This window comes from Eubalaena glacialis, chromosome 1 (genome assembly GCF_028564815.1).
Source record: "Eubalaena glacialis isolate mEubGla1 chromosome 1, mEubGla1.1.hap2.+ XY, whole genome shotgun sequence".
In the NCBI taxonomy this organism is placed as follows: domain Eukaryota; kingdom Metazoa; phylum Chordata; class Mammalia; order Artiodactyla; family Balaenidae; genus Eubalaena; species Eubalaena glacialis.
In genome coordinates, this window is record NC_083716.1 from 202,802,231 (window position 1) to 202,874,319 (window position 72,089).

General features: G+C 37.3%; 1 protein-coding gene across 1 annotated transcript; it reads right to left on the reverse strand.

Annotated features, from left to right (window-relative positions):
- Positions 1 to 2,651: 2,651 nt before the first annotated feature.
- Positions 2,652 to 33,413, reverse strand: BOLL (boule homolog, RNA binding protein). Its single transcript, XM_061203713.1, has 10 exons — positions 33,393 to 33,413; positions 29,559 to 29,702; positions 26,927 to 27,018; positions 24,803 to 24,857; positions 23,483 to 23,558; positions 19,833 to 19,960; positions 13,744 to 13,815; positions 8,966 to 9,013; positions 8,041 to 8,169; positions 2,652 to 2,768 (listed from the first exon to the last, which is right to left on the reverse strand). The coding sequence occupies exons 1-10, from the start codon at positions 33,411 to 33,413 to the stop codon at positions 2,652 to 2,654; spliced, it is 882 nt and encodes a 293-aa protein (XP_061059696.1).
- Positions 33,414 to 72,089: the final 38,676 nt, after the last annotated feature.

Sequence of the window (72,089 nt, forward strand, 5' to 3'; positions counted from 1 at the left end):
CGTCTACAAGATTGTATAGTTTTAGAAAACTATAGAATTGGTTTTGGAGTTTCTGTTGCTGAGTGGGGCACCATTTTCTATCGAGTGCCATCAAATCACCTAAAGAGAAATATTTGAGTATAAAATACATGGAACATTCAACCTTGAAAGATAAAATAGGAAATATAAAACTCTACACAAAAGCCCTGTGTTCCAGTTTTGATTTTGAAGGTTTATTTAACTGAATTTTCTTTTTTTCCCCTCATCTCTAACAAAAGGGGAATTGTGGGGTTTATTTCTGCCCCTCAACTCAAGCTTCCTACAAGCCTGCATATCTAAATTAAAAATAAAACATGCCAGGGACTTCCCTGGTGGTCCAGTGGTTAAGATTCTGTGCTTCCAATGCAGGGGGCATGGGTTCGATCCCTGGTCCAGGAACTAAGTTCCCACATGCCGCACAGCACAGCCAAAAAATATAAATAAATGAATAAAAATAAAACATGCCAAACTTCATTGATTCTGAGATATACATCTTTTCATATTTCAAAAACTCTGAATCAGGGCTTCCCTGGTGGCGCAGTGGTTGAGAATCTGCCTGCCAATGCAGGGAACACGGGTTTGAGCCCTCGTCTGGGAAGATCCCACATGCCGTGGAGCAACTAGGCCCGTGAGCCACAATTACTGAGCCTGCGCGTCTGGAGCCTGTGCTCCGCAACAAGAGAGGCCGCGATAGTGAGAGGCCCGCGCACCGCGATGAAGAGTGGCCCCCACTTGCCGCAACTAGAGAAAGCCCTCGCACAGAAACGAAGACCCAACACAGCCATGAATAAATAAAAAAATAATTAAAAAAACAAACAAACAAACAAAAAAAACTCTGAATCAGTATACATTTACAATTGATGGCAAGGTTTTTTTCTTTCATAGTGGTACATAAAATAATGGTGTGTTGTATAATCCATGCTAGCTCAGATTCGATGAAATCTAATTACAGTTGTGTGAGACGTGGGCTTTGGAGTAAGCTAGTTAACCACAGTTCATAGCTCTTAAACTCTTCCCTAGTCCTGAAATCTTAACTCTGTCAGGACCAAAATCTTCCCTAGGATGTATCCCATGTGAAAACCAGAATTACTATAAGCCTTAACAAGACAGATTAAATACAAATAGAAACAAGTCAGTGGTTTTGTTAGCCTTTAGCCAATGGCACAGCAGAGCAAAGATCTGTATCAGGATAGAAAGGGTAAAGTTCCTCTTAGCAGCATTTCTCCAGACATGCAAGAGGCAGATTTCTGATTCCAGTTTTATGCTTATATGCACAAAGAAAGGTGTCTATTCATACCTCTGTTATGATTTATATTCAACATATGTATAATTTTTATATGATAAAGAATAAGATACCAGTTTCTCTGTACAATTTCTGAATTTCCTACTCACAGATTTAAGAAAATGTAGAAAAGTGTATACTCTTAAACTAGAAGAATTAAACTTTAAATCAAGGATGTTTAACATTAATATTCTTTGGAAATTTCTCCTATCCAACTACCACTCTATCCTCTATTGGAATTATTTAGGAAGTACAACTTCAATCATTTGTGTTTATATATATATAATCTGCAATTGATTATCTAATATGGCATAGCGATTTCAGCTATTTCTAGAGAAGTGTATCTGGAGAAAGTATTAACATTAGGAGAAGTTTGTTTTAGAAGATTTTGATACTATAATGAGCTCTCTATAAGTAACGTTTACTAACACTTTAGGCCTTGGTATTAGGTCAAAATTATGATTTTAGTCCATGTTTGCAGTACAGTGGCAAGAACAGTGAAGAAATGCAGTGAAAGGGTGAGGAGATTCGACAGACTGTGGAGGCTCCTTAAAGTAGACTGTCCTGGTATTGAGTTCCAACACATGGTCTGGGTCAGAAGCAAAAATATGAGTGTGAAATAGCTAACCTCCATCATTTTATTGTAAAGAGTACACTGCAAGCAAGATTCATAGTACCATCATAATAGTTAATCAGTTTGGGTTCTTTACTAGAGATGTAGTCACATTTCCCTAATATATTTATATATTGAATACACACATGGATCTAACTAGATTACCACTCCTGGCCTGGATCTGATTTAAGGTGCATGAGCACAAAATTCCCAAACTGGAAGAGTAGATCATTAACTGTTTTCATCTTATGTAACATAAATGTTACATCCCATTAACATAATAAAAATCTTAGTATATGAAGTATCTAGGCAAATTCATAGAGACAGACAGTAGATTAGAAGTTACCAGGGACTGCAGAGAGAAGAATATAAAGTTATTGCTTAATGGGTACAGAGTTTCTATTTGGGGTGATGAAAAAGTTTGGAACTAGATAGTGGTGACAGTTGCACAGCAATGTGGATGTAATTAATACCACTTAGCTGTACACTTAAAAGTGGAAGATTTTAAGTCATATATATTTTACTACAGTAAATACAAAGTTTTGACCATGTGTGGTTTATAACTTGTTCAAAACTAATAGAAATTATAGCTAGTTTAGAATTGTATTTCCTTCACATGAAATAATTAACTAATTCTGTACTTCTAATCACAAATGTGACATAAATATCCAAAGTTGTTTCTTTTCAGAAGAGAAATTTGGAAAACTTGAAATATGACGGAAGAATAACAGAAAAAAATCAAAACAAACTTCTTACTTTAATTGGTTCAGGCTGCATCACAGGTGCAGGCACAGCAATGGCACTTGGAGCATAAACGTGGTGATATGCTGCTTGAACTCCATGATCAGAATAATGCTATAACAAAACAAAGGAAAAAAATATTGTTTTTCATTAATTAATTAAAAATATTTATTCAGCATTACAATTTACTAGGCATTTTGCTACACAATGGAGAAACACAGATGAGAAACAGATTCTCTATCTTTAATTCACTTATAGACTTATCTGAGACAGACTAGTCAAAATTACCCTAAGTCCTATGACACATGTATAGGGATGCATGGGAGAAAAGAAAAGAATTACTTGATGTAGCTTTAGAAAGTTGGGGAGGTGGTCAGGGGAAGTTTTCTAGTGGAGTTTATGCTTGAATTTGAAGAATTAGGGAGAGAAGGTGGGAACAGTATGTGAAAAGGCAGAGAGGCAACTAAGAACACACCTCATTTGGGAGATCTGTGTAGGTTGTTTGCTACAGCTGGAAGGAAGATTATTCACCGAACGACAGCTGAAAGATGAGGCAGTAGAGTAACAGGCAGGGAACAGATCATGTAAAAGCAGATTTATGGCTTTTCCAGCAGATGGTGGCACCATTAAGTGAAATATGGAATATAAGAAAAGCAAGTTTGATGTTTATGTTATTGTGAGGGGGGTAGAGAGAAGAAGTTAGTTTTGTAACACATAAAATTTGAGATATTTGTAAGACTTCTAGTAGAGGTATACAGTTAATCAAAAGCTATTGTAGATGTGGCTCTAAAGCAGCACTAATAAATAATGTGAACTACATGTTAATTAAAATCAAGACAGTCAAAAGGTACAAACTTCCAGTTATAGGTAAATAAGTACTAGGGCTGTAATGTACAACATGATAAATATAATTTACACTGCTGTACGTTATATAGGAAAGTTGTTGAGAGTAAATCCTAAGAGTTCTCATCACACACAAATTTTTTCCTATTTCTTTAATTTTCTATCTATATGAGATGATGGATGTTCACCAAACTTGTTGTGATAATCATTTCATGATGTATGTGAATCAAATCATTATGCTGTACATCTTAAACTTACACAGTGCTGTATGTCAATTATATCTCAATAAAACTGAAAGAAAAATTTCCAGTAGCCATGTTAGAAAAGTAAAAAGAAACAAGTAAAATTAATTTCCAGTAATATATTTTATTTAAACCAATATATTAAAAATATACAAAAGTGTATTCAATATAAAATTAGTGATAAATTTTACATTCATTTTTCATACTATGTCATTAAAACTTGGTGTGTATTTTGCACTTACAACACATCTCAATTCAGACCAGCCACACATTTCAAGTGCTCAATAGCCTCATGTGGTAATGGCTATTGTTGTACTGGATAGTGCAGGTCTAAAATTCAGAAGTGAGGCTGGGGCTAGAGAGATGAGTATGGATGATAACATCAGAGTGAGTATGTAGGGTGAAACAATGCAGAATCAAATATGAAATCATGGGGAGCAAAAGATCAGCTTACAAAGGAAAATGAAAGGAGGTAAAAGGATTGCCAGAAGAGAGCAGTATCATGGAAGCCAAAGGTAGGAAGAGTTTCAAGGAGTATGTCCAATGTCTCTGACAGGTCAAGAAAGACTGAAAAGAAAGGAAAGTATTTGGCAATTAGGGAATCACTGAGGAACTTTATCAAAGGCAGCTTCAGTGGAAAGGTAATGAAGTAGACTTCAGCAGGTGAGGGGAGGATGGGTAGTGAGGCAGTGGAAATACTAAATGTAGACTAACTTTTCAAGCTTGGCTTTGAAAGGTAGAAGAGAATTAAGGCATTGGTGGGGGTGTGTCAAAGGATAGTAATTATCTCCTACCAGGTGCTAGGCACTATACAAAGAACTTTCTGTATACAACAACTCTAATCTTTGCATCAGTCTTGCAAAATAGATTTTCCGGATGTCTTTATGTTATCAATGTGGATATTACAAAACCAACCCTGTGAAGAGTTAAGTGATTACTCAAAGAAACACACTAGTAAGTGGTGAAGCTATGAACCAGTGGTGAGAAAATGTATAACAGTCGAATGAGGTCCCTGAGGAAGAGGGAAGTTATAGTATCCAGAGCAAAGAGGCAGAAATAACCTTGGACGAGAAAGGTTACTAAAAAAATATAAGAAGCTAAGGATGAGTTGTGAGTCAGATAAGTTTGTATGTTGGGGACTGGAAGCTGAGTTGGTTCCCACAGAGTAGTTTCTATTTACTTTGCAAAGTAGAAGGCACTATATTCTAAGAGTGAAGGGGGAAACAGCTACTGAAATAAGTGAGAAATAATGTTAATTCATTTTTATATTTTAGGGAATCTAACTATCAAACTCATAAGAACAAGCCCTGTGTTTTTTAATTTTAGGGAAAAAACACTTAAAATATAAACCACCCCACCCTATTTATTAATTTATATATTAGAATTATATCTTCTACCAGAAACAATATTAAAATAAAAATATGCTTATATCATTTTGTATGGAAATATCATAAAATTAATGGTATAAGTTATAAGCTAAATAGAAGCAATATTTCCAGAAAAGTCTTATTAGATTCCACTAAATAGTGAAATATAACCTGATAAGTTACCTGACGTCAGGAATTAAGAATATGGTTCAGTGCCAAAAGTAGATTATGGCTAAAAACCTAATGTAAAAGCATTCTTACCTCACTGTCCCCCTCCTTGAAAACCAGAAAACAACAAAAAGAACGAAAGATAGATTTTTAAAATGCCATCATCAAGTAAACGAGGAAGTGCCCACGATCCTGAATTACAATGTAGAATGTCTGCCAAATGCTATGCAATTTGGACCAATATAAGGGAGAATTCTGAAGCCTGAGGAAGGTTATAATTTCCCTGAAGGTAAATGTTCTGAAAGGCCTATTCAAAGATTCTTTAGAGTCTCAAGTGTAGGGGTGTGTCAGGCCAAGGCAGAAGGAGGAAAGATCTTCACAGAGATCCAATTTTACTTAATAGCAGGGGAGGCAGAATTGAAGGAGAAATCAGGTTTTCACTATTTTGTGGCCTACTACCTTGCATTATAGCTGAGGAACATTGCTGGAGGTGAAGCAGGGTGCCAAGTGGAAAGTGAAGTAACAATTACTACACCCCCATACAGAAAATCTATGGAAAAAGAGACTTGGCCAGGAGCCAAATGATCTCCAGAATGCTAAAAACTGAGGGCATCTCAAGCAGGAGACATAACAGACTTGGTGGCAGGCTGTTTAAGACAACAGCATGCTTCTCCTACCCTGTATTTCAAAAAATAGCTGGTATCATTTAAAGACATGTAAAGATATGAAGGAAAAGGAAGCAACCTAAGACTCTTCTCATCCTCTCCAACTCCATCAAGGGAAAAGCAAAAAGGGGAAAAAAAAGAAAAAGATGAGAAATCACCCCAGAAAATAGTAGAAAAGTTCAGATAAATATAATTCTTTTGATCTTAAAGAAATTATAATAACATGATCTCTAAAAAGAGCTCCAAAAAGATTTTAAGCCAACAGACAACATTTACAGGCAATGATGTAAGCAAAGCGGCAGAGTTTGGGATAAAAAAGATAAAAATAAAATAGAGATGAAATCTTCATTAGTCATAATAAAAAGTAGACTAAACACAATGAAAAATATAGTCATAATTGTCTTGAAAAAGCATATAAAACAACATTAAAAACTACTATGATAAATTACCTCAGAGATGACAGATATGAAAGACAAAAAAGAGATCTAACATAGGCATAAATGGTGTTCCTGAAGAAGAAGAAACACACCTGGAATAAAAAAATTTTTTTTTCAAAGTTCTAACAGGAAAAAAGAAACTGAAATAAAAACTAGCCTGAGAATCAAAGGAGCAAACTGTGTCCCAGGAAAAATATTATAAAGACCGATAAATTCCAAGACATATCCTGGTGAAGTGATTTCAAGTTAAGACAGACTTTTCAGGCACACAGGAAGAAAAAGCAAATTACGTATAAGGGGGAAAGTCAGGCTGGTTTCAAACTCCTTTACAGCTATACTGAACACCAGAAAAGAGTAGACTAGAAGTTCTAAGAGAAAAAAGTGTTGTTATGGGTTGAATTGTGTTTTCTTAAAACTTATGTGTTGAAGTCCTAACCCCCAGTATGTCAGAGTATGACCTTATTTGGAGAAAGGGTCTTTACAGAGGTGAGCAAATTAAAGTATGGTCATTAGGGTGGAAACTAATCCAGTATGACTGGTATCCTTATAAAAATGGGAAACTTGGACATAGAAACAGGAAAGATAATGTGAAGACACAGGGAGACAGTGGTCATCTACAAGCCAAGAAGAAAGGCCTGGAATAGGTACTTCTCTCACAGTCCTCAGATGGAACCAATTCTTCCAACATCTTGATTTTGGACTTCTAGGCTCCAGAACTGTGAGACAATACATTTCTATTTTTTAAGCCATCCAGTTCATGTACTTTGTTCCAGCAGCCTTAGCAAACTTATACAAGTATGATGCAGCTATTTTATAGCTAGTCTTAATTTCTTTCAGACTTATAGACAACAAACATGTTGAACAAACAAGGATGTACAAACTCAGAGAGTATATAGCACATATAAGCCTTCTTTAACAAAGATTGCTTGCAGATTCAGTCAACCAAGTGATAAATGGAGGGTGAGATGAAGAATGGAGAAATCATAGTAAAAGTATTGATAGTAAACATTAAGATCCAAAATTGTGGAAATTATTGTTCCAGAAAAATTATGTTATAAAACCTTAGCAATAGTAATAATAATTTAAAAAATACACTCAAATTGGGAGGTGGGTATTAATAGATACCCAATAGGTACCCAATCTTTCACAACATATTTAAAACATACCATGTACAGTTTCTGGCATATAGATGATGAGGTTATTAGTAATGGTTTGCAAATATAATTTAAACACATGAAAGATAATATTTACAGTTTACAGTTATAAAATAAATTTGATTTACATTTTTGAAGGAAGAATTTTTTAAAGATTTTCTTCTTTGACTTAATTTTTATACACTTTTAATTGACAGAATGTTAGTAACAATACAGATTGACAGGCAAACCGGAAGGAGAAGCATTTATCTTACTCTTTCAAGGGGACTGAGTCAGGGAATAGCCTAGTAGAGTGAACAGATTTGAGAAATGGTTCAGAATTAGTTAGTGAAGAAGTCTAAGATGAAGCATTCTTAGATATAAAAAAGGGGAAGAGATGTGAATAAATCAAAGAAAACATAAGATGTTCAACTTCAATGAGGGTCTTGAATAAATATTTTTAGAAAAGAAAAAGAAATAAGTGTTAAGAGGAAGTGGTTATAGATAACTTACTATGAGACTAACACATACCTCTGGAACTGAAGCTTCCATCAGAGACAGCGGAGGAGGAACACATCCACCATCCTGTGCAATTTCCACTGGTTGATAAATAACCTCAGAAGGTTGCAGGTATAAGAATGGAGCAGAAGAGGCAGGAGACTAAAACACAAAACCATACTTCTAATTAAAATCGGATTAGTTATTTCAATTAAACCAAATGACTTACCCAACACACGAGAGAAATATTGGTTTCACATTTTCCTAAAGTTGTTTTTCAGGGACAGCACAGAAGTATCTTAGCAACAAACTAGGAACTCTGGGTTGGTATAAATTCCAATTGTGTAGATGTTATTAATAACTTTATCACTTATAAGTACTAAAAATTTCTTAGCACTTTAGAACCTCATATATAAATTAAGATAATCATTAAGATCACAATTAAAGGTTGTAATAATATAACCTATAGTATTTAAATTGTCATAAACGTCTATTCTCAGCTTTCCGACTTCCCATGGAAGTGGGACGTATCATTAAACAATCTTTTTGGTGGTACGCTATTTGTTATCAAAAGTTGGGAGATGGAATACTTATTTAGGAGCATAAATAAAACAAGCAAAATCTGAAGTAAAGCTAGAAAAATGCTAAATTTTCTAGTAATACTAATAGTAAAAAGAAGTAAATTTTCTTTTCAGTTTACATAGTGCTCACTTATTTATAAAATGCTTTCACTTACATGATCTCATTTCACCATCACAAAAATCATGTGAGAAAACTTTCAATGGTATAGTATCATTACTTCCACTTTGCCAATGAGGAAGCTGAGAAATATAGTGATTAAATGAATTGCCAAAGGTAACACAGTTAATAAATACAAGAGGAAGGTCTCAAATCTAGTTCTCCTGACTTAAATATTCAGGCAGTCTTCACAAAAACAATGAAAAAAATTAATATTTACCTGAGGAACACCCCACTGCCACTGACCTGGTAGACACTGTGCAGGGGCCTAAAATGAAAAAAAAAAAACCCACCCAGATTATAAACAAGGGTTAAAACTGAATATCTACATGCAAAAGTATGAAGCTGGACCCCTACACCTCAAACCATATACAAAAATTAACTCAAAATGGATCAAAGATCTAGATGTAAGAGCTAAAACTATAAAACTCTTATAAGAAAACATAGGTGCAAATCTTCGTGACTCTGAACCAGGTAATTAAAAAAAATTATGACCTCAAAAGCACAAGCAACAAAGCAACAAAAGAATAAACTGGATTTCATCAACCTGGAAAACTTTTGTGCTGCAGAAGACACCATCAAGGAAGTGAAAATAAACCCACAATATTGGAGAAAATATTTACAGATTATAAGAAACTTATAAGATTATAAGAATCTGATAAGAAACTTGTATCTAGAATATACAAAGAACCCTTATAACTCAATAGTAAAAGGCAAGTAACCCAATATAAAAACTGGTAAAGGATATGAATAGACATTTTCTCAAAGAAGATATACAAAAATGGCAAATAAGCATATAAAAGATATTCAACATCATTAGCCTTGGGCTATGGAAATCAAAACTACACTGTGATATCACTTCACATACACAAGAAGGGCTATAATCAAAAAGGTAGATAATAAGTGTTGGCAAGGATGTGGAGAAATTAGAACCCTCATAAACTGCTGGTGAGAGTGTAAAATGGTGCAGCCTTTGGAAAGTATGACACTTCCTTAAAAGGTTAAACACAGACATACCATATGACTCAGCAATTCTACTCCTAGGTATAAGACCTTAGAGAAATGAAAACGTATGTCCACACAAAAATCTGTACACGAATGTTCATAGCAGCATTACTTGTAAAAGTTGAAAAGTGGAAACAACCCAAATGTCCATCAACGTAAGAACAGATAAACAAAATGTGGTATATATCCAAATAATGTGCAGAACAGGCAAATCTATAAAGACAGAAAGTATATTACTGGTTGCCTAGGACTGGGAGGAGGGGGTAAGGGGAATGCCTACAAATGGGTAAGCTTTTTTTTTTTGGTGGTATGGTTGCATAACTCTGTGAATTTAGTAAAAACCACTGTGTTGTACACTTTGAAAAGGTGAATTGTATGGTATGTGAATTGTATGGTATGTGAATTGTATCTAAATAAAGCTGTTATTTAAAAAAAAAGAGGATCAAATTACTTAAGGTACTTATTGTAAGATGACAATATAGAACACAGACTTTTTATTTCTTAAATTAGTTGTATTATTCATTAATAATAAATGTTTTACTTTTAACTTATTCTCTACCTTTAAAAAGGCTTTTTTTAATTATTAAAGTAAAAAAACAGAAAAAAAGAAGATCCCATGAATCTACCGTCTAAACTGTTAATTTCGTGCTGACCACATCAACTTCTAATGGATTACATCACTGTGTTATAATGATGACCAAGATAACGTGAGGTCTATGTTCTGTATACCATATTAAAAAAGGCAGGATAATGTATAATCTCTTAAGAAAATATTTTAATAAAAAATCTGAAATAAAATGATATATATGTAGATTTGTTAGATAAATAAAATCACTATCTACTTACGAAGTAAGAAATACAAAGGAGATAAATACTGATTGAACCAGGCATTATCCGATTTGACTAACAAAAATTTTTTTTTTGCTTGCTAAAGGATGCTGCTTATTTATTATTTTTTTGTAAATTTTAAAATTTTTTATTGGGGTATAGTTGTTTTACAATGTTGTGTTAGTTTCTCCTGTACAGTGAAGTGAAGCAGAGTTCCCTGTGCTATACAGCAGGTTCTCACTATTTATCTATTTTATATTGACTAACAAAAATTGATAAAACTATCAATCCCAGAATTTGTAAAAAGAAAGAGCAAGGGAAGATATTATCAAAGTGGCAATTTTTAGGGCAGAATGATGATGAATAAATATATAACTGTAAAGAAATATGTGAAGTGAAATTATTTCTTACATTGCAAAATACTATGTTACAAATTGGTACAAAAATCTTTCCCGAGTATATCTAGGTAATATACTTCCAATTTTATAATTTGTGTCAAGTGGAAAACCAGAGCCAAAGTATAAAATTAAATTGTATTAGAGTTCTATTCAGAATACATCTATGTCATGTATGTATATATGTAATGAATTAATGAAGGAGGAGCTGGACTCCACAAGGTGCAAGCAGAAAGAAAGCAACTTTAGTCTTTCTCATCCCTGGCACTTTAAAAGCATTGTGTTGAAGCTAGTGGTTACCAGTGGTGAGAGGGACAGGGGGAGGAGCAAAATAAAGGTAGGGGGTTAAAAGGTACAAACTACTATGTATAAAATAAATAAGCTACAAGGATATATTGTACAGTACAGGGAATATAGCCAATATTTTATAATAACTATAAATGGAGTATAATCTATAAAAATGTTGAATCACTATGTTGTACACCTGAAGCTAATATAATACTGTAAATCAACTATACTTCAACAAAAAAAATAAACTTTTCAAAGGGTAAAACAAACAAACAAATAAAAACCACTGTGTTGAGCTGTTTTTCCTTGCCCCTGGATAAAAATTAGATCACTTTTTGGCGTGTGGCAGATTCCGAATGCTGACACTCTGGTTAGGTACTTTACTCTGTTCTTTGGTGATCTCCCTGCTGAGAACTTCTGACTACAGTTCTAGACCTTGATTCTAGGAGTCTACTTCACACAGATTTTTTTCTCTCCTGGGGTCACCTTAAAGTTTTTTGGAAAGAGTCTCTTCTGTGAGGTTTGTATCTTGCTCTTGGGAAACATAAACCTTTACTTGCTGTGAGACGTGCAGCACATTCCTACTGTAGCATTCTCTTCTGGCTCTGCCTCCATAGACCACTCTAGCTTCTTCTTCAGGCTTTTTTTAAGGAGAGGTCACGCCCAAGTGATACTATCTCACACATTTCAGGGGACAAATATTAAACTCTCTTAGTCATTCTCTGAAGTCATCTTCACTTGGTTGAGGAGAATGGGAAATGCCATAGCACTCTAACAACTCTCTTGTTAAAAAAGCCTCATTACCAGTCTCCCTTTTTAACCTCATCCTTTCACATGCTCAAGGTGGGCAATAAGCTAAGGGTCCCAAAACTGGTTTCACAACTTTTGGCTTGTCATGTTAAATGGCCTGGTACCTAATGTTGTCTTTGGGGCCCCTCAAAATTTTGAATTAGGAATAGTCACACTACATATATACTTTATTTATTTTTAATTTTGGCTGCGTTGGGCCTTTGTTGCTGTACCCGGGTTTTCTCTAGTTGCGGCAAGCAGGGTCTACTCTTCATTGCAGTGCGCGGGCTTCTCATTGCGGTGACTTTTCTTGTTGCGGAGCACAGGCTCTAGATGCGCAGGCTCAGTAGTTGTGGCACTTGGGCTTAGTTGCTCTGCGGCATGTGGGATCTTCCCAGACCAGGGAATCGAACCTGTATCCCCTGCATTGGCAGGTGGATTCTTAACCACTGCACCACCAGGGAAGTCCCTACATATATACTTTAAATAAATGCCAGTAAGTTACTTTCATTTTTACTAAGTGAATAAAACACTTTAGATAATTTTATATTTAGCATAGTAACAAATTTTTTTTTTTTTAAATTTATTTATTATTTATTCTTGGCTGCATTGGGTCTTTGTTGCTGCGTGCAGCTTTCTCTAGTTGCGTCAAGCGGGGACTACTCTTCGTTGTGCAGCTCGGGCTCTAGGTGAGTGGGCTTCAGTACTTGTGGCTCGTGGGCTCTAGAGTGCAGGCTCAGTAATTGTGGCGCATGGGCTTAGTTGCTCCGCGGCATGTGGGATCTTCCCGGACCAGGGCTCGAACCCGTGTCCCCTGCATTGGCAGGTGGATTCTTAACCACTGCGCCACTAGGGAAGCCCTAGCATAGTAACAGAATTTAAAAATAAGTGACCTCCCCAAAACCTAGTCTAACACTAAAAATAATTCCAGTAACTGTAACATTTCATGTGGGTCTATTTTAAAAGTTCAAAATGAAAAATACCCCCCAGAAATAAAGTCTCTTCCACTATTTCAAAGGTATAAAAGAATGAGATTTTATTTGTGAATGCTACAGACAAGAAGTTGGCAAACGTTTTCTGTAAAGGGCCAGAGGGTAAATATTTTAAGCTTTGCAGGCCGTATATCTCTGTTGCAACTACTCAACTCTGCCACTGCAGCACAAAAGCAGCCACAGACAATATGTAAACAAATATGGCTGTGTTCCAATTACACTTTATCTACAAAACACCAAAATGGTCTGGCATTAGAGTTCACTTACCCTCAATCTCCCACAAGAATTAATGAAAAGAGTGTTGGTTAACTAAAAGGGGCTGTCATAATATAAACCATAATATATTATTCTAATACATAATTATTAAATATAATAACTAGAAACTGACATAACGGTCGCAGTAGCATTAAACAAATATCAGCCTGTTGTCCAACATCTTTATCTTACTTTGGGAATTATTTCTATGCTAACCAGGGGAGCAAAACTGACCTCATTACATTTGATAAAAGGAAGTAAACAGTCCATCTTCTTGTATGACATTGTTTAGATCCCTCATAAAAAAAGAAAAATGCCACTGTTATCAAGGCTTAACTACCTCTTTTTAATTACGAGAGTATTTGCATGAGAAAGCCTAAAATGAAACTTACTCAAAAAAGGACTGAAAGTATCAAAGAAGATTTTCATTGTAATTTAATGTTTACCTGGTAGTGATAAGCAGGTTGCTGATAAACGGGCTGAGCTACCATCACAGTGGAACTAGATATAGAACGTGACTATAAGAGGAAAGAAAAAGAAATTATTTTAGGCAAAATTCTTTAAAATAGTTTATAATGAAATTTATCTCGCATTGTCACCTAAACCCAGTCAACTTACGGTTTATGATTGGAAATGTCATTTTTCCACTTCTTATTGATATTATAACTCCACTTTAAGTCTATTAAAATTATCACAGTATTTCTACTTCCATGTGGTTTCATTTCCATAGTAATGCTAAAACAACCACTGGAAAAGTTGCTTTTAGTCCAAAGATTATGAAAATATAGTTCTAAGAGAATGTTTAAAGGAAAAATGGCAGCTGGACTTAAGGTGACACTGCCTATTTCCATTGTGGAGACCAGCAGTAGATAATGTTTACATAGTATTTAGAACTGAATGAATAATCATATCTGATTTTGCCACTAATTTCCCACTACTTATGAATAATCAACATCCTATTCCTTTGTTATACATTTAATTAAAGCAAATACATTATTTATCGAAGAATTTGTTAAATTCTATTTTATCATTTTGATATTTAAATGAGATAGTCATCCAATAAATTTACAGGTGATTTATTACGTCTTAAAAAAGTACATGTAACACTTGATTATTCAAATAAAGTAAGCCCCAAAATAGGTTACTTATTTATTTATCTATTATTATTTAAAAAATTTATTTATTTTTGGTTGCGTTGGGTCTTTGTTGTTGCATGTGGACTTTCTCTAGTTGCGGCGAGCAGGGGCTACTCTTCGCTGTGATGAGCAGGCTTCTCATTACAGTGGCTTCTCTTTGCTGCGGAGCACGGGCTCTAGGCACGTGGGCTTCAGTAGCTGTGGCACGTGAGTTCAGTAGTTGTGGCTTGCGGGCTCTACAGCGCAGGGTCAGTAGTTGTGGCGCATGGGCTTAGATGTTCTGCGGCATGTGGGATCTTCCCGGACCAGGGCTTGAACCCCTGTCCCCTGCTTTGGCAGGCGGATTCTTAACTACTGTGCCACCAAGGAAGTCCCGAAATAGGTTATTTAAAATCAGATCATTAAAAAAACAGGCAAATTGTATTACAAAATAGGTAAAATAGGCTTTAATGATAGCAATTAAAATTCAGTTTCTGACATGGGATCTAATTTGCATTGTTTTGTGTTAATGTTCATCCCTCCCCCCCAAAACTGAAGAAAAGTATCATAGTTTTGCATAATTTTCAGACTATCATGTGCTAACAAAATTGTACCACAGATTAACATTAGAAAATAATAATGTAATTATATTAATAGATTAAAGGAGGAAAAAATGATAATCTAAGCAGATAACAGAAATTGCATTGTTAAAATTCAATACCCTTTCATAATAAAAACTCTTAGTAAACAGAATAAAAAGTAACTTCCTTAATTGACTTTGGGCAATAATTCTCAACCAGGTGCGACTTTGCCCCCCCCTAGGAAACATTTGGTAATATTTTGGTTTTCATAAATGTAGGGAGGCTAGGATACTGCTAAAAATCCTGCAATGTACAGGACAGTCTCCCACAAAAAAGAATCAGCCATCTGGCCCAAAATGTCAATAGTGCTGAGGTGGAGAAACCTTGGTTAAGGTTAAGAGTATCTTAACATATATATGTACGTTTTGGAAGATACTCATATAAAGCTTAATGGTGAGTTACTGAACTTATTTCTTTTTTTAAGAACAAGTGTCATATAAATACTGTAGCAGAGACATTGCCAGTCAATAACTTGATGAGAAAAAATGAGAAACAGAAGAGCAGAAAGAAACAGAAGTATACTGAGTCCTAAATGATTGCCTATATGAGAGTTTGGCAGGGTTACTGATAAAATATCAACATTTACAAATCAAAAGCATTACTACACACCAGTCACAATCTATTAGGAAGTGTGATTAAAAAAATACACCATTCATAAAAGCAACAAGAACTGCAGAGTACCTAAGAATAAATCAAACAAAAGATATGCCAAACTTTTTTTTACAGAGGAAGAAAATTTTATTGACGGATGGAAACTCTAAATGATGTTTATGAATGGGAAAATTCAGTATTATGCCTAAATGTCCCAAGTTAATCTATATATTTAATGCAATTCTAATAAAAACTAAGGCTTTTCACAGAGCTGAACAAGCTGAATTATGAAATTTATATTTATAAAAGCAAAGACTTAAGGGTAGATGAGGGACTCTTAAGGAACAGAGTAAGATTATGGCCCTATCAGATTTTAAGACTTATTATAAAGCAACAGGAATTAAAACAGAATTGGGCAGGGCAAACAAATACACCAATGGAACATAATAGAGAGCCCAGAAAGAGACTCCACACACAGAAACTCAGCATTTGACAAAGGATTCATTTCAAAACAGTGGAAAAGGATGGATTAGTCAATATGTAAACTGCAGATTTAAGATCTAGATGTGAAAAACAGCAACAGCATAGTATTTAAAAAAAAAAACACTAAAAGCTGAAACCATAAAACATTAATACATCTATCAACATTAAAACAAAAAACTTGTGTATGACAAAAAATACCATAAAGTTAATGGACAAGCCACAAACTAAAAGATATTTACAATCCATAGAACTCATATAATGAACAAGAAAAAGACAAACAATCCCAAGAGAAAAAATGGGCAAAAGAAATGAAGAGGCAGCTCATAGAAGAAACTGAAATGGCAAATAAATATATGAAAATATGTTTAATCTTACCACTGACTAGGCAAATGAAAGGTAAAACAAGATACCATTTCATAATAATATTGGCAAAAATACAAAAATCTAGTAAATTAAAGGACTGGCAGATTATGGAGAAATTGAAGCTCTCATAAACTGTTATCTAACCTTTATACTGGTACACTTTAGAAAGATATTTGGGAACATTTAGTCAAAGATGTGTATAGTCTATAAATGTGAAATTCTACTTCTACACATATGTCATAGCCTAGACCAATGTCAGAGAACACAAAAATCTTCCAGTGGTGCATGAGCATGAATAGGTTTAAGAGTATTAATTTTCAGATATTTCATATGGTCTCCTTTCTGATTTGATCTGTCTGTGAATGTATCTGTGTACAATGGATTCTTCTTTTCAAAACTCCCCTTTTACAATACTTTTCCCCTTCACTATGAAAGGCACACTCTCACTCATTCTGGATCTTGCTATAATGCTTTGTTCTGGAATGTAAACATTAACAGAGTGTCAAACAAACAGACAATTCAAGAAGGCAATGCCCTTGAGAAACAGGAGAGAGCAAAGCAGAAGGAGTTTGTATAAGAAATATTAAGGGGGAGATGGTACCTTATTTCATATCCAGGGAACAAAATAAATTACAAGATGGTCACAGGGATACATATTAATTCATTTATTTGAACTTAAAAATAGAGTCAGAATTTTCTAATAGAAAGTAAGTTTTATTTGGTTGGCTAATTTTATTTGGTTGACTAGTTTCGTTAACTGAATTATAGAGCAGGCATTTTCCATTCTTTTTTTCTTTTTTTTATTGCGAGATATTTGACATATGACATTATCCTAGTTTCAGGTGCATAATATAATGATTATATATATATATGTAAAAAGAATGAAATGATAACCACAATGTGTCTAGTTAACATCCATCACTACATGTAGGACATTTTCCAGTCTTAAATGAAATCTATAGCTACAGACTTTTATAAAATATATATCTAAAGCAAACCTACAATATATAATATGTCTAAACTATTTAAAATTATGGTAAATTTCAGATTTCAACTTAAAAATGAGAGTATTCATAATTTTTCAAAAAAATTTTAGATATATAAGCAAAAAACTTTGAAGATCACTGTCCTAGACAAACTCTCACACAATACATACAAAATCTAGATGTTCAATGTAGTCTGCTTAAAAAAATTTTATACTCTATTATTTATTTACTGTTATGCAACTTGCAACTTTTCTAAATAGGGTAATGTATTATAATAAATAATTGTATTTATTGTATTTATATATTCAATATATTATAATCATAAACAATATATTAATTATATTTATAGAATTATATTCATACATATATATATTTCACTCTCAAACCTACTAAATGTAGATCTGTAGGGGTTGGTTCTGCCCATTTTTTTAAATTTTTGAATTTTATTTTATTTATTTTTTTATACAGCAGGTTCTTATTAGTCATCAATTTTATACACATCAGTGTATACATGTCAATCCCAATCGCCCAATTCAGCACACCACCATCCCCAACCCCCGGGGCTTTCCCCCCTTGGTGTCCATACGTTTGTTCTCTACATCTGTGTCTCTATTTCTGCCCTGCAAACCAGTTCATCTGTACCATTTTTCTAGGTTCCACATACATGCGTTAATATACAATATTTGTTTTTCTCTTTCTGACTTACTTCACTCTGTATGACAGTCTCTAGCTCCATCCACGTCTCAACAAATGACTCAATTTCGTTCCTTTTTATGGCTGACTAATATTCCATTGTATATATGTACCACAACTTCTTTATACATTCATCTGTCGATGGGCATTTAGGTTGCTTCCATGACCTGGCTATTGTAAATAGTGCTGCAAGGAACATTGGGGTGCATGTGTCTTTTTGAATTATGGTTTTCTCTGGGTATATGCCCAGTAGTGGGATTGCTGGATCATACGGTAATTTTATTTTTAGTTTTTTAAGGAACCTCCATACTGTTCTCCATAGTGGCTGTATCAATTTACATTCCCACCAACAGTGCAAGAGGGTACCCTTTTCTCCACACCCTTTCCAGCATTTGTTGTTTGTAGATTTTCTGATGATGCCCATTCTAACTGGTGTGAGGTGATACCTCATTGTAGTTTTGATTTGCACTTCTCTAATAATTAGTGATGTTGAGCAGCTTTTCATCTGCTTCTTGGCCATCTGTATGTCTTTTTTGGAGAAATGTCTATTTAGGTCTTCTGCTCATTTTTGTTCAGAAAAAAACAAAACAAAACTCCACACGTGATTCTCTGAACTTGTGGAATATGACCATAGAACATACCCCAAGAAAGCTCCAAACGGATTAAAGAGTTAAGTATAAAGTGAAATGAACTCATGGAATAACTAGCAGAAAGTAAATCTGAGTAGTTATCAGATATCTAGTGGGGCAAAATTTTAAGTGATGAAGTAAAATGAAAAAAATCAATTGATTCAGTTATAAAACTTTTAAACTCAGAAAGAATGAAAAAGATTAAATAATACTGTATAAAATTTATATATAAAATGATGAAGTTTTGATTCTACATTAAGTCATGCAAATTGATTAGAATAAAAAATAGGACCTCGATGGTTAAATTTTAAAAAATCATAAGCAATTTACAAAGAGTACATGCAATTTCAAAACTGCATTGAAAATACTTCATCTTACTAAATTTTTTTATTGACGTATAGTTGATTTACAATGTTGTTTTAGTTTCAGGTGTACAGCAAAGTGATTCAGTTATGCATATATAACTGTTTTTTCTGAATCTTGTCCCTTATAGGTTATTACAAAATATTGAGTATAGTTTCCTCAATGTAGTCTTGCTTGTAGAAAAAACTTACAATGTCCATCAATAGGGGAATATACACTCATACAATGGAATATTATAAAAAATTTAAATAAATGAACTAGATATGCTAGGATCAACATGGTTTAATCTCAAAAACATAATGATGACTAGGAAAACAGCTTATTTATATAGTGTTTAAAAACCGCCTAAAGCAATACGATGTATCTCTTGTTTAAGGATATCTACATTTGTAGTAAAAACATGTAAAATGGACAGAAAAGATACTCTGGTTAACCTCTAAGGAGGAAAAGAGGGTAAGATAATTGGGGCAAGGAGACTTTACTTGAATTTGTTATATTTTATTCCCCCTATTAAAAGAACTTAAGTAAATATGGTAAAATGTTAACCTCTATTAAATTTGAGTGGTAGCTACATGGCTGTTATTATTTGTAATTGTCTGTGGTTGAAATATTTCAGAAATAAAAAATTTAATAGTAATAGATGGAAACCCTACTAAAACGAAATTACTTACAGGCCAAGGTGGTGGGACAGAAGCTACCTCTGGAGTATGAAAATAAGCAACACCATTATGATAAGTGTAAGGATATCCAGTTGAAGTTGTTAGATACATTGTTCCAGCTGCTGGCATTATACTGGAACCTAAAACAAAGTGTAAATAGTAATAATTGAAATGTTCAGTTTAACATTTAAAAATGTAATTTCTGAACAATGGAAAATGTTTATCTTAACACATATATATAGCTACAGTAAAAATTGAATGTTATAAGTTCTTTAAAAAATTCCATATGTTAAAGTATCTTTGAAATATATATTTTCAAACTCACTACCTTAGAGCTTTTATTAGCTTAAGGTAAATGAAAGAAAAAGAAACAAGTTTGATAAGGAATACTAAAAATTCATCAATTCAGATTTTAATACTAGTATAATGAAACACAAAACTTAACAATTGAGATTATTATCAGCAAAGTCATTATTTTTACAAATATAAATTACATATAATTTAGAGTTTCCTGAAGACTATAGACACTGTAGTGAAGTTCCTAAGATCTTAGTAAGACTGTCTATTCGTAAAAGGCCAAATAAGATGGAGGCAGTGAAATTAGACAAAATTCAACTTTCCTCAAGACACTTGTTCCACCTTACAAATTCTTTGGATCTACTATCAGCAAGCACTCACTCATGCTATGACTATATTTTATTCTCTAGTCTCCCTTTGTTACAACTGCTGCTATTACAAACATGACCACGGACCTTTATGTTGCTAATTTTGGGTCCTCATCTCTTTACCCAGGTGAAAGTTATATATACTCCTCCTCCCAAAATTAAAAAAAAATTCTTTTTTGTCAGAAGACTTTAAAAATTTTATATGCCAAGTTAGATTTAAGTACTTGACCAACAGGTTATGTAAATTACTGAACTGGCAATCCTCCTCCTTCCACTACACTAGTGCTTCTCAAAATTTAAAATTCATTATAATAACCTAGACAGCTTATTAAAATACAAATTCCAGGTCTTTCAAGAGATTTTGATTCAGGAGGCCTGGGATAGGGCCTGAGGAACTGCATTTTGACAGATTCCAAGTGAACTGTTGGTGGCTGCAAACCACACTGTAAGCAGCACTGGCCTGCCACTCTAAATAGCACTACTACTTCTCAGCTTTTATATTTTCACCACATTTCATCTAGTATTGTTATAGCATATTTTAGTGGTTCTTAATCCAATGCTTTTGAGAATCTGATGAAAGCCACAGACCCTTTTCTCAAAAGTACATATATTCAAACAAAATTTTGCACACAATTCAGAAGGTCGATGGATTTCCCTCCAAAGATCATCAAGGAACCACAGGTTTATCTGTTAAATAAATAAATTTTGAGTGATTACTATTACAAGGCATTAAACTAGGCCCTAGTGATACAGCCAAAAAGAAAAAAGAAAAAAGAAAAAAATTGGGCATGCCATGGCCTCTATCTTCATAGAAGTTAGTTAGGTTCTGGTAAGGAAGACAGTCATTAGCTAATTACACAATTAATTAAATACAATTTTAATAAAGACATGAAGAGGTAGTATAGGGTACAATGGTGAACATTTCAAATATATATATGTATATGTGTAGCATCTGTGAGGAAATGACATTTGTTTTGGGCTGAGCTTTAAAGAACGAATGGGATGGCAAAGATCATTCTAGGTAAAGAAAATAGTATATCAGGAATATGGTTATGTTCTGAAACTGAGGGAAGGCTAGATGGCTAAAGCGTGGAAAGAAAAGAGAAGAACAGCTCGAAATAAGCAGAGAATAACATGATAAGATGTGCACGTCTGAAAGATCACTCTGGCTGCCTTGTGTGTGACAGGCTGGAAGGCAGCGTGACTGGATTCAGAGAGACAAGTTAGGAGGCTTTTCTAGAAATTAAGGCAAGCAAAGTGGGTAGCTGGGTCTAGAATATTGGTAATGGAGATGGAAAAGAAGTGATAGATTTGAAAAAAAATGAGATAAGAATCCCTTATATTTTGTAAATAAATCTTTAATACTTATTCTTTCTTTGTAGAAAAGTAAAAAGAGCTTTGGAGTCAAACTGTCCTGGATTTGAAGGCTAATGCTACCATTTGGTTAAGTTATTTAACCCCATACTTCTCAAATTTGGGCCTAGCATGGTTACGTCACGAAATATGAAAAGGCACAGGCTGAACACGGTGATCTTCTTACAGAATCAGTCTTATTCAAACAATTATTTTTAGGAAACATTTTAATAAACAATACAGTGTTATAGAACAGAATCCAAATTGTGCATGAAGTTTTACATAAACCATGAGACTTTAAAGAAAATTAAAAAATTTAAAGAAAATTTATAATTCTGGTATGGTGCCATTGGGTTAAGACCCACAGCATGCCCAGATTAACTCTTCTCTACATTTAAGATTATTTCAGCAGAAATGTTTCTAAAACAATGACTTTACCTTTCTAAGCTGATTTTCTATTTACAAAAATAGAACTAATAATACCTCACAGATTGCTGTAAAGATTAAATGAAATAAATGAAAACCCATAACATTGACCATTGCGCTGAACAGTTCTTAAATAACTATTCATCTGTTTGAAAGCATTCAGCATAGTGCTGATTTATGTTCTATTTTTAGCAACTTGTGGGTCATAATATGAACATTACTAGTTATTCCTACTGATGGTGATAATGGGCTAAAGAACTGTTATTACATGTTATAGCTTAACTCTTGCAACTAACAATAGTAGTCTGAAAATATTCAGCATTCTGCCATATTTACTGCATTCCATTTTGGAGTATCAACTTATTAAGGACACTTCAGTTATCCTCTAAATTAACAAATACTAAGTCAAAATTAAACTTGATATCTGTTAACTTCTAAGTCAAGAACAGAACAGTCCAAATGAGCACAATCTATTAATTTCTTAACAGATGTACAATATCTACCTAATGTTTTAAACATCCCAGCAGACACTAGGACACAGCTAAGGAAGAATAAAAAATTGAGTTACAAATTTTATGCAAAGTTTCTCCTTCTAGCCAAAGATTCTGTTGGAGATTTTAATAAATATTATAGGTAACATTTAACTGTAAAGATGTCTAACTTGATAAATGGGAAGAGTGAGGAAAAAAAGAGTAGAGTCGAAAGCATTACCAAAATTTGAGGAAGGCATCTAACTTAGCCAATTCCTAAAGCTTTAGGGATTGTTTCCTCTGTTAATTATGATACATGTGGTTGGGTTACAGTACGTACCATACACCCAGTTTCTGATATTCGTTCTATATTTTCACTTTCTGTAATTTTACTCTAATTTTAAGTTACTTTGTTAATTAGAAAATTTTCTAAATAGTAATTAACTACTTTTAATTTTTGTAATTTTAAACTATATTTTTATCATAAAAGATTTTTCCTTTAAAGATGTAACTATATGGAATATAGTTAAACATCATTATTTATATAAATTTTGCCTAGCCCCCCCACCCTGAAAACTAATATATTTTAATTTGTGGTAAGAAATATTCATTTGACCACCAACTTCACTAAATTTACTTTATTAAATGAAAGAAAGCTGATATTTTAATGAAGTTCTATTAAAAGTCTAATATTTCAAAAAAGAACCATGCAAAAATATTGAAAAATACATTAGTTCTCAATACATACGAGGGATCCCTACTTGTTGTTTTCTTATTGCTGGACCAATGTTCAGTTTCTTATCCCTGTAATTAAGTTTTTCAGCCTAAAATAAGAAAAAATAAATTATTTTATTATCATTCTTTGAAAGTGGCAAGGCATAGTGGAAAGGGCAAAGTCTTTGGATTTAAATAGATCTGGGTGTGAATCTTGGTTCCAATGCTCTGACCCTAATTCCTCATCTGGCGATTTACTAGTTATTAGTGTATGTGAGCAGAGAGGTGAAAAATCTGAGTCACCTTACACACATGGTCCCAGCTAAGGTCAAACAGGGTGAGACTCTGTTTTCTTTTTCCATTTTTTATACTGTAAACAATTGTCCTTTTCATGTTCTATTTCGTGTCATGTTTTTCACATTTTTGTGCCTTATGTTGGTATTTTTGCTATTTAAAATGGCCCTCAAGTGTAGTGCTGAAGTGCTTGTTAGTGTTCCTAAGTGCAAAAAGACTGTCATGTGCCTTAATGGAGAAAATATGTGCTAGCTGGGTTTAATTCAGGCATGAGTTATAGTGCTGTTGGCCACGAGTTCAGTGTTAATGAATCAAAAATATAAATTAAATATAATATCTTTAAACAGAAGCACACATAAGACAAAGTTACGTATTGATTGGCTGATGAAAATATTGTGTGCAGAAGCTTGTGGGAACCTAGCCCTGTATTTTTCTAGGTGCAGCACTTCAATATTTGCTAATTCAGTGTTCATGGTGATTTTATAGAACACACCACTACAAATAATGAGAATCGACTGCATATGACTAAAATACAATTTAAATAAAATTTTTTCCTAAAAAATTTAAATGTTACACTTGCCAAATTTAAAGTTATTATATACGTAACTGCAGGCTATAGACTTTTTCTATGAATGCTCTTAGTTTTTATAAAGTTTTTCAGAGGAGGGAAATAATCTCAGATAACCTCACTCTAGGAATCTACATTTGTAGTGTTTTTTAGGAATTCAAAGTGCTATTAACACTTCAGGAAAGATACATCCTTAAATTCTTAGTTTAAGCAAATAAAGTGAAAAATTGTAACTTCACAACCATACTTACGTAATTATTTGGAATTTGTTTTTCTGCAGATAAAGTTTCTCTTTAATCTTTTTTTTTTAATTCATTTTTTTGGAGACCAATGTCAATCTTAAGATGCAAAGAAGATAAAATTTTTTTTTTTTTTTTTTTTAGCAATCAATCATTGTACTGGAACCCTACTATTATTAAATTAATACCTTAAAGGATTAGTTTCAAAGAAAGAAGTTCTAAAAATTAAGTTAAATACACCAAAATATCTTACCTCTTGTAAAATTTTTTGTGCATCTTCTTGTGTTTCAAAAGTGACAAAGCCATACCTAAATAAATGCATTAATTATTATCTCAGAACATTACATTGGAATTATATTAAGATTAAAATTTTTTTCTTTTTTTTTTTTAAGAATGGGCCATTGGGGGGGACTTCCCTGGCAGTCCAGTGGTTAAGACTCTGCACTCCCAGTGCAGGGGGCATGGGTTCGATCCCTGGTCGGGGAACATCCCACATGCCTCAAGGCGCAGTCAAGAAAAGAAAAAAAACAAAAAAGAAAGAATGGGCCATGGTAGGAGTGAACATTTTTCCTTGGTGCACCAGTATGCAAAACTTAGGAGAATCATTCACAGCTTAACACTGTCACCTCCTCTTAAAGGGAGGGGCCTAAAAGAAAAAAAAAAAACCCAGGGGATCTTGAAACAGTTTCAGACCTGAGCTGTAAGTAAGGCAGGAAAGCATGAGAGATTTGTATTCTGGTTTACAAATTGGGATGCAATAAATTTCAGTCCAGAGCAGTAATCTCCTTTTAAAATGATAGAAGTTTGGTCTAAATAGAAATCAAAGTAGAAAAAAACCTTTAAAAATTTAAAAGTTTCAACATAATAAAATTTTTTATGTTGGTAAACGAGTATACAAACATATTATTTACTATTATCAGCATATGTAAACTGATAATGCAACTATTAGTATATTTCCCAAATAAAATCAATTAAAAATACATACAACCCAGACTTTATATCTGCTTTTTCATATATACTTGTTACCTTCAGAGTATAAATCATATGATCAAGACACAAATACACAATGTATGCCATGTCCAAAAAGCCAAAATAGGTAGAAAAAAAGGAATGAAAGAAATAAAAAGTATATCCCCCCAAAATGTAATATCTATTTGGATAACTTAAGGAAACTCTTCTGAGTAGTGCTAAACTACTATTTTCCTCAATTCATAATTACTATTATGTAATTATGTATTGTGTAATTAGTAAACATTTACTGTTTTCTTCAATTCATAATTACTGTATTATATATGAATTTTCTTTTTCAACATAGGAATTTCTTTTTTTCTATTTGCCCAAACATTAAACAACGGCTAAAGAAATATTTTTACGCTATTATTAGTTTTATTTTTTTGGTAGAACACATATACCACCCAGTGGAAAAAAGCATAAAATACAGTCTACATTTCTATGTGTGTTTTTCAATGATTAAAAAATGTATATTACAAATTCTATTAAGCCAAATAAAAGAGGTACAATCTCACTTCATCCTAATATTGTCAGTCTCAGGAAATATCTCATTTGTTTAAAAATAACCTCTGCAGGATCTCATCTCTTCCAAAGTGTCCACCTGTCATACTTGCATGTAGTTTCCCACTAATATAATTTTCCTTCCACCTTATTGGTCCCTTCTTTTATGCCTCTAAGTATGTATATATTGCCTTTTTTTCAAGCAAACAAACATAATCCTTCATCGATTTCTTTAACTTTGCAGTCAAACTTCTTAAGCGAGTACCCTATGCAAACTACCTTTTTCTTCTCTGGTATTTGGCTTTTGAATATACCAATCCACTGAAACAGCTCTAAGGGCACTAGACAGTTCTAGACAAATCCTACTGCTTTTTTCCCTTAATTTTCATTCTCCTTGATTTGGCAATTAAAAATCATTCTCATTAAGAGTTATATTTCTCAGATTAGTCCCCTAATTAGGTCTTTGAGGCACAACCTATGGACATTCTTTTGTGTCAGCCTTTTTCAAGTAAAGTTCTCTCTAGTCCAAAGCAGGTATACAACTCCAAAAATATCAGATTCCGTTAGCTTCTGGTTCCTTGGCTACTGGACAACAGCTACTCGACATTAAGTGCTTATTACCTAACAATGAATGGTCCCTCAGCCTTTGCAAGAATAACTTTCCAACAAATTAAGGAATATTATAGTGTCACCATTCCTCCAAAATACACAAACACACACACACTGAAATCAAAAGGTAGGAGGAAAGAAGAAGGCATGAAACTCTCTTTTAAAAAATGGAACCAAAGTAAGTTAGTATACAAAACCTAGTAATCCAATAAAAATACAATTGTCAATTCTATGTACTATCTATAGTGATACTAACCCTTTGGACACTCCAGCTCTGTCATTTACAATCTTCACTTCTTTTACAGACCCATACTGGGAAAAAAATTTTCTTAAATCATTTTCATGCGTCTAATGGTATAAAAAGAAAACACACAAAAACCATGTTAATTGATAAAAGATGAAACAACTATGCTTGGTTTGGAGACACAAAAGGTAACATAAATAACAATATGGATATAAGAATGCCTCTCATCATAAAAACAGTGCATGAAACCACTAGGTTATTAAATCAATATGAATACTTTGCTTTATGCAGAGTTGTTAATACTATGTTGTTAAAATATTACACCGCAATAAAATATTTTAAGCTGAATTTTTAAAAAACTACAAAGAAGGCTCACTATTTAAAGGAATTCTTGTTCTCTAGTTAGCCAGTTTTTAATAAAATTGTACTAGGCATGGCTATAACTATACTAAGGGGATACTACTATTGGTTCCTGTGGTTCAGAGAGGCCCACAGTCATAGCAGTGGAACTAGGTTATGCTGGCCTATACCAGTCACTCTATTTTAATCAGCAGAGTCCCCAGGAAAAGTAAGGTCTTAGGAAGGAAATATATTTCCAAAAGTACCTGAACTCAATTTGTGATAACAACAGAGAGGCTACAAGATTTAAAGTTTTTAGATGCTTTATCTGTACTCAATACACATGTCAGCTAAATACAGACATTATGATGACATGCAAAAAAAATTGAGTCATAATTAGATTATCATGTACAAGATGTCTACAAAGATGGTTTGGCATATCTGGTTTTAATGAAATAGTCTCATAATAGACCCATATCACCTTTCTCTAGAGTATTCGCACTAAACTCATTGCAATTTCATTTTCTGGTTCACCTATAAGTGTTTGCCCCCAAGAGGAACTTTAAATATCCATAGAAAAATTTTTTCTTCATATATCTAGGAAAAGACATGCTTAACAGCAGAGCAATATTTCTTGAGTTCCACTGCTACCTCACTACTTACTGGTTTTTAGTTGGTAACCTAAAGCCTGCTAAACTGGATGATGACAAATACTGAGTTAATCTGAGAATAACTGACTGCCTCATTTCAATAAACACAAAATGGAATCAATGTCAGAATAAGGTTTCTATTAGAGACTTGAAAACAAATTAATTCAAACTATTCTCTGATAGAAAAATCACTAGCTCAATTTTGCAGCTCCATTTCTTTGCTGAAAAAGTAAGGAGATTAAAAGTCAAGATGATTAAATATTAAAAGGGATGGGCTGTAGGGTTCTAAAAAGAAGAATTTTAAAAAGTTTGAGACTGCTTGCTACTATGGTAAACTATTTCCTTGCTGGAAATTACCTATGGTTTTTCGAAAGGTATAAGTATGAGGGAGAGAACCCTAGCAGTTATGTTAAAGCTATGACTGTATTGTAACAATGGCCCCCAAAGTTCATATTGTAGCTGATTGGCTTCAATAAAAACCTACACTAACCTAGCCATATAAATTATTACATTTATTGATTATTTATTTAAAAATATACTAAGCTAATATAATATAAATTCTGAACAAGAATATTCAACTTGAATATTTATGGTCAGCTATTAATATTTTCTACAGAAACAGAAAATTTTTTTAAAAATAAGCATTTCATAAGAAATTATTTTCCTTAATTTATTTTTAGTGAACCAATCACATACTTGCTTAAGACTCACAGTTTTGACAAATACATTAAGTGTAACATTTATCTTGAGCAGGAAAAAAGTAATTCCATACAAATTGTGAGAGATTGATCATTGGAAAATAGCGAGTATTAAATGTCAAATATCATATCCTAATTGCACAAGTTTTTTTTTTTTTATTAAGACAACTCTCCCTGAAATTTCCAGTATGTAATATGGAAGCTTGGAAATCCTTCGATATATCCACTTGGAAGTAAGAGTGTTCCTAAATTATCCATGCTTGCCTTTCCTGTAGGTGTTTAACTACCACCTCCCACATGGGGGTGCTGCAAAACATCTCACAAAACTATGCCTCTCTGAAAGAGTGAAATGGCTGATTACATTATTTAAACATATTACTGTTAAAATGCTTTATTCTGACTAAGACACAGGCCTTTTTTAGTGATCAAATTCTAAATTAGGTGATAGAAAGCAACCTGCAAAAGATAGAAGTTTAGGAAGTTACTCAGGAGCCTAAGATGAAAGTTGGGATAAAGAAACAGGATTTCATAAAACTGCTGTGTTTTTGTTTTCTTTTTCCTTAATTGAGTCTTCTTTAGAAAATTATAATCACTCATTATTTGGGTTATTAGAGTAAAAAAGTATAATTAGTGTGATATGGTGAAATAAAGCATGTGGAGATATGAGTCAGAAAAATAGAATTCTAGTTTTCACTTTGTCACTAAGTAGCTAGGAGCCTATAGATATGTCAGTGAGCCTCAATTTCCTTGTATGTGAAATTGGACAATTACATATACTCTATTTAACCTACATTGTTGTTGAAAAGATTCTTTATATTAAGACAATTTGAAACCTACTAATCATTATGCAAATAGCAAATATGTTATTATTTTTAAAGTTGCAGGAAGAAACAATTTCTGAGAAATAAAACACTTCTAATACAAAGAATACACTACGTTGCATGCATAATTAGGTACCTTAAAGTCGATTCCTCCTACAAAGATGCGATTAGGGATCACTGTTCCATATCTTGGGGCACTCGTTGGGTTATTCAAAGGCACAGGTGACACAGGATTAGGGGATGGAGATAATGAATCTGTTTGCGTCTGATTTGATGTTTGCTGTAAAATAAAATTCTTTTAAACTCTTAGTACTGGGTATAAGTTTTGATGCAGGATGAAAGCATATATCCTTCAAAAGGTAAGTCATTGACACAATGTAGTATTTCAGACTTTAATTTTATGCTAATATTATGAAGATTATAATTAGAGCTAATAACTTTTGGGGGCAACAAAAATATAAGAAATGTAGAATTCATTCCTCTACAGAGACGATCTTAAATCTTAAATATATTATTTAAACATACATATGTTAGTTATTATTAACTGTACTATTTAAATATTATAAGCATTAAGGAGGAATATTAAACTCAAAAAGAAGTTTGAAAAAGAGAAGAGTAACCCTGGACAGCTAGGAGCTGGCCTGGCACAACCAACTAGGCCCTGGTGTTGTTAGGAGTTGGCCGGGAACTCACAGCTAGGCTGTGGTGTTCTCTTGTTAACAGAACACCAACATCGGGCAAGGCTCCTCTGTGATTGTGATGGATGAAGATAAAAACAAGACCACTCCATAATCATATCTGTACATTGACAAAAACAAAAGCATTGCCCAAGCCACAAAAATGACCAAACGTCCTTCTATCCTGCCTGATAAGACCGCTCCTTCTTTATCAATCACAGCTTTAGCTTCAATCTATTTTTCTTGTCTCCTAGGTAAGAATTAACATACCCAATCATAGAATTACTCCCACTTCCTGACAACACGTATTTCAGAGTAAAGCCTTCTTCATTAAACCCTCTCTAAAAAGTGCTTAATATAAGCTTAAATCCTATAATAAGTTCTTCTAACACCTTCCTGCTGAGAGGCCGCATGGTGTATGTTCTTCCTTGTTGTTAATTCAGAAGATCCAACTTTAATAAACTGCAGGTGTATTTGTGGTGGTCTTTGGCTAAAGGGCATTGACAAGTAAACAGACTCTGACACAAGTTCAGTTTTTCAACTCTAAAGTCAAATTTTTAAAATGCACTTGGCAATTGGAAAAGTGGACCGATTTCGTTAAAAAAAAAAAAATTGTATACCTATAACTCGTAGGTATAAATTTTTATACTAAAATTTTTTATACTAATTTTTTCTTTATGCTAAAGAATTGAGCTCATATTCATATGTTCACAATTCTAAGTCAGGGGACCTAATTTAGATTTTAATAAATATATATTAACATATACGCCTTCGCACAATGGCAAGATAGTAGACTCTTAAGGTACATCTGAAAAAAAACAAGGCTTGAGGATAGAATTTTAAAGAGAAACCAATTTAAGAACTTGCTAATTATTCTCTTCTGGGAACACGAAACAGACTTTTGAGACCCTAAATGAGTGCTTCAAAAAGCGTGGAGTTAATGATTTAAATTCTCTGAGAAACAAATTCATGAAAATGAATTTCCAACTTAGATAATGGAGTTGTCCTTTTTCACATTTGCTCTCCTTTCACTTCATTGGCCAATAAAACCATAATCCCTAAATTAATGTCTGCAAGATGTACAGAGAAATGAGTAGGCCAGTAGTGACTATGGGGCTATAGGCTGGACCTTATGGGCTCTATTCTCCATCTAGTCTTAAGGGGGAAAAACACTCCTTAGTAAGGGAGTTCATAAAAACATCTCTTAAACCACAGAGTCATCATATTTAATAATTGCTATGTTGTAGTTGCCAATTAAAAAAACTGGGAATCCTAACAGCATCCTCCCTGGGCATTTGGACGTTATTTGTAACTTCAGTCACTTTACTTGTAAGACGTAGTGCCCAGACTGGATGATTCTGGGATGCTTAGTTTTACTTTTCAACTGTGGACTTGTATTGCTAGAGATAACAGAACAGCTCTGGTAGATACAATCTTTTCTCTCTGCCGGGTTACAGAATGTAGTCATTACCTATTTGCAAAGTTAAAAAAAAAAAATCAATCTTCATGAAATTCTCTTCTTAAAAACAAAATGAATTCAATGGATGAACACTTTTTTTCCAAATTTGTTTAAATAAAAGTCAACTCCATTAGTTTTCATTAAGAGAGGAATGACGTGAATGGAAGAGAACAGAGTGCTTTATTTCCAATCTTGAGAAATCAGTTAAATGATAGCAAGGAAGGAAAAACACGAACTTTTTACATACCACTCACTTGATTCTTCATTTTCTAAGACTCCTATTGTGGGTGCCAACTGTTTTATTTTTCTCCTTACCACTTACCAACATGTAATACCATGTAATTTATTTATTATGTTTGTTGTCTGTCTCTTTCCACTATAATGTAACGTTCAAGAAAGAGGAGGGTTTTGCCTGTTTTGTTCACCGCAGCATCTAAAGCAGGGACCATATATAGCCCGTGTTCAATAAATATTTGTTGAACGAATGAATAAATGAGTAATTTCTTCCTGCTCACGATATGCCAACCCTTAGGTTGTGGGTGGGCTGAAGACTACAACATGAATAATAGCCTAGAAAATATTTTAATCTTGGTAGTAACAAGGCTCAGGTAGAGGCGATCTTTAAGTTCCTCAGAGAAGGTTAGCGATTCACTGAGTTAATTAAGAAAGCCTCAAATTCTGCTGGCAATAATTTTGCAAATGTATGAAAAGCACTTAGACTGGTGCTGTTTTGGGGTTAGCAGTAAGGGTCCTTAGTAAAACTTCTAGTACTAGTTTATTTAAAATTTCCTCCAAAGTAATGTGCCCCCACTGCCTCCTCCCCTCTAAGATTAACCTCGAAATCTATCATCTACTTCGCCAACAAAGACAACAGGAAAAGGGCGGGCTAACCGTCGCAGTTACGGCCTCCGTGCTCCTTCCCCTCCGAAGCCAGCAAGCTGAGGCGCTGGGGGAAATGGCTGAGGCGACAACTTCCTTGGGTTCTCTCGGGTCATCGTGAACTTGATCACTGCCTCGAGGATCCACTCCCTCCCCACCAAAGTGCGGGAGGGAAAAGAAGGCTAGCCAGCGAGAAATTTTGCCCTGCAAACCCGCCAGCAGCACTGGCGGGAACCCTCAACGGCACCGACTCCGACGCCGGCCTAGTGTGCAGCCTGCCAGGCGAGCCTCGCGTGGCGCTCGCTGATTGGCTGCCGGCGGGCGCCGGGTGGGGCGCGGCGGCACGTTGCCGCAGCCCCTCGGGCCTAAGCGGTCTCCCGCCCCTCCCCCGCCCGGCCCTGCCTGGCTTGGGCTCGCACCTGGTGCTAGAGGTTCCGGTCCGACCTGGGCACAGGTCCCCGCTACCCAGCCCCGCCCCCGCCCCCCGCCAGGTCTCTCGGGCCTTCTGGTCCCCGCTGACCAGTCGAGGAGAGGAGGCGTCAGCCGCCGGGGCAACGCCTCAGGCGGGGCGGCTAGGCGGAGTCCGGTGGGAGTGAGCGTCAAAGACGCAGCGAGCCTAATTTCGGCGGGAAAGCTGTTTCTCTAGCCTGGACCCGGCCTGGTGCACAGGGCCCAGCCACCCACCGCCTCCCGGTCGCTGCCGAGGTCTCCCATCCCGTCTACACCCCGTCCAGGCCCGGTGGCCGCACCTTCCCGACCCCACGACACAACCCGACGGGGCCTGCAGGCGGGCCGCTCTTCGCAGCAGTCGATGGGGCTCCCTGACCACGTTACTTCCCGACAAAATCGCAGGCTCTAGACTCGCCCTTCCAGCCCCTCACAGACGGAGTCCACATTGCTCCTTCTCCCCACTACCCCGGGGCCCAGGACCCTGGGCCTTGACCGCCGTACTCACCGCCCCGGACTCGGTCTCCATCTTCCTCTCTGTTCTTCAAAAGCCAGGGGGAAAGGAACAGAAACCTAAAGTTTGAAAGCACCTTCACACCCAGGAAGCAACACCACGTTTCCCGACGGAGACTCTCTCCCCCTGGCGGCGACGGCGTTGGTGGCAGCTGCAGGGCCGCAGACTCGGACCCGGGGCCTGAACCTGCCACCTGGGGAGGGGGGGTGGGGGGGGTGGGGGTGGGGAGGGGCTGACGGCGTCGCCTAGGGCGGCGGACGGCAGTGCGGGCGGGCGCCGCAAGCCTGGGAGGGGCGCGGGCGGGCAGGTTTCGGCGGTGGCCCGTGGTCTCAGAGCTGGGCCGTCTCAGGGGCAGAGCGTACAGCAGGTCGGGGCGGGCGTGAGGTGTGCGGAGCGAGGGCTCCCTTCTGGAGCCACTCTCGCCTGTTTTCGGACGGCTGGGGAGGAGAGAGCGAACGGTTATGTAGAGTTCCATGCACCGCACGCCTTTCACGCCTTTCCTTCTCCTCCCCTTTGGAGAAAAGTTGGCCTCTGGGACTGGTGGGTTTCGAGAGGTGGAGGTGACCTCAGGCTTACTAAGGTGCAAGAAGCCTGTTGAGGGGCGACTTCGGAAGGCTGGTGCGGGGCGAGGCGGCCAGTTTGCAGAGTCAAAGTCTGACCCCCGGGGGCCTAACGCGCCAAACTCGGGGGCTCCGGAGAAGCCGCGGACGCCGCGCCGCACCTGTTGTCGCCGTCACTCATCCCAGCCGAGCGGGCGGGGCGGCGCGGGAGGCTTGTCCGGGGCCCGCCGCGCCGCGCCGCGCCGTCCGGACTCCGGCGCCCGCCCCAGGCCCGCGCCCGCTGAGCACCGCCCGGCCGCCGCACAGCCTGGGGAGCCGGCCCGCGACAGAGCCATCCGCGCGCCCGAGGGGTGAAGACTGTGCCACTTGGCTGGAGTGTCTCTAGCCGCCTTGGGATCTCCTTTGGAAGAAGACTGCTTCGTAAAATATATTGCCAGAAGGTAGCTGCGATTTATGTACATATCTCGCCGATATCACACATTTTATGTATATAAAATATATAACCAAGTTCTAAATAATTGCAACTAGTTTAACTTCTGTAATAATGATGATGATTATGGCTGCCATTTATCAAGGCCTTACTTTGGTGCCAGGCACAGTGCTTTACAATCAGTATCATTTAATCATTTCATTTTTACAGCAACCCTTCAAATAGATACTCCTGTTATCTTCATATTACAGGTGAGCAAATGGAGATTTGGAGGTTAAGTAATTTGGTCAAGGTCTAAAGCTATAGATGTAACCCTGGTGTCTCTCTGACAGCAGGTCATGATCTTAACCATTTTGACATATATTTTTAAAGAATTAACAGCAACGACTGTTAAAAGTTACATCAGTAATAACTTTCGTACTCTATTATAAAAGTTTGGTTTTTTTTTTTACTTTCAAGATAAATAGTTAAAAATTATTATGTATTTAATTTTTAATCTGTTCAAACATTAGCTCTTCATATTATTTACCACAAATAAAATGGGAAACGTAATTATTTTCATTGAATACAGTTCAGCTAAAGCATCCTAAAAGTCATTATACATTTGTGCATACAATTTAAGCTCAATTTCTCAGGTTTTAGTTTCTTTGGAAACAGAGACTACAAACCTATTAAAACTAAAACTCATATTCCAGAGCAGAATAATTTTGCTGTTCAATACCATTAGAACCGATTTTCTTTGGGCATTTTTTTCCAGTAGTAATGATGGGTTTAAGTAGATATTACTGACATCTCTTTTGTCCAAGTCTTTTTTGACTAAAAACACTTATTTTTGAACACTGTATTCACCATACTAGGTGTTCAGTCTGTGACACACAAGTTAATCAACACAATTTAGGGAACACTGACTGTATTTCAAGACCTGTGTTGGGTGCTAGGGGGCTATACTGTATTTGCAGTATGGTAATTCTCTGTTCTGCTTCTAAGTCTTTTAATCCTTAAAGCAAAACGTTTTTTTATTTTAAAACTTGCATAAAACATGTAAAATTATACAATTCAACTTAGTACACATTTATAGAGTTCCTATTATGTTCAGTACATAATACTATATGCATTGAGAGATAAGAAGATGAACAAGATCAAACCTCTGTCCTTGACGTGTTTTTAATCTAGAAAGAGAGAAAAGACTAATTACTCAAAATAATTACATCTAAATTGCTTAAAATAAATAGGATACATACAAAATAGGGTAAGTGGTACGTGAACTATGATCAAAGGCCTGTGGGAGTACAGAGAACAGCATTGTGGAGCACAGTGTCCAGGGCTGGGTAAGGACACCATCAAAGCTGAAATGCTGGTGTGAGTGGGAAGGTGAGAAAAGAAATTGACCCCCCTCTGTCATGTATCCAGCAGTGGGCAAAGCACATTCTTTTTTTTTTTTGAATTTTTGAATTTTATTTTATTTTTTTTATACAGCAGGCTCTTATTAGTCATCAGTTTTATAAACATCAGTGTATACATGTCAATCCCAATTTCCAATTCATCAACCCCTCCCCCCCCCCGCCGCTGCTTTCCCCCCTTGGTGTCCATACGTTTGTTCTCTACATCTGTGTCTCAATTTCTGCCCTGTAAACCAGTTCATCTGTACCATTTTTCTAGGTTCCACATATATGCGTTAATATACGATATTTGTTTTTCTCTTTCTGACTTACTTCACTCTGTATGACAGTCTTTAGATCCATCCACGTCTCAACAAATGACCCAAATTCGTTCCTTTTTATGGCTGAGTAATATTCCATTGTATATATGTACCACATCTTCTTTATCCATTCGTCTGTCGATGGGCATTTAGGTTGCTTCCATGACCTGGCTATTGAAAATAGTGCTGCAAGGAACATTGGGGTGCATGTGTCTTTTTGAATTATGGTTTTCTCCGGGTATATGCCAAGTAGTGGGATTGCTGGGTCATATGGTAATTCTATTTTTAGTTTTTTAAGGAACCTCCATACTGTTCTCCATAGTGGCTGTATCAATTTACATTCCCACCAACAGTGCAATAGGGTACCCTTTTCTCCACACCCTCTCCAGCATTTGTTGTTTGTAGATTTTCTGATGGCGCCCATTCTGAATGGTGTGAGATGGTACTTCATTGTAGTTTTGATTTCAATTTCTCTAATAATTAGTGATGTTGAGCATCTTTTCATGTGCTTCTTGGCCATCTGTATGTCTTCTTTGGAGAAATGTCTATTTAGGTCTTTGGCCCATTTTTGGATTGGGTTGTTTGTATTTTTAATATTGAGCTGCATGAGCTGTTTATATATTTTGGAGATTAATCCTTTGTCTGTTGATTAGTTTGCAAATATTTTCTTCCATTCTGAGGGTTGTCTTTTCGTCTTGCTTATGGTTTCCTTTGCGTGCAAAAGCTTTGAAGTTTCATTAGGTCCCATTTCTTTATTGTTGTGTTTATTTCCATTACTCTAGGAGGTGGATCAAAAAAGATCTTGCTGTGATTTATGTCAAAGAGTGTTCTTCCTATGTTTTCCTCCAAGAGTTTTATAGTGTCCGGTCTTACATTTAAGTCTCTGATCCATTTTGAGTTTATTTTTGTGTATGGTGTTAGGGAGTGTTCTAATTTCATTCTTTTACATGTAGCTGTCCAGTTTTCCCAGTACCACTTATTGAAGAGACTGTCTTTTCTCCATTGTATGTCCTTGCCTCCTTTGTCATAGATTAGTTGACCATAGGTGCGTGGGTTTATCTCTGGGCTTTCTATCTTGTTCCATTGATCTATGTTTCTGTTTTTGTGCCAGTACCATACTGTCTTGATTACTGTACTGTACTTTGTACAAAGCTATTGTAGCTTTGTACTATAGTCTGAAGTCCAGGAGCCTGATTTCTCCAGCTCCGTTTTTCTTTCTCAAGATTGCTTTGGCTATTCGGTGTCTTTTGTGTTTCCATACAAATTGTGAAATTTTTTGTTCTAGTTCTGTGAAAAATGCCATTGGTAGTTTGATAGGGATTGCATTGAATTTGTAGATTGCTTTGGGTAGTATAGTCATTTTCACAATGCTGATTCTTCCAATGCAAGAACATGGTATATCTCTTCATCTGTTTGTATCATCTTTAATTTCTTTCATCAGTGTCTTACAGTTTTCTGCATACAGGTCTTTTGTCTCCTTAGGTAGGTTTATTCCTAGGTATTTAATTCTTTATGTTGCAGTGGTAAATGTGAGTGTTTCCTTAATTTCTCTTTCAGATTTTTCATCATTAGTGTATAGGAATGCAAGAGATTTCTGTGCATTAATTTTGTATCCTGCTACTTTACCAAGTTCATTGATTAGCTCTAGTAGTTTTCTGGTAGCATCTTTAGGATTCTGTATGTATAGTATCATGTCATCTGCAAACAGTGATAGCTTTACTTCTTCTTTTCCGATTTGGATTTTTTTATTTCTTTTTTTCTCTGATTGCTGTGGCTAAAACTTCCAAAACAATGTTGAATAATAGTGGTGAGTGGGCAACCTTGTCTTGTTCCTGATCTTAGTGGAAATGGTGTCAGTTTTTCACCATTGAGGACAATGTTGGCTGTGGGTTTGTCATATATGACCTTTACTATGTTGAGATAAGTTCCCTCTTTGCCTACTTTCTGGAGGGTTTTTATCATAAATGGGTGTTGAATTTTGTCGAAAGCATTTTCTGCATCTATTGAGATGATTATATGGTTTTTCTTCTTCAGTTTGTCAATATGGTGTATCACATTGATTTGCATATATTGAAGAATCCTTGAATTCCTGGGATAAACCCCACTTGATCATGGTGTATGATCCTTTTAATGTGCTGTTGGATTCTGTTTGCTAGTATTTTGTTGAGGATTTTTGCATCTATGTTCATCGGTGATATTGGCCTGTAGTTTTCTTTCTTTGTGACATCTTTATCTCCTTGTGGTATCAGGGTGATGGTGGCCTCATAGAATGAGTTTGGGAGTGTTCCTCCCTCTGCTGTATTTTGGAAGAGTTTGAGAAGGAAAGGTGTTAGCTCTTCTCTAAATGTTTGATAGAATGTTTGATAGAATTTGTTTTTCAAAAAACATTTTAAATATGGGCATTGAAAACAATATTTCTCTTGTTATGTCATCTTATGTGTTAAATTAAACTATAGTCTCTGCAGTGAGAGCATTCACTATCACTTGAAGAAACAAAGGAGATATAGTCACTTTAAGAACAAATCTATAAATGATGTTTAGTTATTCTAAGGGGTACACATAATACATTTTAATTGTGCTTACTTTGCTCAAACTCAAGCTGTCCAATTTCATTCAGAGCACGGGTCTTCAAAAATGCCAGCATGAATTCACTTCTCTTCATTTATTCAGTTTATATCTGTTGTGCTCCTAATGTGTACCAAGCTCTGTGTTAGGTCCCAGGAAATGAGACAATGATTAAGATCAATAGTCCCTGGGATACACCTTAATTTAGAATGGGGATGGGAGGAAGACTTACCTCCTAGAGGAGGTGTTTGTGATGCTGGCTGCAGACAGCAGAGGTGTGGATAAAGAGTGAACCCATTCTTCAGTCCTCCTGTTTTCAGTGTGTGCCTGGGAGCTGATCTCAGGTGTGTCTTCCCCCCCCACCATGTGTGTATGCAACACATTTAATGCTCTTAACATTGACCAGAAATTCAAAGTGACAGATCCGGAGGTACTGCAATCTGGAACTCTTATCTTTTGTAAACTGGTGAGAATAGTGGAATGCACCTGTGAAGCCATCTGGTCCTGGACTTTTGTTTGTTGGAAGATTTTTAATCACAGTCTCAATTTCAGTGCTTGTGATTGGTCTGTTTATATTTTCTATTTCTTCCTGTTTCAATCTCGGAAGGTTGTGCCTTTCTAAGAATTTGTCCATTTCTTCTAGGTTGCCCATTTTATTGACATATAGTTGCTTGTAGTAATCGCTCATGATCCTTTGTATTTCTGCAGTGTCAGTTGTTACTTCTCCTTTTTCATTTCTAATTCTATTGATTTGAGTCTTCTCCCTTTTTTTCATGATGAGTCTGGCTAATGGTTTATCAATTTTGTTTATCTTCTCAAAGAACCAGCTTTTAGTTTTATTGATCTTTGCTACTGTTTCCTTCATTTCTTTTTCATTGATTTCTGATGTGATCTTTATGATTTCTTTCCTCCTGCTAACTTTGGGGTTTTTTTGTTCTTCTTTCTCTAATTGCTTTAGGTGTAAGGTTAGGTTGTTTATTTGACATGTTTCTTGTTTCTTAAAGTTAGGATTGTATTGCTATAAACTTCCCTCTTAGAACTGCTTTTGCTGTATCCCATAGGTTTGGGGTCATCGTGTTTTCATTGTCATTTGTTTCTAGGGTTCTTTTTTGATTTCCTCTTCGATTTCTTAAGTGATCTCTTGGTTATTATGTAGTGTATTGTTTAGCATCCATGTGTTTGTATTTTTAACAGATTTTTTCCCTGTAATTGATATCTAGTCTCATAGCGTTGTGGTCGGAAGAGATACTTGATACAATTTCAATTTTCTTAAATTTACCAAGGCTTGATTTGTGACCCAAGATATGATCTATCCTGGAGAATGTTCCATGAGCACTTGAGAAGAAAGTGTATTCTGTTATTTTTGGATGGAATGTTCTATAAATATCAATTAGGTCCGTCTTGTTTAATGTATCATTTAAAGCTTGTGTTTCCTTATTTATTTTCATTTTGGATGACCTTTCCATTGGTGAAAGTGGGGTGTTAAAGTCCCCTACTATGATTGTGTTACTGTCGATTTCCCCTTTTATGGCTGTTAGTATTTGCCTTATGTATTGAGGTGCTCCTATGTTGGGTGCATAAATATTTACAATTGTTATATCTTCTTCTTGGATTGATCCCTTGATCATTATGTAGTGTCCTTCTTTGTCTCTTGTAATAGTCTTTATTTTAAAGTCTACATTGTCTGATATGAGAATTGCTACTCCAGCTTTCTTTTGATTTCCATTTGCATGGAATATCTTTTTCCATCCCCTCACTTTCAGTCTGTAAGTGTCCCTATGTCTGAAGTGGGTCTCTTGTACACAGCATATGTACGGATCTTGTTTTTGTATCCATTCAGCCAGTCTATGTCTTTTGGTTGGAGCATTTAATCCATTTACATTTAAGGTAATTATCGATATGTATGTTCCTATTACCATTTACTTAATTGTTTGGGGTTACTTATTGTAGGTCTTTTCCTTCTCTTGTGTTTCCTGCCTGGAGAAGGTCCTTTAGCATTTGTTGTACAGCTGGTTTGGTGGTGCTGAGTTCTCTTAGCTGTTGCTTGTCTGTAAAGGTTTTAATTTCTCCATCGAATCTGAATGAGATCCTTGCTGGGTAGAGTAATCTTTGTTGTAGGTTTTTCCCTTTCGTCACTTTAAATATGTCCTGCCACTCCCTCTGGCTTGCAGAGTTTCTGCTGAAAGATCAGCTGTTAACCTTCTGGGGAATCCCTTGTATGTTATTTGTTGTTTTTCCCTTGCTGCTTTTAATATTTTTTATTTGTATTTAATTTTTGATAGTTTGATTAATATGTGTCTTGGCATGTTTCCCCTTGGATTTATCCTGTATTGGACTCTCTGTGCTTCCTGGACTTGATTAACTATTTCCTTTCCCATATTAGGGAAATTTTCAACTATAATCTGTTTAAATATTTTCTCAGTCCCTTTCTTTTTCTCTTCTTCTTCTGGGACCCATATAATTTGAATGTTGGTGCGTTTAATGTTGTCCCATAGGTCTCTGAGACTGTTCTCAATTCTTTTCATTCTTTTTTCTTTATTCTGCCCTGCAGTAGTTATTTCCACTATTTTATCTTCCAAGTCACTTATCCGTTCTTCTGCCTCAGTTATTCTGCTATTGATTCCTTCTAGAGAATTTTAAATTTCATTTATTGTCTTGTTCATCATTGTTTGTTTGCTCTTTAGTTCTTCTAGGTCCTTGTTAAACATTTCTTGTATTTTCTCCATTCTATTTTCAAGATTTTGGATCATCTTTACTATCATTACTCTGAATTCTTTTTCAGGTAGACTGCCTATTTCCTCTTCATTTGTGTGGTCTGGTGGGTTTTTACCTTGCTCCTTCATCTGGTGTGTGTTTCTGTGTCTTCTCATTTTGCTTAACTTACTGTGTTTGGGGTCTCCTTTTTGCAGGCTGCAGGTTCATAGTTCCCGTTGTTTTTGGTGTCTGCCCCCAGTGGCTAAGGTTGGTTCAGTGGGTTTTGTAAGCTTCCTGTTGGTGGGGACTAGTGCCTGTGTTCTGGTGGATGAGGCTGGATCTTGTCTTTCTGGTGGGCAGGTCCACATCCGGTGGTGTGTTTTGGGGTGTCTGTGACCTTATTATGATTTTAGGCAGCCTTTCTGCTAGTGGGTGCGGTTGTGTTCCTGTTTTGCTAGTTGTTTGGCATAGGGTGTCCAGCACTGTAGCTTGCTGGTCGTTGAGTGGAGCTGGGTCTTAGCGTTGAGATGGAGATCTCTGGGAGAGCTTTTGCTGTTTGATATTACATGGAGCTGGGAGGTTTCTGGTGGACGAATGTCCTGAACTCGGCTCTCCCACCTCAGAGGCAGAGGCATGACACCCAGCGGGAGCACCAACATCCTGTCATCCACACGGCTCAGAAAAAAAGGGAGAAAGAAGGAAAGAAAAAGAGAGAGAGGGAAAGAAAGAGAGAAAGAATAAATTTATTAAAATTAAAAATAATTATTAAAAATAAAAAAATTGAAATGTAATTTAAAAAAAAAGAAAGAGAGAAAGAAGAGAGCAACCAAACCACAAAACAAATCCACCAATGATAAGAAGTGCTAAAAACTATACTAAAAAAAAAAAAAAAAAAGGGCAGACAGAACCCTAGGACAAATGGTAAAAGCAAAGGTATACAGACAAAATTACACACAGAAGCATACACAGACACACTCACAAAAAGAGAAAAAGGAAGAAAATATATATATCGTTTCTCCCAAAGTCCACCGCTTCAATTTGGGATGATACCTTGTCTATTCAGGTATTCCACAGACGCAGGGTACATCAAACTGATTGTGGAGATTTAATCCACTGCTCCTGAGGCTACTGGGAGAGATTTCCCTGTCTCTTCTTTGTTCGCACAGCTCCTGGGGTTTAGCTTTGGATTTGGCCCTGTCTCTGCGTGTAGGTCGCCTGAGGGCATCTGTTCTTTGCTCACACAGGACAGGGTTAAAGGAGCAGCTGATTCGGGGGCTCTGGCTCACTCAGGCTGGGGGGAGGAAAGGGTACGGAATGTGGGGCAAGCCTGTGGAGGCAGAGGCCGGCGTGACATTGCAACAGCCTGAGGCGTGCTGTGTGTTCTCCCGAGGAAGTTGTCCCTGGATAACAGGACCCTGGCAATGGCGGGCTGCACAGGCTCCCGGGAGGGGAGGTGTGGATAGTGACCTGTGCTTGCACACAGGATTCTTGGTGGCTGCAGCAGCAGCCTTAGCATCTCATGCCTGTCTCTGGGGTCCGCGCTGATAGCCATGGCTCGCGCCCATCTCTGGAGCTCGTTTAGGCGGTGGTTTGAGTCCCCTCTCTTCATGCACCCCGAAACAAAGAGGCAAGAAAAAGTCTCTTGCCTCTTCGGCAGCTCCAGACTTTTCCCCGGACTCCCTCCCGGCTAGCTGTGGCGCACTAGCCCCTTCAGGCTGTGTTCACCCAGCCAACCCCAGTACTCTCCCTGGGATCTGACCTCCGAAGCCGGAGCCGCAGCTCCCAGCCCCCGCCCGCCCTGGCAGGTGAGCAGACAAGCCTCTCGGGCTGGTGAGTGCTGGTCGGCTCCAATCCTCCGTGTGGGAATCTCTCCGCTTTGCCCTCCGCACCCCTGTTGTTGCGCTCTCCTCCATGGCTCGGAAGCTTCCCCCCTCCGCCACCTGCAGTCTCCGCCCGAGAAGGGGCTTCTAGTGTGTGGAAACCTTTCCTCCTTCACAGCTCCCTCCCACTGGTGCAGGTCCCGTCCCTGTTCTTTTGCCTCTGTTTTTTCTTTTTTTTTTTTGCCCTACCCAGGTACGTGGGGAGTTTCTTGCCTTTTGGGAGGTCTGAGGTCTTCTGCCAGCGTTCAGTAGGTGTTCTGAGTTGTTCCACATGTAGATGTATTTCTGATGTATTTGTGGGGAGGAAGGTGATCCCCACGTCTTATTCTTCCGCCATCTTGAAGGTCTCCTCCTCCATTATTTTATTCTTTTTTTTAATGGCTGAGTAATATTCCATTTATATATATAAATGGACTATATATTAATATTCCATTTATATATATAAATGGAATATATATATAGTCCATTTATATATATATCAGAGTGTTTCCATGTTTTGGCTATTGTAAATATTGCCACTGTGTACATTGGGGTACGTGTATCTTTTTGAATTAGAGCTTTTTGTCTTTTCCAGATATATGCCCAAGAGTGGGATTGCTGGATCATATGGCAACTCTATTTTTAGTTTTTTGAGAAACCTCTATACTGTTTTCCATAGTGGCTGCACCAATTTACATTCCCATCAACAGTGTAGGAGAGTTCCTTTTTCTCCGCACCCTTTCTCCAGCATTTATTAGTTGTAGACTTCAATGATGGCCATTCTGACCAGTATCAGGTGATACCTCAATGTAGTTTTGATTTGCATTTCTCTGTTTGCCACATGAATGTCTTCTTTGGAAAAATGTCTATTTAAGTCTTTTGCCCATTTTTTGATTTTTGTTTGTTTCATTATTGAGTTGTATGAGTTGTTTGTATATTTTGGAAATTAAGCCCCTGTCAGTTGCATCATTTGCAAATATTTTCTTCCATTCTGTAGGCTGTTTTTTCATTTTGTTTATGGCTTCCTTTGTTCTGCAAAAGCTTATAAGTTTGATTAGTTCCCGTTTGTTTATTTTTGCTTTTATTTCTATTGCCTTGGGAGGCTGATCTAAGAAAACATTGCTACTATTTATGTCAGAGAATGTTTTGCCTATGTTCTCTTCTAGGAGTTTTATGGTGTCACGTCTTAAGTCTTTAAGCCATTTTGAGCTTATTTTTGTGTATGTTGTTTGGGAGTGTCTTAACTTCATTGATTTACATGAGGCTGTCCAGTTTTCCCAGCACCACTTGCTGAAGAGACTGTCTTTTCTCCATTGCATATTCTTGTGCTCTTTGTCAAAGATTAATTGACTGTAGTTGTGTGGGTTTACTTCTGGGCTTTCTATTCTGTTCTGTTTATATGTCTGTTTTTGTGCCAATACCTCGCTGTTTTGATTACTGTAGTTCTGTAGTATTGTCTGAAGTCTGGGAGGCTTATGCCTCCTGCTTTGTTCTTTTTTCTTAGGTTTGCTTTGTCAATTTTGGGTCTTTTGTGGTTCCATATAAATTTTAGGATTATTTGTTCTAGTTCTGTGAAAAATGTTATGGGTAATTTGATAGGGATTACATTAAATCTGTAGATTGCTTTGGGTAGTGTGGCCATTTTAACTGTATTAATTCTTCTAATCCAAGGGCATCAGATTTCTTTCCATTTTCTTGAATCACCTTTGATTTCCTTTATCGGTGTTTTATAGTTCTCAGCGTATGTCTTTACCCTCCTTGGTTAGGTTTATTCCTAGGTATTTTATTTCTCTTTGATGTGATTTAAAATGGGAATATCCCATTTTCTTATATTTTGTGCTAGTGTCCCAGTGTCCCTCATCATTTTCCTTCACACAGTCTGTTAAGAGATTTACCCAAGCTTGCCCTCTTTCTTGTTTGCCTTCCCTTACTGGCAGTTCTCCTGTTCCTGCCTCTTAAGTTTGCTAGCTTCAGATTCTAATGCCTAATATCTATTTTCAGCAGTCCTCTTCTTGATAACCCTTTGGATGCTTCTCTAGCTTATAGACCTAGATAACCGTTTGCTTACCTCCTGTGGACCAGCCTTTAAGGCAGGTCATATGGCAATGATTAAGACCTGGTTCTCGCTCTTCCGTAGCCTGTGGTCTAGTGGGAAAAGGAGCTAAGTAAATAGAAAGTTTATACACTCAGTGTGCTAAGTGGAAGCATAGAAGAGTTGCCAGGTGCAGAGATACCCCAGACCAGGGAGTGATTTAACTTGGTAGATAAAACAACATGAAAAGACATGTTTAAAAGATGCCTCTGCTTCCATTTTATTTATTTCTTGTTCTAAGGTCTATTAACCTATTGTTGTATTTTGGAGGATTATTAGGTGCTTTCTTTTTCTCTGTGCTGGTTGGATATTTGAAATAGGAGAGGTGAGGGACAGGATTGAAAAACAATCTGCCTTAAGGAAGCAAAGAGGTAAGATTTCCTTTTCTTCTACAGGGAACACAATACTTCCATGTAGAGAGAATGTTATAGAGATAGTTTAGAGCAATTTCTGATTTATTGGAAAATTCCTTATAAAAATTAATGGGTTTATTTGATTATGCTGTTTACTTTGAGCAACTACTTAGACACAAGAATATACAATGTAGAACCTGTTGTGCAGCATAAGGTAGGAGCTCATAAATATTTATAGAATAAGAGACTAAATTAATAGACAACCCTCACTGCACCCTCCACCTAACTGTTTTACTCTTCCTTCTGGACTGAGAGTGAAGAACAGTCAATCATTACCAGAGAACCTTTTTCTTTTCTTTTTTTTAAAAATATCTTTATTGGAGTATAATTGCTTTACAATGTTGTGTTAGTTTCTGTTGTACAACAAAGTGAATCAGCTATAAGTATACCTATATCCCCATATCCCCTCCCTCTTGAGCCTCCCTTCTATCCTCCCTATCCCACCCCTCTAGGTGGTCACAAAACATTGAGCTGATCTCCCTGTGCTATGCAGCAGCTTCCCACTAGCCATCCATTTTACATTTGGTAGTGTATATATGTCCATGCCACTCTCTCACTTCATCCTAGCTTCCCCTTCCCCCCCGTGTCCTCAAGTCCGTAGAGAACTTTTTTCTTGATTCATTCACACAAGTATGGTTTGATAATTATACACATGTTTTCAGTTGCTTTTTAGGGAAAGACCTGATGTTTGGAACATCTCACCTGTATAATCCTTTGAACATTCTCAGATATTTCCTTAAGAGCAAATAATACTACTGTGTACAAAAATAAGACCCACAGCAAGACTTCAGGGCAAGAATGATTACCCAGAACATATTATTCCCTTGTAGACTCAGTCCTACAGTGTTTGCCTCACCTCCTGACCACTAAGTTTGCTGGTTTTTATTCTCTTCCCATTCTTATCTCATTCTTGGATTTGAACTGTAAGGGAGGAAAAAGTTTTCCTTGACCTTCTTAGGGTCCTTGGCTGGGTCTGAAAATTAAACTGACAAAGACAGATTAACAGGAGAAAAGCATACACATTTTATTGAATTTTCACATGTACATGGGAGCCTTCACAAGAGAATGAAGACCCGGAGAAGTGACCAGAACAGGAAGCTTTTATACCTTTTACACAAAGAAACAATAAATTTGTAAGGAATTGACAAGACGAAGGGGTTTGGGCTAGAGATAGTAAATGGTGAAGAAGTAACTAGTAAGATAAGGGTTAGTTTAAAAAGATTTGTTTGCAGATTCTTCTAGGCTGATAGAATTTGTTTTCTTTCTTTAGGAAGAAAAAGGGGGGCTTTTTCTGCATTTACTGCTTCTTAGTTGCTTTCAAATTAAAATAATTAGTATGTCAAAGAGACATATTTTGGGGTGACATATTCTGGTTTCCTTCAGATGCATGCGATATTTTCACAGCTACAATCATGACACCTCTTAATGCATTTTTCTTACACCCTTAGGCATCTTGGCAATACGTCATGTCATGTCCCTAGTGTTCTTCTCTCCTTGACATTTCAAACACCTGTGTACAAACATTTATTGAATTGAATTGTCACTGGTCTGCTCTCCTCCAGCAACTACATTGTTTGAGTAGCATGCAATTGTTGCCTTGGTGCACACTGATCTTTTGTACCTAAGGCAGGCCACCATGTACTGTTGTGTAGATTATTCAGTGCGTAAGGGTGTCTGGCCAAAGGAGTGAGTAGGCTGAAATCCAGTCCTTGCTGCTCCACTCACATCACCTTGTAGCCACAGGGCCCCATCCATTCAATGGGAGAGCTTTTTTCTAATTCATAAAAAGGTGCTGAATGGGTCAGTTGCAGCCTTGCCTAAATATAGCTTCTGCACATTATAAGATGGTATCAGGAGACACTGGTTTATGTTCATCATGTTTTACTATCACATTCTCAGAAATAAGTAACTGCTTGACATTTGGAAAAATTTTCATCTGGGTGAGTGTTTCAAGTTGAGTTCCTCAGGAAACAGACTCTGAGATTTGCAGGCAGGAGTTTTTTGCAGACCTGTGCTTGGGAACAGCACCTGAGAAGAGTGAGGGAAACAGAACTGGGCAGAAGAAGTTGAATTGTGATGTTGCAATAGAGTCCTCAGCAATCCTAGGATGACTTTCAAAGTTGTCCCTAGTGACCAGGATTCCCCCTCACCCCCCTACTCTACAGTCTATAGTCGCTGAATTCAGCCTTCTCTCAGGGAGTAGACCTGACTTTGGACATGATGGCTCTCTTCAGCTTATGGCAACTTCTGGAAAGGGGCTCAGCTGAGAACAACCCACACTCCCAACATCTGGTGGAACAAGGGCTCAGTACTGAAGTGGATTTGGGCACACCACAGCATATACTGAAGTAACTTCATAACTATTGAGTGACTTTTTCTCCACAATGGGATTAAGCAGGTTACCACTGCTTGCTTTTGGTTGAAGGAACACATGATAGAAACAATAATTCCAGGAAAAATTCAAACTTTTTTCTTAGAGAGGGCACCTCAGAGATTGCAGTGAATACCAGTAGCATAGATCCAGTAACCTAAGATTGTCTGAAAATCCAGGTTGCACATTGTATTTAAGGACTGTAGGCTTGAAAATATCTTTCCATGAGTTTGTCCTCTGTTGGTTCCATGCTCAAGAAAATATCCATATTGGTTATCACTGGGGAAACATAATTAAAAAACAAAACCTTCTTGCACCCAGAAAACCTCTCCACAAAAGTGATAGAGACAGAAAACAGTTTCATTATTGAATAAGCGTGAGACCTGTGGTACCCATGACAGGCAATCCACCCTTAAGAGACTGCAAAGACAGAAAAGAATCTTACCCCCACCCCCTTATATAGCCAAGCAGATACAACCCATTACATCACACATAGTCCATCCCAAATTTACCTGGTAATTGGGGTGACCATCTTATTGGCTTTATCCAGAGGAAAAACAAACTTCTCATATCTTTGTAACAGGAAGTAGTTTTGCAAATTAGAGCCAGGCAACCACCTAAGTTAGGCTCTTACCTTCTTACTGAAACTGAGAGATAAGGGAGCTATAACTCTTGAAATTTGAATTTCCAAAAGTAGCACTAAAAAAAGATGGTTCTTGAGGAAACATTTCTGAGTTGTGAGACTGGCAAGAGGCTTATTTAGCCACTATACAGATTTACATACATTTGAAAAGCACAGAGAAAGAAAGTCTGAAAGAAAAAGGAGAAGGGGAGAAGTCTCTTCCCTTATTTTCAGTAGGGAGAATTAAGCCTCTTATTTTTAATTTGTATTTGCCCTTTCACAATATATGTGGATGTGTTTAAGGCTGGGTCTCCTTGAAGCACTGAACATTTTTAGAGGCAACCAAAATTCAAAGCCATCGTTTAAGCATCTGGAGTAGCTTCACTGACTATCATCTGATGTATAAGCTTGGGAGATGTCAAGTTTTGAGGGAGTAGTGTTATAATATAGTGATCCAGTGGTGGTGGTGGTGAGGCTTTGGATTCTGACTCTGCTGTGTGCCCTGGAGAGAGTTATATAACCTCTGTTTTCCATCCCCCAAATAAGGATGATAGCATTTACTACTTCAGGCTACAGATTAATTGAGATAATGCACATAAAAGTCTTAGCACAAAACCTACATTCGGTAGGAGCTCAATGATTGATTGACTGTTGATGTTTTGTTGTTCTGCTGAGCTCTATTTCCCCACAGTAGTAAAAATATGAGTAACTTAAGGACTTTATTTTTTCTTTTTTTTTAAATTTAATTTTATTTTTTATACAGTAGGTTCTTATTAGTTATCATTTTATACATATTAGTGTCTACATGTCAATCCCAATCTCCCAATTCATCCCGGCACCCCCCCCCTTGCTTTCCCCGCTTGGTGTCCATACATTTGTTCTCTACATCTTTGTCTCAATTTCTGCCTTGCAAACTGTTTCATCTGTACCATTTTTCTAGATTCCACATATATGCGTTAATATACGGTATTTGTTTTTCTCATTCGGACTTACTTCACTCTGTATGACAGTCTCTAGGTCCATCCAGTTCTCTACAAATGACCCAATTTTGTTCTTTTATATGGCTGAGTAATATTCCATTGTATATATGTACCACATCTTCTTTATCCATTCATCTGTCGATGGGCATTTAGGTTGCTTCCATGACCTGGCTATTGTAAATAGTGCTGAAATGAACCTTGGGGTGCATGTGTCTTTTTTTTTTTTTTTTTTTTGCAAGGGCTTTTTCTAGTTGTGGCTAGTGGGGGCCACTCTTCATCACGGTGCGCGGGCCTCTCACTATCGCGGCCTCTCTTGTTGCGGAGCACAGGCTCCAGACGCGCAGGCTCAGTAGTTGTGGCTCACGGGCCTAGTTGCTCCGTGGCATGTGGGATCTTCCCAGACCAGGGCTCGAACCCGTGTCCCCTGCATTGGCAGGCAGACTCTCAACCACTGCGCCACCAGGGAAGCCCATCATGTGTCTTTTTGAATTATGGTTTTCTCCGGGTATATGCCAAGTAGTGGGATTGCTGGGTCATATGGTAATTCTATTTTTAATTTTTTAAGGAACCTTCATACTGTTCTCCATAGTGGCTGTATCAATTTACATTCCCACCAGCAGTGCAAGAGGGTACCCTTTTCTCCACACCCTTTCCAGCGTTTGTTGTTTGTAGATTTTCTGATGATGCCCATTCTAACTGCTGTGAGGTGATACCTCATTGTAGTTTTGATTTCGATTTCTCTAATAATTAGTGATGTTGAGCAGCTTTTCATGTGCCTCTTGGCCATTTGTATGTATTCTTTGGAGAAATGTCTATTTAGGTCTTCTGCCCATTTTTTGATTGGGTTTTTTAAAAATATTGAGCTGCATGAGCTGTTTATATATTTTGGAGATTAATCCTTTGTCTGTTGCTTCATTTGCAAATATTTTCTCCCATTCTGAGGGTTGTCTTTTCATCTTGTTTATAGTTTCCTTTGCTGTGCAAAAGCTTTTAAGTTTCATTAGGTCTCATTTGTTTATTTTTGTTTTTATTTCCATTCCTCTAGGAGGTGGGTCAAAAAAGATCTTGCTGTGATTTATGTCAAAGAGTGTTCTTCCTATGTTTTACTCTAAGAGTTTTATAGTGTCTGGTCTTACATTTAGGTCACTAATCCATTTTGAGTTTATTTTTATGTATGGTGTTAGGGAGTGTTCTAATTTCATTCTTTTACATGTAGCTGTCCAGTTTTCCCAACACTGCTTATTGAAGAGACTGTCTTTTCTCCACTGTATATCCTTGCCTCCTTGTCATAGATTAGTTGACCATAGGTGAGTGGGTTTATCTCTAGGCTTTCTATCCTGTTCCATTGATCTATATTTCTGTTTTTGTGCCAGTGCCATATTGTCTTGATTACTGTAGCTTTGTAGTATAGTCTAAGTCAGGGAGTCTGATTCCTCCAGATCTGTTTTTCTTTTCCCTCAAGATTGCTTTGGCTGTTCAGGGTCTTTTGTGTCTCCATACAGATTTTAAGAGTTTTTGTTCTACTTCTGTAAAAAATACCATTGGTAATTTGATAGGGATTGCATTGAATCTGTAGATTGCCTTGGGTAGTATAGTCATTTTCACAATATTGATTCTTCCAATCCAAGAACATGGTATATCTCTCCATCTGTTTGTGTCATCTTTGATTTCTTTTATCAGTGTCTTATAGTTTTCTGAGTACAGGTCTTTTACCTCATTAGGTAGGTTTATTCCTAGGTATTTTATTCTTTTTGTTGAAATTGGGATTGTTTCCTTAAATTCTCTTTCTGATCTTTTCTTGTTAGTGTATAGGAATGCAAGAGATTTCTGTGCATTAATTTTGTATCCTGAAATTTTACCAAATTCATTGATTAGCTCTAGTAGTTTTCTGATAGCATCTTTAGGATTATCTATGTATAGTATCATGTTATCTGCAAAGAGTGACAGTTTTACTTCTTATTTTCCAATTTGTATTCCTTTTATTTCTTTTTCTTCTCTGATTGCTGTGGCTGGGACTTCCAAAACTATGTTGAATAGTAGTGGCGAGAGTGGACAGCCTTATCTTGTTCCTCATCTTAGAGGAAATGCTTTCAGTTTTTCACCATCGAGAATGCTGTTTGCTGTGGGTTTGTTGTCTATAGCCTTTATTATGTTGAGGTAGTTTCCCTCTATGCCCACTTTCTGGAGAGTTTTTTATCATATATGGGTGTTGAATTTTGTCAAAAACTTTTCCTGCATGATTAAGAGGATCATATGGTTTTTATTTCTTAATTTTTTAATATGGTGTATCACATTGATTGATTTGTGTACATTGAAGAATCCTTGCGTCCCTGGGATAAATCCTACTTCATCACAGTGTATGATCCTTTTAATGTGTTGTTGGATTCTGTTTGCTAGGTTTTTCTTGAGGATTTTTGCATCTATGTTCATCAGTGATATTAGTCTGTAATTTTATTTTTTTATAGTATCTTTGTCTGGTTGTGGTATCAGGGTGATGGTGGTCTCATAGAATGAGTTTGGTAGTGTTCCTTCCTCTGCAATTTTTTGGAAGAGTTTGAGATGAATGGGTGTTAGCTCTTCTCTAAATGTTTGATAGAATTCACCTGTGAAGCCATCTGGTCCTGGACTTTTCTTTGTTGGAAGATTTTTTTAAAAATAAATTTATTTATTTTATTTATTTATTTTTGGCTGCATTGGGTCTTCGTTGCTGGACGTGGGCTTTCTCTAGTTGCAGCGCACAGAGTCTACTCTTCGTTGTGTGTGGGCTTCTCATTGTGGTGGCTTCTCTTTTTGTGGAGCATGGGCTCTAGATGTGTGGGCTTCAGTAGTTGTGGCACATGGGCTCAGTAGTTGTGGCTTGTGGGTTCTAGAGCACAGGCTCAGTAGTTGTGGTGCATGGGCTTAGTTGCTCCGTGGCATGTGGGATCTTCCCGGACCAGGGCTTGAACCTGTGTCCCTGCATTGGCAGGTAGATTCTTAACCACTGCGCCACCAAGGAAGTCCCTGTTAGGAGATTTTAAATCACAGTTTCAATTTCATTACTTGTGATTGGTCTGTTCATATTTTCTATTTCTTCCTGGTTCAGTTGTGGAAGGTTATACCTTTCTAAGAATTTGTCCATTTCTCCCAGGTTGTCCATTTTATTGGCAGAGAGTTGCTTGTAATAGTCTCTAATGATGCTTTGTATTTCTGTAGTGTCAGTTGTTACTTCTCCTTTTTCATTTCTAATTTTATTGATTTGAGCCCTCTCTGTCTTTTTCCTGATGAGTCTGGCTAAAGGTTTATCAATTTTGTTTATCTTCTCACAGAACCAGCTTTTAGTTTTACTGATATTTGCTATTGTTTTCTTTGTTTGTATTTCATTTATTTCTGCTCTGATCTTTATGATTTCTTTCCTTCTACTAACTTTGTGTTTTGTTTGTTCTTCTTTCTCTAGTTCCTTTAGGTGTAAGGTTAGACTGTTTATTTGAGATTTTTCTTGTTTCTTTTTTTTTTTTTTAAACATCTTTATTGAAGTATAATTGCTTTACAATGGTGTGTTAGTTTCTGCTTTATAACAAAGTGAATCAGTTATACATATACATATGTTCCCATATCTCTTCCCTCTTGCATCTCCCTCCCTCCCACCCTCCCTATCCCACCCCTCTAGGTGGTCACAAAGCACCGAGCTGATCTCCCTGTGCTATGTGGCTGCTTCCCACTAGCTATCTATTTTACATTTGATAGTGTATATATGTCCATGACACTCTCTCACCCTGTCACATCTCACCCCTCCCCCTCCCCATATCCTCAAGTCCATTCTCTAGTAGGTCTGTGTCTTTATTCCCATCTTGCCACTAGGTTCTTCATGACCTTTTTTTTTCCCTTAGATTCCATATATATGTGTTAGCATACTGTATTTCTTTTTCTCTTTCTGACTTACTTCACTCTGTATGACAGACTCTAACTCCATCCACCTCATTACAAATACCTCCATTTCATTTCTTTTTATGGCTGAGTAATATTCCATTGTATATATGTGCCACATCTTCCTTCTCCATTCATCCAATGATGGACACCTAGGTTGCTTCCATGTCCTGGCTGTTGTAAACAGAGCTGCAATGAATATTTTGGTACATGACTCTTTCTGAATTATGGTTTTCTCAGGGTATATGCCCAGTAGTGGGATTGCTGGGTCGTATGGTAGTTCTATTTTTAGTTTTTTAAGGAACCTCCATACTGTTCTCCATAGTGGCTGTATCAATTTACATTCCCACCAACAGTGCAAGAGGGTTCCCTTTTCTCCACACCCTCTCCAGCATTTATTGTTTGTAGATTTTTTGATGATGGCCATTCTGACCGGTGTGAGATGATACCTCATTGTAGTTTTGATTTGCATTTCTCTAATGATTAATGATGTTGAGCATTCTTTCATGTGTCTGTTGGCAATCTGTATATCTTCTTTGGAGAAATGTCTATTTAGGTCTTCTGCCCATTTTTGGATTGGGTTGTTTGTTTTTTTGTTATTGAGCTGCATGAGCTGCTTGTAAATCTTGGAGATTAATCCTTTGTCAGTTGCTTCATTTGCAAATATTTTCTCCCATTCTGAGGGTTGTCTTTTGGTCTTGTTTATGGTTTCCTTTGCTGTGCAAAAGCTTTTAAGTTTCATTAGGTCCCGTTTGTTTATTTTTGTTTTTATTTCCATTTCTCTAGGAGCTGGGTCAAAAAGGATCTTGCTGTGATTTATGTCATAGAGTGTTCTGCCTATGTTTTCCTCTAAGAGTTTGATAGTGTCTGGCCTTACACTTAGGTCTTTAATCCATTTTGAGTTTATTTTTGTGTATGGTTTCAGGGAGTGTTCTAATTTCATACTTTTACATGTACCTGTCCAATTTTCCCAGCACCACTTATTGAAGAGGCTGTCTTTTCTCCGCTGTATATGCTTGCCTCCTTTATCAAAGATAAGGTGACCATATGTGCGTGGGCTTATCTCTGGGCTTTCTATCCTGTTCCATTGATGTATATTTCTGTTTTTGTGCCAGTACCAAACTGTCTTGATCACTGTAGCTTTGTAATATAGTCTGAAGTCAGGGAGCCTGATTCCTCCAGCTCCATTTTTCGTTCTCAAGATTGCTTTGGCTATTCGGGGTCTTTTGTGTTTCCATACAAATTGTGAAATTTTTTGTTCTAGTTCTGTGAAAAATGCCAGTGGTAGTTTGATAGGGATTGCATTGAATCTGTAGATTGCTTTGGGTAGCAGAGTCATTTTCACAATGTTGATTCTTCCAATCCAAGAACATGGTATATCTCTCCATCTATTTGTATCATCTTTAATTTCTTTCATCAGTGTCCTATAGTTTTCTGCATACAGGTCTTTTGTCTCCTTAGGTAGGTTTATTCCTAGATATTTTATTCTTTTTGTTGCAATGGTAAACGGGAGTGTTTTCTTAATTTCACTTTCAGATTTTTCATCATTAGTGTATAGGAATGCAAGAGATTTCTGTGCATTAATTTTGTATCCTGCTACTTTACCAAATTCATTGATGAGCTCTAGTAGTTTTCTGGTAGCATCTTTAGGATTCTGTATGTATAGTATCATGTGATCTGCAAACAGTGACAGCTTTACTTCTTCTTTTCCGATTTGGATTCCTTTTATTTCTTTTTCTTCTCTGATTGCTGTGGCTAACACTTCCAAAACTATGTTGAATAATAGTGGTGAGAGTGGGCAACCTTGTCTTGTTCCTGATCTTAGTGGAAATGGTTTCAGTTTTTCACCATTGAGGACAATGTTGGCTGTGGGTTTGTCATATATGGCCTTTATTATGTTGAGGAAAGTTCCCTCTATGCCTACTTTCTGCAGGGCTTTTATCATAAATGGGTGTTGAATTTTGTCGAAAGCTTTCTCTGCATCTATTGAGATGATCATATGGTTTTTCTCCTTCAATTTGTTAATATGATGTATCACGTTGATTGATTTGCGTATATTGAAGAATCCTTGCATTCCTGGAATAAACCCCACTTGATCATGGTGTATGATCCTTTTAATGTGCTGTTGGATTCTGTTTGCTAGTATTTTGTTGAGGATTTTTGCATCTATTTTCATCAGTGATATTGGCCTGTAGTTTTCTTTCTTTGTGACATCTTTGTCTGGTTTTGGTATCAGGGTGATGGTGGCCTCGTAGAATGAGTTGGGGAGTGTTCCTCCCTCTGCAATATTTTGGAAGAGTTTGAGAAGGATAGGTGTTAGCTCTTCTCTAAATGTTTGATAGAATTCGCCTGTGAAGCCATCTGGTCCTGGGCTTTCTTGTTTCTTGAGGTAGGCTTGTATAGCTATAAACTTCCCTCTTAGAACTGCTTTTGCTGCATCCCATACGTTTTGGATCGTCGTTTTTCATTGTCATTTGTCTCTCAGTATTTTTTGATTTCCTCTTTGAAGTCTTCAGTGATCTCTTGCTTATTTAGTAACATATTGTTTAGCCTCCATGTGTTTGTGTTTATTATGTTGTTTTCCCTGGAATTTGTTTCTAACTTCATAGCATTTTGGTTGGAAAAGATGCTTGATATGATTTCAATTTTCTTAAATTTACCAATGCTTGATTTGTGACCCAAGATGTGATCTATCTTGGAGAATGTTCCGTGTGCACTTGAGAAGAAAGTGTAGTCTGCTATTTTTGGATGAATGTCCTATAAATATCAATTAAATCTATCTGGTCTGTTGTATCACTTAAAGCTTGTGTTTCCTTATTAATTTTCTGTCTGGATGATCTGTCCATTGGTGTAAGTGAGGTGTTAAAGTCCCCCAGTATTATTGTATTACTGTCGATTTCCTCTTTTATAGCTGTTAGCATTTGCCTTATGTATTGAGGTGCTCCTATGTTGGGTGCATAAATATTTACAATTGTTATATCATCTTCTTGGATTGATCCCTTGATCATTATGTAGTGTCCTTCCTTGTCTCTTGTAACGTGCTTTATTTTAAAGTCTATTTTATCTGATATGAATATTGCTACTCCAGCTTTCTTTTGATTTCCATTTGCATAGAGTATCTTTTTCCATCCTCTCATTTTCAGTCTGTATGTGTCCCTAGATCTGAAATGGGTCTCTTGTAGACAGCATATATATGGGTCTTGTTTTTGTATCCATTCAGCATGCCTGTGTCTATTGATTGGAGCATTTCATCCATTCACATTTAAGGTAATTACCGATATGTATATTCCTATTACCATTTTCTTAATTGTTTTGGGTTTGTTTTTGTAGATCCTTTTCTTCTCTTGTGTTTCCCACTTAAAGAGGTTCCTTTAGCATTTGTTGTAGAGCTGGTTTGGTGGTGCTGAATTCTCTAAGCTTTTGCTTGTCTGTAAAGCTTTTGATTTCTCTGTCGAATCTGAATTAGATCCTTGCTGGGTAGAGTAATCTTGGTTTTAGGTTCTTCCCTTTCATCACTTTAAATATATCATGCCACTCTCTTCTGGCTTGTAGGGTTTCTGCTGAGAAATCAGCTGTTAAGCTAACGGGAGTTCCCTTGTATGTTATTTGTTGTTTTTCCCTTGTTGCTTTTAATAATTTTTGTTTGCCTTTAATTTTTCTCAGTTTGATTACTGTGTGTCTTGGCATGTTTCTCCTTGGGTTTAACCTGCCTGGGACTGTCTGTGCTTCCTGGACTTGGGTGGCTATTTCTTTTCCCATGTTAGGGAAATTTTTGACTATAGTTTCTTCAAATATTTTCTCTGGTCCTTTCTCTCTCTCTTCTCCTTCTGGGACCCCTATAATGTGAACACTGGTGCATTTAATGTTGTCCCAATGTTGTTGGCTGTGTTCATTTCTTTTCATTTTTTTTTCTTTATTGTGTTCTGTGGCAGTGAATTCCACCATTCTGTCTTCCAAGTCACTTATCCGTTCTTCTGCCTCAGTTATTCTGCTGTTGATTCCTTCTAGTGTATTTTTCATTTCAGTTATTATATTGTTCATCTCTGTTTGTTTGTTCTTTAATTCTTTTAGGTGTTTTGTCTTTAGTTCTTCTAGGCCTTTTTTAAACATTTCTTGCATCTTCTCGATCTTAGCCTCCATTCTTTTTCTGAGGTCCTGGATCATCTTCACTATCATTATTCTGAATTCTTTTTCTAGAAGGTTGCCTATCTCCACTTCATTTAGTTTTTTTTCTGGGGTTTTATCTTGTTCTTTCATCTGGTACATAGTCCTCTGCCTTTTCATTTTGTCTATCTTTCTGTGAATATGGTTTTCGTTCCACAGGCTGCAGGATTGTAGTTCTTCTTGCTTCTGCTGTCTGCCCTCTGGTGGACGAGGGTATCTAAGAGGCTTGTGCAAGCTTCCTGATGGGAGGGACTGGTGGTTGGTAGAGTGGGGTGTTGCTCTGGTGGGCAGAGCTCAGTAAAACTTTAATCCACTTGTCTGCTGATAGGTGGGACTGAGTTCCCTCCCTGTCAGTTGTTTGGCCTGAGGTGACCCAGCATTGGAGCCCACAGGCTCTTTGATGGGACTAATGGCTGCCTCTGGGAGGGCTCACGCCAAGGAGTACTTCCCCAAACTTCTGCTGCCAGTGTCCTTGTCCCTGTGGTGAGCCACAGCCACCCCCCCCACCCCGCCTCTGCAGGAGACCTTCCAACACAAGCAGGTAGGTCTGGTTCTGTCTCCTATGGGGTCGCTGCTCCTTTACCCTGGGTCCTGAGGTGCATACTACTTTGTGTGTGCCCTGACACAAGCAGTGGAGGGCACACACAGAGTGGAGTCTCTGTTTCCCGCAGTCCTGTTGAAGTCCTGCAGTCAAATCCCGCTAGCCTTCAGAGTCTGATTCTCTGGGTATTCCTCTTCTCGTTGCCAGCCTCCCAGATTGGGAAGCCTGACATGGGGCTCAGAACCTTCACTGCTGTGGGTGGACTTCTGTGTTATAATTGTTCTCCAGTTTGTGAGTCACCCACCCAGCGGTTATGGGATTTAATTTTATTATGATTGCGCCCCTCCTTACGTCTCCTTGCAGCTTCTCCTTTGTCTTTGGATGTGGGGTATATTTTTTGGCGAGTTCCAGTGTCTTCCTGTCGATGATTGTTCAGCAGTTAGTTGTGATTCTGGTACTCTCTCAAGAGGGGATGAGCGTTCATCTTTCTACTCCGCCATCTTGAACCAATCTCCAAGGACTTTGTTTATAAAACAAATATAGGCACACAAATGTCTCAGTTTAATTTAGGCTTTCTTGTGATGCTAGTTACTTTGGCCCACTGAATTTATTAGTTTGGTTTGGGTACAGCTTATTTGATTATGCACTCAAAATGCAAATTTTCCTTTTGCTTGTTCCTTTTCCCTTTTGAGAAAGTGGACTCGAGCAATGGCTGTCTAGTGTAGGGGAATGCCTTGGGAAATACCTTGACAAATTTGAATTGTTCTGATGGCTTGAATGCCTTGACTGCTGTGCTGATTCCTAATGAAATGGACCAGTTCCTCTTCATGAGGTTTTTGCTTTGCTCCTGTTTATTTTCCTAGACTTTTCCCTTTTGAGAAAGTGGACTCGAGCAATGGCTGTCTAGTGTAGGGGAATGCCTTGGGAAATACCTTGACAAATTTGAATTGTTCTGATGGCTTGAATGCCTTGACTGCTGTGCTGATTCCTAATGAAATGGACCAGTTCCTCTTCATGAGGTTTTTGCTTTGCTCCTGTTTATTTTCCTAGACTCTCCTTCAAGCTTCCTTTTATGATTCTTCTTTCTACCATTAAGTTCCTTCCCATCCTTTCCCCATGGCTTAATTCATGGTAAAGGATTTCCTTTCATCCTCAACACGTTTGATGAATACTTCCTCCATCTTCCTGACCTAATAAAACATGAATAGATCCTGAGGACCTCACTCTTCTGCAGGGGTCTCCACACTTTAGTTTTCACTCTCTTACTGGTTTTTGTGGATATCCATCATTCATATTTATTTATTTATCTATTATATGTATTTTTTTCTTTACTAGTATTTATGCATATCATAAAACATACACAAAAGAATTTTAAAAAGATGAAGCAAATATTTCTTTAAAATGTTTTGTCACTGGTCATGGTTGTTTTCAGAAGTGAATATATATCTGCATGTCAAAAAGTAAAAAAATTTTTTTGGCTGACTTCTTGTCAGATATATGGTCATTATTTTTTCCTCTTAATATGAGCAATTATGTCCTTGTATTGAACAGGAGAAGGGTCAGTTCTGCTATTTTTGAAATGTTCACTAGAATTATCTTCAATTCAAGATGTTTTCCAGGAATATTTTAAGCCATCCATACATTTTGGGATAGTTTAATTTAAACTATACAATATAATTTTAAAATTTATTTAACTGGATTTATGTATCAGGTAATGAGTTGGCACTGTCAACTTCTCCAAGTTCTGGAACTCCCAATCATCCCTCAAAATACCTCTTTCACCCACATAGGGATCAAGTGATGGTGTCAGTGGAACCTGCATATTAACATGGGCAAAGCTTGATTTACTTCTTATTCAATTTAGATAAGTATAAATATAAGTCCTAATATTTTCTTCCCACATCCTCAGAGGGGAATGGCCAGAGGACCATTGCTCTAATTTAATAGTTTAAGAAAAATGTATTGAATGCTTTTTTTGTATCATAGGGTCAAGTTCAAAATGTACAAAAATGAATAAGAAATGAATTTTACAGCCTAAAGCAGAAGGCAGACACACTTAAAGAAATGTATCAATGTAGTATAGTAGGTACCAACATATTAATGGAGGGTAAAGTGTAAGCTGTGGGTTTTGGAAAGGCTTCCTGGAAAAGATGAAGTCTGAACTGAATTTTGCAGAAAGAATAATGGTTAGTTCAGTGAAGAGAGGTGGGAAAGACTTTTCGTGTAACCAAAATGTGACAGCATGAAACAGCATTTGGTATTCAGTGGACTTTAAGTAGCCTGATAGTCCTAAAGTATGAACGAAGAGAAGTGGAGTAGTCAGAAAGGAAGCCAGGGATGTAGATAGGAGCCATGCCACATTTGCCAAAGAGCCTGGACCCTATTCAGCTGGCACTGGGAAGCCAATAAACCTTCATAGTGGGGAGTCGGGTTTTTTTCTTTAGGTAAGTCCCTCTAGCTATAATATGGAGTGAGCATGGGTATAAGAACATACCACAAAGTCACTATAATCAAATAAATATGTATTGGATGGGAATCAGAACAGAAAACTCAGAAGTAGACTGAAGTACATGTAAGAATTTAATATATGACAAGAAGAATAATTCAGTTCAGTAAGAAAAGAATAGATTAGTTCATGAAGAAAATAAAAAGTAGACCACCATCTTATTTTTTAAAAATTTACTTAACTTTGTACACACTTATATAGACATATAAACTAAATTTAAAAATAAATTATAGAAAAATCAAATACTTAAATGTTAAAGAAAAGCAATAAAAATCTTACAAAAAAGGTAGGAGATTACATGTACAATCTAGGCGTTGGAAAGTGTTTCCTAACCAATGCTGAGAAGAGACATATTTGATTATATGAAAATTAACATAATGTATATGCAAAAATACCATAGACAAAGTCAATAAACAGTTCTGGAAAAAATGTTACAAAAGCAGATAACATAACTGTTAACATCTATAATATGTTGGTTGGGTTCTCTGAGAAGCATGATGAGTTAGAGGTACAAAAGGTTTATTGGAAAGTAACACAGTAGAGGAAAAAGGGAGGAGCAGAATTGGGCAGGAGGAGCCTAGGTGCAGACCTGACAAAATCTCAACCAGTCCAAGAGGCAGCTCTGGAGCAGTGATTGCCTGTTGGAGGAGTCTTGCCACGGTGGAAATGGCCAGGACCCATTGGCTGGAGATTGCCCAGAGAAGAGAAGAGCTTGTCCTCAGCTATCAACGCCTCACTCATTCATTGGCAAGGGGCTTCCTCAAGAAGAATAAGACCATGGGTCAAAAGTTGACGTGGACCCTAAGTTACTGGACAGCTGAAGGCTGCCTGTGAACCATACGCCTTGCAGCTGCAGAGTGAGCCCTTTATTGAAGCAGAATCTGAGTGTGGCATCTCTGTGTTTGACATCTAACTCTCACAAACTGAGAAGAAAAAGGCATTTAATCCAAAGGAAAATTAGGCAAAGCACATGTATAGACAGTTTACTGAAGATTAAGTCTAAATGGCCAAGAAACATTTGAAATGTGCTTAGTAATCTGGAAAGTGCAAATTAAAATAACAATGGAATATAATTTTATACCTATAAGAGGCAGAAATTAATGAGAACTACAATACTCATTGGGATGGAATATAAAGTGTTGTTACTCTTTGGAAAATCTATCTGGCATTATCTAATAAAATAAAAAGTACATATACCCTTAGACCCAAAATTCTACTCCTGGGAATCTATCTGATGGAAATGAAATGACTGATTCATAAAGATGTGTGTACAAAAATGATTATTACAACATTGTTTGTAGTGGTAAAAAATTAGACATAAATTGAATACCTCAAATAGAGAAATGCCTGAATGAACAATGATATATCCGTACCATGGGCTATTATGCATTAATTTAAAAGAATGAATTAGTAGATATTGCAGATGAGGTGGTGGGATCCTTACCAGGTATTGTTATACATACTCAAAAGAGTATGTATAAAAATGTCTCCCCCTGCTTTTTTTGTAAATCAAACAATGACAAAAACACACTATTTATATGTGTATATCTACATATATGAATGTAAACCAAAACTGAAAAGATGCATACTAGGTTGTTAATTTAAGTTATCTTGCAAGGAGTGAGAGGGTTGAGTGGTTTGAGGAGTAGAGAAATGTGCAAGACAGGTAAAAGAAGATTAAAAAATTATATGAAAAAATATGCATATGATCACATTTATGCTATTATTTCTAAATCTCTTAAGAAAGGCAAAACCAGGCTTATACAGCTTGCAGGAAAGAAATAAATGTGAAAAATATGTCACAGAAATGGAAATGATCATACAAAATTTTATTGAATATACAAAAATTTTTAGTTTTTACTGGTTTAATAGATGCCAAGATTGTTTATTTGCTGGGCAAATCAAACAGTATCTGGCCATATGAACCAATAGCATGGTTGTGGAAGGAACAGGGCTTTCGGTAAATTTATGTGTCTGTATCAGGAGAGTTTAGAAACTACTATAGTAACAAATGACCTCCAAATCTGAGGGACTTACCACAAAGGTTGCTGTCTTGCTCGTGTTTCATGTTCATTGCAGATTTACTTCAGCTCTGCACCGTGCCGTTCTCAAGATCCAGCCTCTGCCTGGTGAACAATTAATACTGTGGCAAAGGAAAATGAGATCATGGTAAGTATATACTGGCTCTTAAAACTTCTGTACACAAGGAGTTCTTCCACTCATCTTTCATTGGCCTAAGCAAGTCACATGCCTGAGTCTGCTGTCAATGGGATGAGGATGTATTAACTCTCGCATAGGGAAGGATCAGTGAACATCTCCCAGAGTAGGATGATCTGCTTTACAACAAAGAGTATTAATGGAGTATTTTTATGTGATCATAATAATGAATGTTGTTAATGATTGGTGAGTGAGCAGAATTAATGATGAGAAATAAGAGAAAATATTTTTTATAATTCATTAAGTGCTTGTTTCTCATCTACTGGATGTACAGGTAAGAGACACCCCTTTTGATTTTAATTTAGTTTCAATCACAGATCACAGACTATTCTTGACAATTTTGGAACACAAACTAAAACCATTTTAATCTGTATTTTGCATATAGGAAGAATTCAGGTAGACGGAAGGGTAAGATTCTATTGTATCCACGTATTTTATTTTTCTGAAGTTTAGAATTAATAGCAATAGGTTGATGAGAAATGTAACGTTTATCAAAAATCAGAAAAATATTCCTTCCTTTAGAAATGATAGTCTGGGGACTTCCCTGATGGTGCAGTGGTTAAGAATCTGCCTGCCTATAAAGGGGCCATGGGTTTGAGCCCTGGTCCGGGAAGATCCCACATGCCGCGGAGCAACTAAGCCCATGCACCACAACTACTGAGCCTGCGCTCTAGAGCCCATGAGCCACAACTACTGAGCCCACGTGCCGCAACTACTGAAGCCCGTGCACCTAGAACCCATGCTCTGCAAGAAGAGAAACCACCGCAATAAGAAGCCCATGCACCACAACAAAGAGTAGCCCCTGCTCACTGCAAGTAGAGAAAGCCCGCATGTAGCAACGAAGACCCAACACAGCCAAAAATAAATAAATAAATTTAAAATTAAAAAAAAAAAAAAAGAAAGAAATGATGGTCTGAAAATAATAGTGTTTGGTACTTTTTGCTTAGAGTTTAAGTATTTGCTCCTAAAGAATCTTCCAAATAAATTCTATCTGCAGCTATCAGTTTAGTTATTGAAAATTCATTTTGGCTAGGAGAAACTTTAAAGAAAGCTCTGAAACCTCTCATTACACTAATTATAGTATTGTACTATGTTTGTTGTTTGTTATCTCACTTCACAGTTTAAATTAAATTTTAGTCCTTTGCTTTTGCTCTATATTTCAGATGATTCTTGCATGATGTTTTTTCCCTTAATTTTTTTTTTTTTTTTTGGCTGTGTTGGGTCTTCGTTGTTGTGCGCGGGCTTTCTCTAGTTCTGGCGAGCAGGGTCTACTCTTCATTGTGGTGTGTGGGCTTCTCATTGCAGTGGCTCCTCTTGTTGCGGAGCATGGGCTGTAGGTGCACGGGCTTCAGTAGTTGTGGCATGCGGGCTCAGTAGTTGTGGCTCCTGGACCCTAGAGCGCAGGCTCAGTAGTCGTGGCGCACAGGCTTAGTTGCTCCGCAGCATGTGGGATGTTCCCGGACCAGGGCTCGAACCTGTGTCCCCGGCATTGGCAGGCGGATTCTTAACCACTGCACCACCAGGGAAGTCCCTCCCCTAATCTTTTGAAAACAATTGTGACATTATCTGAACAGTTTCACCAGGACATTTTATAAAGAACAGAGAATGGCAAAATTCCCAAGTGCAGTTCAACAGCTGTTGCTCCTCCACTGTGGGTTAAGGGTAGAGGCACTGTGTCCATGGTGACCTATTTGAGTCAGTGAGGGTGGGAACTGTGAGATTCTCACAGAGGTTAATGACAGAGCAAATGCTAGCAATCCAGTTTTCACTAGACATTTGGCTTCAAATGGAAATTTATTTTTTTAAAGAAAGGATTCACTTTCTAATTTCCTCATTTTAATAAAGCAGATAAAGTTGTGCTAAACCAAAGAGTTATACACCTGAAAACTTATTTGGAACTAAAAAGTGCTTACAAAAGAGACCATACTTTACTCTTGTCTTATATTTTAATTTAGAACATGCATTATGATTTTGTGCTTATTTAAATATCTCACTCTGCTTCTTCCAAAAGATTTGAGGTAGGCTACAGCAAAGGCATAATAAGGCTAACAAAATAGGTATAAGAGTAATACATCATGATCAGGACTTCCCTGGTGGTGCAGTGGTTAAGAATCTGCCTGCCAGCAGTGGTTAAGAATCCACCTGCCAATGCAGGGGACACGGGTTTGAGCCCTGGTCCGGAAAGATCCCACATGCCGCGGAGCAACTAAGCCTGTGCGCCTCAACTCCTGCGCCTGCACTCTAGAGCCCGTGAGCCACAACTACTGAGCCCGTGAGCCACAACTACTGAAGCCCACGCGCCTAGAGCCCGTGCTCTGCAACAAGAGAAGCCACCGCAATGAGAAGGCTGCACACCGCAACTAAGAATAGCCCCTGCTCGCCGCAACCAGAGAAAAGCCTGTGAGCAGCAACGAAGACCCAATGCAGCCAAAAATAAAGTAAATAAAATTAAACAAACAAACAAAAGAATTCGTCTGCCAATGCAGGGGACACGGGTTCGAGCCCTGGTCCGGGAAGATCCTACATGCTGCGGAGCAACTAAGCCCATACGCCACGACTACTGAGCCTGCGTGCGCAACTGCTGAAGCCTGTGCGCCTAGAGCCTGTGCTCCACAACAAGAGGAGCCACTGTGATGAGAAGCCTGTGTACCACAATGAAGAGTAGCCCCCTCGCCACAACTAGAGAAAGCCCGCATGTAGCAACGAAGACCCAACACAGCCAAAAATAAATAAATAAATTTAAAATTAAAAAAAAAAAAGAAAGAAATGATGGTCTCAAAATAATAGTGTTTGGTACTTTTTGCTTAGAGTTTAAGTATTTGCTCCTAAAGAATCTTCCAAATAAATTCTATCTGCAGCTATCAGTTTAGTTATTGAAAACTCAGTTTGGCTAGGAGAAACTTTAAAGAAAGCTCTGTAACCTCTCATTACACTAATTATAGTATTGTACTATGTTTGTTGTTTGTTATCTCACTTCACAGTGTAAATTAAATTTTAGTCCTTCGCTTTTGCTCAGTATTTCAGATGATTCTTGCAAGATGCTTTTTCCCCTAATCTTTTTTTTTTTTTTTTTGGCTGTGTTGGGTCTTCGTTGTTGTGCGCAGGCTTTCTCTAGTTCTGGCGAGCAGGGTCTACTCTTCATTGTGGTGTGTGGGCTTCTCATTGCAGTGGCTCCTCTTGTTGCGGAGCATGGGCTGTAGGTGCGCGGGCTTCAGTAGTTGTGGCATGCGGGCTCAGTAGTTGTGGCTCCTGGGCTCTAGAGCGCAGGCTCAGTAGTCGTGGTGCATGGGCTTAGTTGCTCCGCAGCATGTGGGATCTTCCCGGACCAGGGCTCAAACCCGTGTCCCCTGCATTGGCAGGCGGATTCTTAACCACTGCACCACCAGGGAAGTCCCTCCCCTAATCTTTTGAAAACAATTGTGACATTATCTGAACAGTTTCACCAGGACATTTTATAAAGAGCAGAGAATGGCAAAATTCCCAAGTGCAGTTCAACAGCTGTTGCTCCTCCACTGTGGGTTAAGGGTAGAGGCACTGTGTCCATGGTGACCTACTTGAGTCAGTGAGGGTGGGGAACTGTGAGATTCTCACAGAGGTTAATGACAGAGCAAATGCTAGCAATCCAGTTTTCACTAGACATTTGGCTTCAAATGGAAATTTATTTTTTTAAAGAAAGGATTCACTTTCTAATTTCCTCATTTTAATAAAGCAGATAAAGTTGTGCTAAACCAAAGAGTTATACACCTGAAAACTTATTTGGAACTAAAAAGTGCTTACAAAAGAGACCATACTTTACTCTTGTCTTATATTTTAATTTAGAACATGCATTATGATTTTGTGCTTATTTAAATATCTCACTCTGCTTCTTCCAAAAGATTTGAGGTAGGCTACAGCAAAGGCATAATAAGGCTAACAAAATAGGTATAAGAGTAATACATCATGATCAGGACTTCCCTGGTGGTGCAGTGGTTAAGAATCTGCCTGCCAGCAGTGGTTAAGAATCCACCTGCCAATGCAGGGGACACGGGTTTGAGCCCTGGTCCGGAAAGATCCCACATGCCGCGGAGCAACTAAGCCTGTGCGTCTCAACTCCTGCGCCTGCACTCTAGAGCCCGCGAGCCACAACTACTGAGCCCGTGAGCCACAACTACTGAAGCCCACGCACCTAGAGCCCATGCTCCAAAATAAGAGAAGCCACCACAGTGAGAAGGCTGCACACCGCAACTAAGAGTAGCCCCTGCTCACCGCAACCGGAGAAAAGCCCGTGAGCAGCAACGAAGACCCAGTGCAGCCGAAAATAAAATGAAAAAAAAAAAAAAAATAAAAGCATCCGCCTGCCAATGCAGGGGACATGGGTTCGAGCTCTGGTCCGGGAAGATCCCACATGCTGCGGAGCAACTAAGCCCATGTGCCACAACTACTGAGCCCACGCGCCGCAACTACTGAAGCCTGTGCGCCTAGAACCCGTGCTCCGCAATAAGAGAAGCCACTGCAATGAGAAGCCTGTGCACCGCAACAAAGAGTAGCCCTGCTCGCCACAACTAGAGAAACCCCGCGCACAGCAACAAAGACCCAACACAGCCAGAAGTAAAAAAATAAATAAATTAAAAAAAAAAGAGTAATACATCATGATGAAAGGAAAGGAGTGCATTAGAGAAAGAAATATGGCTCGATATTTTCTTCCAATGGGTCCTGTGATACTGACAAGCATTAATGAACTTCCTGTCTTGGCAAAATTGGGGGAAGAATCCCCATCACATGTGGATGAATTAGATTTGGGGTTTGTACCTGGGGTGGGGGAAGAGGAGGAGGAGGAACCTACCCCCTATTCACTCCTGTATTGCAAGTGTCAGGCATTGGGTGTATGTTTGATTTGAAGAGGTTTATATTATAAAACCATACCAGGAAACAACTCAAGTTGTTAAATAAAATAAAGAAGAGAAACAAGTTTTCATGGGGGTATCATTAGTGCCATTCCAGTGGTACTTTTCATAAATGCCTTTGTGGCTTCTGCATCAGTAGGGAACATAACCACGACCTGAGCTCCAACTCCAGGATCTGTGTCAAAGTAAATTAACACATAGAAAATAAATCAACACTGACTGTCTATTTTTAAAAGACCTTTGCCCTGAACATACAGACTGTTCCCAGACGATTGGCCTGGGGCTCCTGATAGTATATTTTAGCCTCAGGGTCTATGTGGGGTGATTCCTGAGGGGCAGTGTAAATGGACAAACACCTGGGCATTCTGTTCTCATGCAGGTAGTACAGGTTTGCAGCAGCCATCAGACATTGAAGGACATTGTCTGTAATTAGAGATTTCTTAAATATTTATTGCCTTTCAGTACTTGGAAGATTTATTAAACTGGTGAACCTAGATCTATCCTAAACAATTAGTAGCTTCTCTTTTTTTTTTTTTTTTGGCTGTGCTGCGTGGCTTGTGGGATCTCAGTTCCCTAACCAGGGATTGAATCTGGGCCACAGCAGTGAAAGCTCGGAATCCTAAACACTATGGCACCAGGGAATTCCCTGTAACTTCTCATTTTTGTAGGACTGTTATCAAGAAGTGGAGTGTCCTTCTACTTAGAAATGAAAGTAGTTGATTTTTGTTTTAGTTACTGAAATAGAAGGGATGAAGGAATACCTGTCAAGAAAGGGAATCTTGAATTTTAAGAGGTTGTATTAAGTTTTGCTTATCTTTCATTGACTTAGCATATATTTGCTCTACTATAATATTTATACTATAAATTACCCTGCAGATTGCTTTTTCTTGAACTAGCAAATCAAAATGACTACAATGTGTATTGGGGAGCTCTGTGACTGAATATAAAGATATATGTGGCTCATTTGAAAATGCTGTACTCATATTAAATGCATCTTTGAACTGGCTCTTCATATCAAAATGTTCTTTCTTACATATTTGTGGATCACAGGATAAATGTGTTTCCTCACACACTGATAAATCAATCAGCCTTATCCTCCATCATGATGAAATAGAGGTAATGCTGGTGTTAAGAGAAGAGGTAGTTGTGCCTAATGTGAGTGGTCCCAGATTTGAAGGAGTGGTTCTTCAGAAAAAGTGAAGTCTCCAGGACCAACACGGGACTTGTACCCTATGAGAGCCTTGTGTAGTAGAAAGAGCCACAAGCTTCAAAGTCATCGTCTGGGACTCAAACCCTGGTTTTGTCACTTTGAGCAAGTAAATTGACCCTTTTGATCCTATGTTTCCTCATCTGTAAAGTAGAGATCAGAATTCTTCATAGAGGGTTATCTGGTACATAGAAAGCAGTGATAAGTTCTCTTCCCAACTGTGATTTCCTGGTAATGTATGGAAAGTCTTACTATTCTCACTGGATTTTTCTTAGGCCCAGGGTTCTGAAGTGACTAGCCTGAGCTGGAAGGACTACATTGACATACCGGGTCTTCAATTCCGGGCTAGGTATTTTCAGGTTTGCTGCAGCTGGCTAGGTTCCCATCAGTTGTTTTTCAGTCCAATTCTAGATTTCATGTTACTCCAATTTATAAGCATCCTTCTAATTTTGCAACTACTTGCTTTGGGTCTGCTCTGAGTTTTGCCCTAAGATGGAATTCCAGGATCCTTGACAATAAGAAGTCCTCAGGGACAGAGCCATTTTTCTTTATCAGAAGTGGTTGTTTTATTCAGTTAGAGGACTGCAAAGGTAAAGATTCTGTCCACAAATATTAATTGAGCACCTACTCTGCCAGGCATGGTTCTGGGAGCTGGAGGTACAGCACTGAACAAAATAGACAAGTTTTTTATGCACATGGAGATTACATTCTCCATTTCAGTGGGGCAGAGACAGGAGGTCAGCGTGAAAGACTATATAAGTAAACGATTCCATGGACAGGACAGTTTATTTACAGTGATAAAATCCTATGAGAAAACAAAACAGAATAATATGAGTAACATGGTATGTGTGTGAGGTTGAAGGGGCAACTTGAGATTTGTGGTCAGAGAAGACCTCTCTGAGGTGGTGACATTTGAATTGACAATTTATGATTCTTACTCACATCCCTTCCCCCTATCCCTCCCATTCCTCCAACTTCCAATTGCCCATGAAGTGGTTGTCACATTACTTGGTGAATGATTGGGAGACAGGAGTTGTGGGTCCTAGTAACTAGGAAAGGGTTTTTTTTTAATGGAGGGTAGGAATGTTTATATGGCTGCTGATCCGACCGAGTCTGGCTACACCTTTCTCTCAGTCTTGGGAGTGGGGCCACAGAGTAGAATCTGTGCATGGGTAGGAGCAGATTCAATGGAGGGTTCTTTTTTTTTAAACTGCAAACATGAATATCAGGAGAAGCCTTCTGAGCTTATGCTAGAGGACAACAGTATGAAAGACTTGCTAGATCAGGGTCCAACTATATTCTCAAGGCAGAATGAATTAGACAACAGTCTGAACAGATGCTCAGAGCAAAGATGCGTGTGTGTGTGTGTGTGTGTGTGTGTGTTTGCCTTCACATGAGGGTGAGAGAGAAGGCTGCTAAGGGAGAAAAGAGATGAGAAGATTTCAACTGGCCATCATCTAGTTGAAACACACAAAAAATTTTGTACACTGCATGCTATACTTTCTGGTTTAGTTTTTTGAAGATCACTGACTGTAAATGTTAGTAAGGTGACACTAATTTTAATATTAAAAAATAATATCAGGATGGTATACACAAACCATTTACATGGGAAATCCCCGTAAATGATATTAATATCATAGAACAAGATAATGAGTGAGATAACCACAGTTTTACATTTCTCAGAGGACAACCCAAGAATGGAATTTTTATGAGGGTAACACAGAAAAATAAAGCTCTGAAAGCAACTGTAGAAGACAGAAATAAAACATAGTAATACTTGAATACCAAAGAAAAAAGTGATAGGTTAAAATAGGTTGTATTTGTGAGTATAGCAAGTAAAAATATTTCTGATGAAGATGAAGGACATGTATGGTTGTTTTAAGTCTGGGTGACCTTCTACTTCCTTCCTCTTGTCTGTGGGTTATAAGGGCAGATCAGTTGAAAGGAAACTAACTGAGTTTCCTCTCCTGTCTTTTACATATGAGAAAGAAAGAAAAAAGCATTTGCTATTATGGATGCAGTTCTCAGAATGTCACTAGAGGGTGGTGTTGGTTCTAAAACCAGAGATTGCTAATCTGGTACATTCATTACCAGGCTGCATTTATATTTAAAGAAAAGGTAAAATCAAGCCTTCTCAGTCTTCCTTAAAAGTTGGTAAATGTCAAGTCTGAAGACTCCCAAGGGCCTCATCCAGTTCTGGCTGCTTGCAGCCCCAGAGGAGCCAGATAAAGTAGTGAAGAGATTACCGGAGGAGTTAAGTGGCAGATTCTAATTTCACCTCTTGCACTGACTAGTAGACAAGAAACTAAAGCTCTCTGGGCCTTCTTCTCATCTGTAAAATAAAAGTGCTGCGCTAGATGATCCCTAAATCCCCTTGCATCTCTAAAATTCTGACATTCTAACAAATTCTGTGTTAAAAGGCTGAAGAATTTCTCATGTTCTTAGTCAAAGGCACAAGTAACATCTCAAATTATAAAATTATTAATAATTAAAATATAATTTAATGTTAGAAATAAGGTTTAACAGAGATTCTAATATTAAAACACCTTTAAATTAAAATGTCAAATCTTCTATCCTACTAGGGAACCTCAGAGCCATCCTTTTTTCACCTATCTGAACATTCTGTGGTTAATTTCACTGCCTTAATGCATCATTCAAGGATATCTCTCCTCTTGCTAACTTGCTGGAAACGAGCAAAATATGTTTATATAGGATTATCTAGAGAAAGGAGGTTGAACCATTCATTATCAAATAGGGATGTTTTAGGATAGAGATTAAATCCCCTACCTCACCTTGTGCTTAGCCAACATGCATCATATCTATGCTTTGTGAGGAGTCACTCTCCAGAGGATTTAGTTGGTTCGGCTTCCTATTACCCTCACCTCTTTTATATGATTCCATTTCCTTGTCATATTTATTCACATTGCAGAGTGAACTGAAGATGTTTACACGAAAACTGAAGCAAATTATCCAACAACAGGG

Excerpts from the sequence above, each read along its gene's own strand:
- BOLL (XM_061203713.1), bottom strand. The coding sequence starts at position 33,413 with ATGGAGACCGAGTCCGGGGCG. Across the intron at positions 9,014-13,743 it reads AACCTGCTTATCACTACCAG|GCCCCTGCACAGTGTCTACC; the intron begins GTAAACATTAAA and ends TTTTCATTTTAG. Across the intron at positions 8,170-8,965 it reads GGCAGTGGGGTGTTCCTCAG|TCTCCTGCCTCTTCTGCTCC; the intron begins GTAAATATTAAT and ends TTTGTGTTTTAG.